Below are 72,089 nucleotides of genomic sequence, written 5' to 3'. Positions count from 1 at the left end.
TTCTAATCACAAGGTTGGTTCGCCTGGAAACCAGCCCCTCAACTTCAGATTACCTAAGGGCTTTCCAAAAGCCACCTCATTAACATAACAAAACACACCTTTATGGCTCTTATCACAGGAAATTCCAAATGTCTTAGGAGCTGTGAGCCAGGAACTGAGGACAAAGACCAAATATATATGAGAATATATATCTGAATGACCAAATATATATTTCTTATAAAGCACAATATCACATCAACCAAGTAAAAAAGAGATCATTTTTGCTACCCAGAAGCCTTATGTATCCTCTCCAGCTCACCACAACCCCTTGAAGGACGTCACTATCTTAAATTGTATGGTAAAACTATTTCCTTGCCTTTCTTTGTGGTTTAACCACATATATATATATATACAGTTTCAAACCTTTCTGTATAGTTTTAAATGATTTTTAATTTTCTATGAATAGAATTACAATGTGTTTCTTTGTGGTCTTGCTTTTTTTCACTTAGCATAATAGCTGTAAGATTCATCTATGTTGTACTTTTCTGCAGTTAATTCATTTTTGTTGTTATATAATATTGCACAATCTACTTATACATTCTACTGATGGTGATTTGGTTTATTTCTAGTTTTTGGCAATTTGGAATAATGTTACTATGACTATAAGCATGTATTGATCTAGTGAGTATATTTCTGAGTCATTGTTACACCTCATTTTCTGCTTCATTAGAAAATATCAAATTATTTTCCAAAGTAGTCATATCAATTTTGACTCCCACTAAAAGTGATATCTCATTTTTTTCTGTTCAAATTCAAGATTTCTCACAGCCAAGCACATGTGCCTGGCCTTCTAAAATCCCCAGGAATATATAAGAGCTCTCAAAGCCCCATATTGACATGTAATTCCCAGATGTTCCACTTATGTTTTTGGCCATGTTCATGTTTGCCCCAACTGGTATCACAGCCTCATGTAGCTGTGAGGTTAAACAATCGCCACAGATTGTTTTCGACAAATATCCTGGGGTTAGGGCTTTTCCCAAAGAGTGAGCTCTGAGTCAAGTCAAACGTTGACAAGCCCTGTGAAAAGGTTTTTTCCTAGGGACCTTCCAGACAGGTCAAATAGTGAGAGCTCTTAGGGGATGGGACTTTTTGAGGAGCTACAAAACTAGTGTGCCCCTCCACTGGCCTCAAGGCTGTTGGTGTTCACACCTTCCATTATTTGTGAGGTTACTGGTTTTCAAAGCTGTCATGGAACTATGGAGAGGCGGGTAGGAATAGGAGAAATTTAAAAGCCACAAACCCTGCTGTTCTTACTGAGATTCAGGAGTTTTTCTTGGATAAACATTCCTAAAATTGTTGCAGTTCTTTGGTTAATTTCCAGAGCTCTGGAAAAGTTGATTTTGACCCTTTTTTTTGCCAGCATTTTCATTGCTTTTATGGACAGGCAGATTTATGGAGGTCCTTATTCTGTCATTCAGGACATCTCCACTTCTGCTGTATGACTTTAATAAGTATCTTTTTTCAAATTAAAGTATTTTCTTGTATTCCTAGTTTTCTAAGAACTTTTTTCATGAAAGGATGCTGAATTTTACCACATGGTGGTTTATCTGCTTCTGTTGAGATGATCATCCATTTTTCTCCTTTAATTTGTTGATGTAATAAATTACATTGTTTGGCTTTCTAATATAAAGTATCTTGTATTCCTGGGACACATCCTACTTTGTTATGATCATTTATCTTATGTATATATTGTTGAATTCTATTCGCTAACATTTGGTTAGGGTTTTTGCATCTATTACAATGAATGAAATTGTCCTTCATTTTTCCTTTCTCTTAATGTTTTTGTCCTTTGGTACCAGGATTATGCTGGCCTCATGAAAGATGAAATGTTTTAGGAAAATGTTCACTGATTTTCTGTTCTTTGGAAAATTTTGTGCAAACCTACAGTTCTTTCTTGCTTGAACATTTAGTAGAACTTGCCAGTGAAGCCATCTGGGCCTGGAGTTTTCTTTGTGGGAAGGCTCCTGATTAGTGATTCAATTCCTTGGTTTCTAACTCTTGTCAAGTGAGTTTTGGTGTGTTATATTTTCTAGGAATTCAACCGTTTTATCTAAATTTTCAATTTATTGGCATATAATTCTTTGTAGTAATTTCTTATTATTTCCTTAATATCTAAGCCATCTTTAGTGATATCTTTTTCATTCCTGATGATGGATATTTTACGGGACAGGTATAAAAAGGTATACGATTTCTCTCTATTTTAAAAAACTTTTACTATGATAACTGAGTTTTTTCTAAATACACCTTATTTTTAAAATTCCTGATACTTGTTCTTATTCTAAAGGTAAATGTTTTCGGAATTACTAGAATCCAGTGAGTCTTCTCATGTAAGGTATCAGATGGAAAAATCTGAGTAAATTATCATTAGCTTTATAATACTTCTTGAATAATGTTTTTGAATTCATATTTTCCCAATCATTTTCTTGCAGTTTTCCAAGTCTTCTTTCCAACCTTCCATTCCTCTCTACAAACCCTACATTCTAGCCATATTTCTCTGGTCACCAGCCCATAAACACATCACACTCTTTTTGACCTCTGGTCTTTGCTTTTGCCATTACCTCTACCTGTAAGGCTTTACCTCACATGTCTCCATCTGTCAGAGTCCTAACCATCCTCACAGAGGCAACTACTCCTCTTGAGATGAGAGAATTTCATTTTCTTTCCTACACTCCCTTTATCCTCTCCCAAAGAAATAGCTGATGTTGTATTCTCTCTGAAATGACTTTAGGGAGGCAGAATAGGAGGATCAAAATGAACACAGGTAATGTGGAGATTTGGGAGATGCTCTGGTCTGTAATAGAAGTACAGAAATTTCCATCTGCCTGAGTTTTTGTTCCTATGTGTTCTGCTGTGGGTATCTCAAGGCAATCTCCCTTTGGGAGAACACTGTCTCCCAGTGACACTAACATAAGGATTTGAAGGTACCAGTTATTTGTTTCTCATGCTACCTGAACATCTTGCTCTTTCAGAAAGTTTTGACGCACAAGCAATATCAACATCTGTTTCAAGGATCTCTGCTGGAATTGCAGCTTCACACAGCCAAATTGCCTATGCTTCCATCAAGGAAATGGCTATTTATTTTATGCAGCCATCTGGGCTCTAACTAGGATGTTTTGTCATTTGTGGTCTTGTTTTCTGGCTTTTTCTTTTAAGGATAAAAATTTGATGACTTCATAAGCAATTTCTCCTGTCAATAGTATACATATATATATATATATATATATATATATATATATGTATACTATATAATCAAACTTATGAGTAAATGTTCTCTAAGTTCTTTGCAATGTCACTGTGGGGATAAATATTTTGGTCCAGCATCCTCTCTTCTTTTACCCTCCCCTAACTGCTGTTATTTGGATCTACAACATTTACACTTTGGTGAAAAACAAGTTAATAAACTCCACAGGGCCCATATGCAGTTGCCTGAAGACTGTTTGTGGGACTCTGCTTCCTTTGAAAAGAGGCAGGCTGTTTGAAGACTCAATATGCTACGCAATGGGATTCTCCCCGACCTTCCTACCTCCAACAGTCTACCAAGGAAATGGTTTATCTTATCATTTAATAGACATTCTTTATCATATCAAACATTAGAAATTTTTCTGCGTCTTTTATGGTGGCTTCTCAAGAGGAATATCACAAATGACTTGTGGTCTAGAGTGTAATTTCAGTGACTCCCAGGGTAGGGGATATTGGAGGTGGAGGGGAGTGATCTGAAAACAATCAATTGGTCTTTTAAAATGCTATTTTCATCCTTCTTTAAAGTAAGTTTACTCAGAATTATGACTTTTATAACATCTTTCAAGTATTCTTATTTGAAAAGAAAAGACATGACACTCCCATTGACAACACATCACTTTTCGTCTTCCTGGCCATCTCACTTACCTGGAATGGAGCCATAAAGTAGGAAGAACATCGAAAGATCTGTAAGCAGCTCAAATAAATGTTGCAGAGTTCACACTTCAAAGCTTATAGACTTTATTCACCCACACTCTATTTACTCTTACATTACACACAATTATATCTGCTTTTCCAGCCCATTGCAGATTAGAATCAGCCAATTAGAATGGAGAGAGGAACTGCTAAGGGAGAGTTAAAAATGCTATCAATAGAAGACACAAAACTAAAAATTCACAGCAGTTCTAGGGCATTTAGAATTGGGCAAAAAGCTCTTTACACTTCCATACCCATGAGAGCACACTGTGTTACAGCCCAGTGCAATCATCGATATGCAGAACGATAACTTGGAGTCATCAAGAGGATGCATTATGTTCAGGATTCTCTCTGTAGGAGAGCAGAGAGTGTGTAATATATTTTAGGAAGATTTCCATCCAAAATGATTAGCATTTTGAAAGGGAAGGTTCAGCAATATAGAATGGTTCACTGAAACCTAGATTATTAAAGTCACATCCTACTCAGTCTTCTGCCTCCAATCTCTCCACCCAACCCCCAACTACTTACCTCCATCAAGTCATCCTTTAGGTTACTACAAGATTAATTTTCCTAAAGAGATAGCTCCGAACAAATTACTTCCACATTCAAGAATCTTCAATGGTTCTCCTACACCAATAAAAGCAATAAAAAAATACTCAACTTGGGGCCAGCCCAGTGGTGTAGTGGTTAGGTTCACATGCTCCACTTCAGTGGCCTGGGGTTTGCAGGTTCAGATCTTAGGCATGGACTTACACACTGCTCATTAAGCCACACTGTGGCAGCGCCCCCCCACCCCATAGAAAATAGAGGAAGATTGGCACAGACGTTAGCTCAGCAACAATCTTCCTCAAGCAAAAAGAAGATTGGCAACAGATGTTAACTCAGGGCCAATCTTCCTCACACACAAAAAAATACTCAACTTGTCATTTAAAAACCTTCCACAGTACAGCCTCAATCTATCTTTCCAGCTTTATCTACCACCGTTCCTTCCAAATATACTCTTCTCCAGCCCAATAGTTCTCAACGTGTGGTCTTTGGAACAGCAGTACCAGCAGCACCTGGGAACTTGTTAGAAACCCACATTATTGGGCCTCATCACAGAACTACTGAATCAAAAACTCTAGAGGTGAGGCCCAGCAGTCTAGGGTTTAATAAGCCTTCCAGGTGATCCTGATGCACCTCAAGTTTAAAAACCACTGATCTAACCAACCCCAACTGGCCATTACATAATTATACTCCACCTCTCCTGCCTCTGTGGTTTGCTCACGATGTTTCCTTTGTCTGGAATTCCCCTTGTCTTTTTCCCCTCTAATAAAATCCTACATATTCTTGAAAAATCTCTCTGATAATATATTCTTTAGAGAGTGTCCTATATTCTACCCAATCAGAAGCAAATTCTTTCTTCTACAAAACCTCCCAAAAATTTACTTGCAATCCATTCATTCATTCATTCACTCATTCATTCATTTTTCCATTTGACTAATATTCACTGAAGTTGGTTATGTGCCAGGCACAGAGCACCGGGGATATAGATAGTAAACAGGAAATTACACCACTGTGTTCCATGCAGGTAACTGTAAGAGCACAGGAAAGGGACATCTCTCCCAGACATGGAGGTTTGATAACACTTCTTATGGAAAGTGTCATCTGAGCCGAGTATGAGAAAAATGAGTAATAATAATCAGCAAGGAGAATTTTTTAAAAGAATAAGCAACGTGTAATCGAGGCATGTTTTAAGTAAAAATTCACACATGATATAAAAATATAGAGCTAAGTTGAGTGGTATAAGCAAATACCTTTAGCAGAATGTCAAGGTCTATTCAGGGAGCCTTTTCTTCCCCAAAACAGCTATTGTTAATACAAAGATACTAGCCAATTCAATTATCTCCAAAGTGTGCCAGTCATAGTCCCAGCATCTTGGAGGTCCCCTTCCTGAAATCCCTGAAGATTAACTCACATGTGGTCTATTCCTGAATTCTGCAGCCAGCTTTCCTGCCTCAAGCCAGCATAAACTATTGCTAAAACCCCCATATTCTCATTTCTGTTTTGACCACCTAAGACCCCCAAATAGCTCCTCACCAACTTCTCTATCAAATGTAAACTCCCATTAAAAATGTTGAGGCTCCCACAACTAGAAGGACCTGCAACTAGGATATACAATTATGTACAGGGTGGGGTGGAGGGGGGTTGGGGAGATAAAGTAGAAAAAAAAAATGTTGAGGCTACCTAAACATTTACTCCTGTTTTAGCATTACATCAGACAATCAACATTCATCCACAGAGTCCCACGACCTTAAAAGGATCTTCTCTTGTCAATTAGGCAAACTGCAGTCTTGGGTTACTCCAAGGTCTCATGACCCCCAGGCAGTCAAAGGTCTGAGGCTTCCGAGAGCTGGTGTTTGAAATGACTCCCGGGGGAAAGAAAGATATCTCACAGTTCACTGGAGGCTCCCCTCAGTGTGGGCTGAAAGTCATGAAGGTGGGACCTCAAACTCCCTAATCTGCTCAGAGATCCTGAGTTGATCACTTGTGGTGGCTGTCGAGTAGGTCCAGCTGTCATAGTAATCCACAGACAGGTACCTGACATGAGATCTAACTGCTAGGGTCTAACCAAACACCCTTGTGTCAAAGAGTTATGGGTGGAAAATAAATTTGCTGTAAGAGCAAGGAGACTACATGGTACTGAGAAAAGAACACTGAGCTCAGTCAGAAAAACCAGACTATTGCCCCTTCTCTGCCAGCCATCAGCCTTGTCACTTCTCTGAGCCTCATCCTCCCCAGTCACAATTTGAGGAAATCAGGTGTAGCTATACAGCTGTGGCAGGGACTTCTGGGTGTCTAACCCGATATCCATTCTTCCGTTTAGCCTTAGCTATAGAACCCCAAGGATGAAGTGCTAAACCAGCTGCAATATAAACAGCTGACCAGCTGGAGCCACGCGCAACCTTCAAAGGGCAGCCAGTTGTATGAGTCCCCCCGTTTCTCACGGTTTCAACAAACAGCTGCAGATATTGACCTAGATCTGAAGTTCACATCTAGCTCTATCTGAACTATGAAGTCCAGAAAGCATAGGGGTCAGGAGCTCAGGCTAGTTCGTAATGCTGTGTGCTATTGTTGTCTGATATTTCACTTCTGGACTATTTTTCACTTCACAAATTAGATAGTGCTTTTATTACTTTATATCATCAGTGTTTCTTTAGATTTACATATATATTCACCAATATCTTTACTTATATTCCTTATTATCTTTCAGGCTTTCTCTCTGGGTTTTTTTTCCTCTTGTCTGAAGTATAGCCTTAAGTTTTTCCATTAGTGAGGGTTTTTTGGTAATAAATATCCAATTTTTATTTTTCTGAAAATATCTTTAATTTCCTCATTTTTAAAAAATATTTTTGTTGTGTGTACAACCTAGGTTTATGACTATTCTTTCTCAGCCTGCTGAAGATATAATTACACGCCTCTCACTTCAATTGTTGCTGTTGAAACGTCAGTCATCATTGCTATTCCTGTTCTGGTGATCTGTTGTTTCTCTCTGCCTGTTTCTGAGATATCCTCTTTTTCTTAGATGTTCTGTGGGTTCACTGCAATATGTCTAGGTGAGGATTTATTTTTTCTGTTTTAGATTCATTTTGGGTTCCTGGTTCTGAGGATGGGCTTCTCTCAGCAATTTTGGAAAATTCTCAGCAATTAGTTCTTTAATATTGTGTTTTCCTCTATTATCTCCAACAGAAGCAGCAGTTACATTAGACCCCTCACTCAGTCCTCCATATCTCTTGGTCTTTCTTTCATATTTCCCATCTCTTTTTTCTTTCTGAACTATATTCTGGAGAATTTCTTCAGGTCCATCTTCCAATTCATGAATTTGTTCTCTAGCTGTATCTAATCTTCTGACTAATACAGTCACTGAATTTGAATTTCAATTATTTTAAGGTGATTTTTTAACTTTCTTTTTGTCCTTTTTTGTATTCCTTAAATTATTTACAATTAGAATTTGTCATTTGTAGTAAAACAATCCAAATTTTTTAAAGAATTTTTGAAATGAATGAGGAAGTAACTTTGAGAACTATCTAGCATAATCATTTCATTTTACATGTAAGAAAATGAGACCCAGATCAGATAAGACACCATTTCAAGGTCACATAGTGAGTTAGGGCAAAGCCAGACTTGAATGTAACTCTGCCGACCCCCAATTCCAGGTTCACTCCACCCCACTCCAATTCTGAAAGAATGCTCAGGTTCCATATAGATAGAAACGTACTGCCACCTCCCCAAACCTGCACGTTTTTCTTTTTCTTTTCTCTATAAATACTTTAGAATAGTCTGGTTTCTCTTAGTGTCAGCTCAATCTCTTTTAAGCTCTAAGTTCAAAGGCCCCCTTTTAACCAATTTCCTTTTTACATTCAAATTATCATTTCCAAGATAACGTGGATTGTATCTCAGAAAAGAGATCAGTTAAAATTTCCTACACACAATTACTTAGACTAAAAATTTCTATGTGACACATCAAATTAACCATTCTAAAGTTCATTTCAACCTTGGAGCCATACCACAATTCACGGTTTACAAAGCATTCTCACATCCACTACCTCTGAGCTCCTCGCCAATCCTGAGTAGATACCCAGAGGTTGTTATTACCCCAGAGGTGGATTAGCCAGAAACTAACGAATCAATATCCACTGTAACATCTCACTTAGTTTTTGTAATTTTTAACTACTTTTATTGAAGAAGGGCTCCCAAATAGTATAAACATTGGGCTCCAAAAAACCTGAATCTGATGCTGATAACCCCCATTTTACAGACAGCAACTGAAGCTAAGTGAAATTAAGTAACTTCTCCAAGATTTAATGGCCATTAGATTATGTGTATAGAACACGACCTACTTAATTATTCTGACGTCGATATTTTTTCACATGCAGTAGTGGCAAAACTTCTCATACTCTCATGCACTTTCAAGTAGTTGATAACTGAGTTAAGATGACTCTGTGGTAGAACATTCTGAAATACTCATTGATGTTTTCCCACACCAACACGTCTTTGCAGCACTCCAGCCCAAACAGCTAGAGTGTTCCACACACGCTGCCCTCAGGTTAGGACTGTCACTGCAGAGATGTAGAGAAGAGAAACACGTGAATGTTCTCCTCTTGAAATTCAGCTTTTGAAGCCCATGGCAGAAATGATGACTGCAAGGTGACAGCCTGGCAGTTCCTTGCACAACCTTAGTATGGGAGCAGTACAGATAACTGCTGGAGGTGCCAGGGGCAAAATTAGACCCTGAGACTGACCCAAATGGTGTAGGAGAGGGAGAGAGAGAGTGAGCAGGAAGATTTCCCCTTACTCTTGGGAGAAAGTATGAGCTGGTGGGCCACAAAGAGTCGTGTAGTTGTAAGGAGGGGACAATGCTGGATAAAGTGGCATGGACCATATAATGGGAGGCCAGGGAGCATGCCACTCACTCAGAGGATGGTCCATGGAGATATAAGGTAACATATCCACAGGTTCTTGGGGTTAGGACAAGGACATCTTTTGGAGGGAGGGGCCTTGTTCTGCCTACTGCGTTCAAGTTCTCCAGACAGCTTCACTCACTCACAGCATGGAGACCTCCAGGCCTTGCAGAAGAGGCAAAGGCTAGTTGGCGAGGACCAGTGTGGTAACATGGAAAGAGTTTGACCCTTGTCTCTAGCAAGATCTGGATTCAAATGGTCTCTATTCCTTGCAGTTGTGCAAATTTCAGGCAAACTGTTTTAACTCTGAGGCTCCGTTGCATCATCTGAAAACATAATAATCTAATAACCTCCACCTTCCGAGGGTAGTTAGAATTCCAAGAGGTAGGCCAGTGACGCACCTGGCACATCGAAAGCACATACAAAATGCTAGCTGTCATCATGTGTCATCATGTTTCCCCATGCCCCAATTATTGAGAAACTAAAGTAAAGCTTTTATTCCACATAGTTATTCCCACCACCACTTCTACTTCCCTTTGGAACAGAGAATTTGTCTGTGCGCCCAGCTGGCCCTGCCAAGGCGGAGTAAGAGTTAAATTAAGAGACCACAGGTCAGGTAGGGGCAGGGACCACTCCGAGTGTCCACTGCCTCCCACCCCAGCTTCCCCTATTCTCTGTCCACGTCCCCTGGACTTGGGGCCCAGAGCTGCAGAGGCCTCAAACACTTGGGGAGACCCTGAAGTCAAGGGCTAGGGTAGTTCTGAACATGCCAATGTACCCAGACTTAAAATTTTAAAAGAAAGAAAATCTAAACTGTCAATGGACCCCTTCAAAAACCTTCAAGTCATTTCCTTGGGCCTCTTAAGCATGCACAGGCTCACCTGAAGCCAGTTTTTGCTCTGACTTGCATTTTTCAGGAAGGAGAGCTGAAAGAAAGAAAAAGTGCCAAGAGCTTGAGATCCTAACTAACTTTGCCACTGTTTGACCGTTAGTACAGAAGACCAGATCAATCTGAGTTTCTCTTCGACTAATGCAGGCTGTCAGGGGAGTAAAACAGATGCTTACTCTACTGCCTGGGAGTTTTGTTTTTGAGTGAAATCATCAGAGAAGATGCAGGAGAGGGATGAAACATAGGAATGGACACAACATGGGGTCCGGTTGTGTTTGCCCTTTGTCCTTAATCTGAGGTTCTTCAAAGCAGCCCTCAAGCCCATTTCAGGTACAAGCGACTAATATGGGGCCTGATGAGCAGACGGACTCAGGCCTCTGACAGACTGCTCCAAGTCCCTGCCGGAAAACGTCCTCCCCAACTTTGTCAACAGACCGCCTTTAGTGGGGAGGTTGTATTTATTTGCTAGAGCTGCCATAAAAAAGGTACCACAAACCAGGAAGCTTCAACAACAGAAATGTATGGTCTCACAGTTCTGGAGGCTGAAACTCCGAGATTAAGGTGTCAGCAGGCACTTCCTCTAGCATGCCTTTCTTTCAGCTTCTGCTGTTGCCGGCAGCCCTCACGTTCACTCCAATCTCTGCCCCCATCTTCACAAGGCCTTCTCCCTGCGTGTGTCTCTATCTTCACATAGCCGTCTTCTTTTTTTTAAAAAAAAGATTTTATTTTTCCTTTTTCTCCCACAGCCCCCCGGTACATAGTTGTGTATTTTTAGCTGTGGGTCCTTCCAGTTGTGGCATGTGGGACGCTGCCCCTGCATGGCCCAATGAGTGGTGCCATGTCCGCACCCAGGATTCAAACTGGTGAAACCCGGGCCGCCAAAACAGAGTGCCCGAACTTAACCACTCGGCCACTGGGCCAGTCCCTAGCCATCTTCTTATAAGGACATCAGCCAGGGATTAGGGCCCACCCTGCCCCAGTATGACCTCATCTTAACCAATTACATCTGTAACGACCCTATTTCCAAACAAGTTCACATACTGAGGGACTGAGGGTGAGGACTTCAGCATATGATTTTTGGGGAGACAGGATTCAGCTCATAACAGAGGTGAATTAGACCACATTTGATGCACCGGAACCCAAAATGCAGCCTGCTGAAAGGGCCATCACGTGCTACACCAGTTGTTCTCAATCAGGGGTGATTTTGCCCCCCAGGGAACACTTCGCCATGTCTGGAGACATTTTTGTTGTCCCATTTAGTGGAATGAGGGGGAAGATGCTGCTGGCCTCTAGTGGGTTAGGGCCAGGGATGCTGCTAATCATCCTACAGCCTCCCGCAAAACAAAGAAGTACCCAGCTCCTAGTGCTCAAGTCCAGACCCCTTGTGCTACAGTAACACAACCTCGTCTGCCTCCCACACTCGTGCCTCTACTCCACCTGCTCCCAAAGGGCTCTCTCTCTTTCTCCGAGGAGCCCTCACTGCCCCTTTGACTTCAAGTCCGTTACTTCCCTCCCGTTCAGGGTCTTCAAATTGATGATTTCAAAGATTTCTCGCTCTGCCATGCTGCTTGGCTCCTGCCTGCCTGCCGTGCCAACAGATGAAGTTGTGAGGGCTGCCGGCCTCTCCGCATCTAATCCTGAGCCTCAGTAGCAGCAGGGAAGGTGGCAAATGTTCAATAGCAGTTGTTGGCAAAGAAACACAGCAGTGGCCAGACCTGATGATGCCACTGCATGCGCAAAAGCCGCTTTAGCAAATTTCTCCTATGTGGTCACATTTGCAACCAGGACAAAGCCCTCTGCTGCGTGTGGGTTCTGGGGATGGGAAAACGCAGAGCTCCTTTTAATTCTTTGCTGGTTAATTAGTTTGGATGGCTGGCTGGTATCTCTTTTTTAATTTCACTTCTCTTATTAATATTGGTAGATTAATCTGATCTGTGAAATGCAATGGCGGGTGAATTTATGTGGCAGTAAAACATACAGCAGCAAATTTCCACATGAGTGTGGTTTTTATCTAAAGTAAAATGGCTTCCGCATTGATTAGGCTCTGGTCAGCAAACCATAATAAACTACTTGCTGGTTTGCTAGATTACATTAATTAATTAATGATTGGGTAATACTTGCAAACTATAAAGTGCTGATTAATATTAAATAATCTTCTGATTAGGCACAAATGTGATTTTTGTTGCCTGTTTATAGTCTTTAGGTTTCTATTCTTGTCTTTTAACATGATTCTGTTTGTTAATCAGATAGCACTGTGTCCGAATTCAGTAATTAATCCTACAACTCCTGGCCAGTAACATCAAATAGTGACATGCTCTTGTATTTAATTAGGGAGGAAATCGTCTTTTCTCAAAATTCAGCATGTAGGCCCTAGTTACCTACTGTTTTGAATTGGTTTGGGTCTGAGATTGAGGCGTTGGCAGGAGAGTCCTGTTGCTCTTCTATTTTCAGATGAGCTGTGCCATTGTGAGAGAGCGCTCACCCTTGCTCAAACAGCCAGCAGCCTAAGAAAGGGAGTCAGGCAGGGCTCTGGGACAGCGCTTGTGTCTGTTTCCAGGGCAAAATAACCTCCCCGAGCACCCTCTGGCAGCTCCCTTTGCCCATAGCTCCCTCGTGTGATGTGTCACTACAACTGTCAAGAAACCGCCGGTGGAAAACTCCAGCTCATGTTAGTTTGGAAATCTCATGCCTCCATTTTATACCGCTCATCTCATAAGATCCTTGACGTGTCCTCGTCTCCATCAGAGAGCATGAAACACGACTGAGCAGGGAGTTGTTCAGGAAGTCTCTGCACCTCTGTGTTCTTCTGGTATGTTTTACTTTGGTTTGAACAAGACGTCCTGTTTCCAGGAGTCTGGTGCTTCAAGAAGCGCCTCTGAGCTGGGCTAAAGGGAAGCAGCATTCCAGACTCATCGATTTTTATCTGAGTGTGAACTAGTGGTCAGACACAGGAGCTAGTGTCCTGAATTCTTTTGATTTATCTTTTTAGATAAATAACTTAATATTTGTCATGATCATTTATGAAATATGTCATACAGAAAGTAAGATCACCCATGTACTCACCACTCAGATTTAACAGAAGTTAACATTTTGCTGTATATGCTTCTAAACTTTCTTCATCTTTTAAGAAATAAAATGTTATAGCTCAAGCTCCAAATCCCTCTGATATTCCCCTTCCTTTTCCCTCCCCGAAGGACTCACCCTCCTGAAGTTGCTGTGCGTATTTCCCACGAATGTTCTTTCTCTGGTCTCTATATATATGTATTCATAAGCAATATATGATATTGTTCTGGGTGATTTTTAATTTGCATAGCTAGCATCAAACTGACCATTTCCGGGTTTCTATCCTAGGGAAACTCTCTTGCATATACACAAGGAGACATGTACCTTATAGTATATTCACTGTAGTACTGTTTGCAAAAACAAAAAAGGAAAGTGAATACAACCTAATCGTCCATCAGTAGGGGAATGGATAAACAAAACTGTGCTTTATTCATACAGTGGAATACTATGCTGCAGTTAAAATAAATGGAGTAGATCTACATGTATCAACACAAATAAATCTCAAAAACGGTGTTGAGTGAATAAAGCAAATTGCGAAAACATACATGCGGAACGATACCATCTACTTACCTATTTAACTCATCTGTTACTCTAGTTTTTCTGATGTCTGTTTCTTCACATTTAAAACACAGATAACAAAATAGTATTTCGCAGTTATTTCATTTAAATATCTTTACCAGTTTGCGAAGCACTTTCATATACATAGTCTCATTAATAAAGGGAAATTGGAAGATAAAGGTGTCAAGGTTAAAATGTGCTTCTTCAGTTTTTGGAGTCCTGAGAATTTTTAGTAAAAACTTGGTTAGCTTGACAAAGCTACTTGGATCGTTTGTGTTCTTAGCTGTAAGATCATCCCCCCCAATAAGTGAAACCCATTAATCAATACAAGCCTCTGACCTTAGTTAAGCCTCCTAATCAACTACCCCTTGAACCAAAGAAGAAGAGTAGGAAGTCACTCCCAGGAAGGGTCTCTCACGGTGAGGCCTCTGCAGATATCTCACTCTATAAAATAACCTGGGTGCTGCTACAAGACTCCTCAGAGGAAAGTACAACGTAAGTTCCTCGTTTAAGCTTTCAAAATTTTTCTAGAATATAAACTGATTCAGCTTTCATCACATAGTAGGCTCTCAAGAAGATAGTCCAAACACAGTTCTTCTCTACTCTCTTCTCTCATCACGCAGAAGCCAAATAATTTGAAGGCAGGAATTATAACTCCTTCTTTGCATCCTGCAGGGCATGGTTTTTGCACATGAAAGCTGCTCAACAAATGGGGAAGGCAGTCCAGGGCAGTGGAAAGCATGCAGTCTGAAGTCACACACAACAGGCCCACCTTCAAGTTGCAGATCTGCTGCTATGGAGGCATGGATCTGTCAACTGACCTTGGTTTCAGATTGGCTGATTATTTGCCAGACTCAGCAAATAAAAATTCAGGACACTCAAGTAACTTTGGGGGACAAACTTCTATAAAAAATTCTTCACTGTTTATCTGAAATTAACATTTAACTGGGCATCCCATATTTTTACCTCGTCAGCCTACTTTGGGCAAACTGCTTATCTGTGTCTTAGGCAGCATTCCCTGGAGAAATGGCCCACAGGGAAGCAGCATTCCCTAACTCAGAGCCACATCATGGCTGAGGCGGAACCCTGGCTCTCCAGGTGATAGGGTCAGGGCTACTTGACACTTAGTGCCCTAAAGTCAGAGACCCTAAACAACTTACTTAGGACAGCCCTTCCCAAGGAAGCACAGTCCCTCCCAAATTACTAGTGATGCCTTATTTGAAAAACACTGTACCAGATGCTTGCAGGATAAGGGAAACTGCTCATTTTATTACTGAGTTGGGTATTTCATATCAGATGGAAACTGTTCTTTTCCCCTTCACTTTGACCTTGTATGGCCCTGTGCCACATGTGAAACTAGAATGGTGAAATTATGGCATAACAAGTTAAAGAATGAGCAGAAATTACTCCAGATAGGTTTCCATCACTCCAATGACAGGCAACAAATTTCCATCATCCAATCCTCATGGTTTTCTGAGAAACTTCCTCTTTAACTCAGAATTTGTTCAGACAAGACAGTGGACAAATGCATGTTATTTTTCTCACTTGTTGTTATGTTTTCCTATATGTTTCACTTTCTAAACTCCGAGCATTATAGGCATACACAGAAGGTACTATAGCCTCGCTCCACAATCTAATATTGAAAATATCATGCAAGGAGGGAAGATGAGAGAGTTCTTGTCTTGCCTCTGCTCTGGAACGGTTGATTATTCAATAACCAGACAGACTTTTGGTCTGCCTGCATCTTTGGGTAGGTATCTTTGCTTGTACTAAAAACACTCCCTGTCTCTCTTAAACGCACCATTACTCTCAATATTGCAGCTTCTGAGTATGGTCATACATTTGGCAAAAATAAAGGAACTAGGGGACAATAACAGTAGAACAAAAAAGAGGTCTCAGCAATTCCGCAAGTAATTTTCTGAGGTTCTCCTCAGTGTCCCGTAAGGTAGTGGCAGCTTTGGGATCAGATATTGGGTTTCAATTCGGGCTCTGCCGCTTCCCAGCTCTGCCACCTCGAAAAGTTATTTAACCTCTTCATGCCTCTTCCACATCAGTAAAATGGACATAGTAACACACCCCTCAAAGAGGCATCATAAGGGTTGGACAAATAATATACGTAAAGGAATGAGCACAATGTCGGGCAGAGAGCAAGTGCTCAGTAAACATCTATTACTACTGTGGTCCTCTCAGAGAAGCGTCTTCTCTGACTCCAAGCCAACACAACCACAGGCGGGCTGATGTCAGCCTTGAAGAACTCGTGTCTGGACAATCAGGGGAATGGGCAACCTGTTTCCCAGCTCAGGAGAGCCTGCAAGGAAGCGTGCATGCACACCGCCCCCCCGCCCCCAGCCCCAAGCAAAATGATGGGAGAACGGTTCACACGTAACTCAGATTCAGTCACATACATACTTAAAGAAAAGGTTTGTCATAACCAACTCCTGATTTGGGGAAAAATGTGATTCACAATTTCTCAGTTGAAGTTATTTGGCTTAGAAGCCAGTGCCAATAACAAATGCCATTTCAGGGACAGATCCGTCATTTACAGAATGTCTTCTATAAAAGAGAAAAACTGAATTTCCATTTTAGCCTGTGTCTGGAAAGAGCGTCTCACTCAGCTTTATAAGTGGACAGCAATATCTCCATGGCTTTGGAATCTCCAGACCCTCCGCAGCCAGTTAAATCCAGCTGCTCTGCTCTTTTGATTCATGATTATGCTTGACAGCATCCTTTGATACTCAGTATCCATTTCTACCTTCTTCCATGCACCTACCTACATACCACAGGGATGCAAAAGCTTAAAATGCTATTTCTCAGGCTCTCTTACAGCTGGGATTCTGGATGTGAATTCCATTTGGCCAATGAGAGGCACTTGCACAAGCTTGGGAAGGTGGGAGTGAGGCAAAGGCAAGCTTCCTGCTGCCGTTGTCCCTGTTGAGGGTCACTGGTCAGCCCTGAGCTCTGTGGGGCTGAGAGGAGTGGAGGCAGCAGCAGTGGTGGCAGGGGCTGGAGCAGCACCTGCCTAGTCTCTGGGTCCCAGTTACAGTGGCGCCTCCTTATCCCTAATCTTCTAGCCCTTCTAGTCCTTTCACAGCACTGAACCCTGACTGATACATTTCCCTTGGTGCTTTAAAAACCTTTCCATCAAAATATTTAAACAATAGTGAGGCATGAACCCTACCTCCTTGGGGTCTGGGAATGAAGCCCCAAATGAGCTTTTGCATGCATTAAATGTCTAAGGCTCATATTTTATTGCAGAAATTAATGCAAAATTTGAATTCTGCTTCATAATTCATCTGTTTGCTTTATTAGGAAAAACGTTTTTAATTCATTTACCTTCGAATAAAATATATGCTAGAAGAAAAGGTGCTATGCTTATCGTGTATTGTAGATCAGTGGTTCCCAAACCAGGATTTTCATCAGAATATGCACATAGCATCAATAAGCACAGGTTCTCGAGCCCAGTGCCAGACGTTTGGAGTGAGAACCTCTGAAGACGCGTGGCGGACCATGGGATCTGAATTTCTAAAAGCCTCCCAGTTGATTCTGATGTGCAGCCAGATTTGAAAACAATTTGTTGGGATCATCAAGAAAATATGTACCTGGACTCTATTCCTTTAGTTTCCCCAAAGACATTTTTTGAGTGATTGAGTTGTGATTTGATACTTCGGCTGTGTTTTTATAGACAGTGAATGGAGAAAATATTCAATTAAAGCTTTCTGTGTCTTTGGTGAACATATATAGAAACCATCGTCCAATACATCATTCCATGTTGCTTATATAAGATGCCATACAATAAATTTCCTGTAATATTCTTCCTTTTGTATAATTGCAAACATAAATATAAAAAATAGATCCAACCTGTTTGCCTTTTTTGCTTGGGAACCAGAAAGCTCAGAGCTAAACCCTGTGCTCTATTCAGTAGAGAAGTCATTCCATATTCCTGGTACGGTTATCTCGTTCCTTCTAAATGGTTATCTCATTTCTTCAAAACAATTTGTCTTTTTCAGTTTATACATTTATTTTCATTGTTCCACTTCAGGTCTTTTAATACTGTAAACAGCTTCAAATGTAGAAAGGATATAATTTATAAGTTAATTAATTGGCTTTCTTTGGCTTTGGTCTATTCAAGATGAATGACAGAATTGATTATACGGAGCAACAATTATATTCAGCATGTGAAGGTCTCCGAGGATTGTGCCAACATACGCTCCCTTTACATCATTATTTATTAAGACTACATTCTCATAAAGAAAACCCAGACAACGGGAAAATACATACAATAGAAAATTTAAGTCCCTTAGCACTGCAATCCTACTCCCTCCCTCAAAACATAAACAACCCACTTTAAGCAAATGAGTGTCTGGTCTCCCAGATCTTATTTTCTGAACATACAATAGCAGATATATATTTCAAAGTAAGATCATACTTTACATATTGTTCCCCAACTTGCTCTGTTTCTCTTATAGTTCAGTTTGGATACCTCTCCGTGTCAATATTTATGAATCTATGTCATAAGTTTCAACAGCTACATACACAATCCATTTAATGGATGTCGTAATTTATTTCACCAGTTCTTTACTGAACATAAGCTCTTTTAGCCAACAACATGGCACGACATGGTGTTTCCATTGGGAATGCAGGGGAAGAGAAGTTAAAAGTTCCTTTCTAAAGACATGACCACTTTACTATGTAGTCTCTCACTTCCAATCACACTGCTAACTACCGGTAGCTCATGGTCCCTCAATAAGGAATTCTCCAATATTAATGGAGTTGAGAGAGCAAAAAATGGTAAGAACTCAGTAAATGATACTTGAAACCAACTACACACTGCCAACACATCTTAAACAGACATTTTATTTTCACTTGGTAGATTCTGATCCATGATCGTTTTTTTAAAAGCTGTACCACCCAGATAGCCAGATCAAGGCGCTTAGCAGGGATTTTCTTTTACAATCAAGTCAATATACAAGTTTTTAAGACAGCTATCTGCCAAGTTGCTTTCAACTACACAGAAAACAAAGCCCAATCTCTGGTCCGTGAATCAAAAGGAAAAGAGTGTTGTGTGGCTTGGCTCTCACACTGCAAGCTGCTCAAATTGCAATCTGTAGAAACCGAGTCTGACACAAAACCAGGAACTCTTGGAGGAAAACAAGACGCACAGGTGACACAGAGATTAAAAGCTTTCTGTAATCACAAGAAGCTTGGCTCATGTTACCCTAAAAAACAAACTCTTTGGTAAACGTTTGTAAAGAGAAAGTTTTATATGGCTATAAACTATTTTTCTTTGGGGAGTAAAAAAATAAACAGAGGCAAACAACTGATTCTGTTGGGTAGGGAATTGCTTTATGTGACCACAAATATTTTGATAAATACATTTTATCTTAGTGTGTGGGTTTGGGGCGTTGGGGCAGGGAGGAGGGACGCCTAAGTGTCACATTCACACCTAGGTTTTCTGACTCCCATCCATCTATCAATCCATTCGACAAATACTCATTGTCAGGGCCCTTCACCAAACTCAAACACTTTCAGAGAACTTAGCAAAGGGAAATGGCTTCAACTACTGCAGACTCTGATGTGGTTAAGGCGTTGACCTAGTACCACTTTCTCGAACCCCTCAAGCTCAGCAGTTTTAGGGGTGATAACCGACTACTTTGAGATATGGTGAAAGTTGTCGATATTCTCACCAGAAAAATGCTCATACACACAACATTTTAGATACGTTTCAGGAGTTCTGTGGAACAATTTTAACAAAACAGTATTTATTTCAATAAAAGCAGACTGTAGAATGATACAGCCAACTAGCATTTTGTGTTCATACTTTTGTATAACTTTTCATATAAATATATTCAAAAAGCAAAAACAATCCTTTGTTGGATTTCACATTCTGCTTTTCAAGTCTGAAAATAAGGTCACCTTAAAAAAGGGTGCAAAGAAACACATTTTAAGAGCGTTCTTCTACTGCCATCTTGTGGATTTTTTGTTGAAAAAAGTAAAGGCCACAAGGGTGTTTTTCTTCTAATTTTCAACACCCATATACTCCTCACCTATGTTTGCCAACTGTTAACATCTTGCTACACCCTCTCCATCTCGCTACACACCCACACTTCCCTTTTTCCAAATCATAGGAAAGTAGGTTACTTTCATCATGACACCTCACCATAAAATATTTCAATATGCATTCCCCAAGAATAAGATTCCCCTATTTAACCATGACATCAGCACACCTAAAATAATCACCATAAATTCAATATCCAGCATCCAGTCCATACTAAAATTTCTTCTATTGTCCCCAAAATGTCCTTTATGGCCTCTGTTTTTCCAATCCAGGATCCACTCGAGATTTTCTCAGAGCATTTGACTGTTTTATTTCTGTAATCTCCTGCAATCCAGAACAATCTCCGTGACTCCCTCTGTGCTTTATGACATTAAATCCTTTGAAGAGTCCAGGTCACTTGTCCTTCATCATGCCCCACATTGTAGAACTGTCTGTTTCCTCATGATGAGATTCAGGTCAAACATTTCCAGCAAGATTATCACATAAATGACATCGTGTACTTCCCACCGGATCATACGGGAGGCACACGATGTCAGGTCACACCATTGCTGGCATTGCCAAGCTTGCCCTCTTGGTTAAGGTGGTGACTACCAAACTTTTCTATTGTAAGAGTACATTTTTCCCTTTATTAAAAGTAATCTGTGGAGTTATACTTTGAGACTTGTTCCCAGCAACATTTTACCTAGTTATATTTGCATCAACTGATGATCCTTACCTGAATCGATTAGTACTTGGGGGGGTTATAAACAGCAATTTTCTAATTATATCATTCCTTCTACAGTTAGCAGCTGGCATTCTTCCATAAAAACAAAAATAAAAACAGAGCTTTCCTCTTTTTTTCTCCTCCTTTTTAAAATTTTAAATATCACAAAGCATTCATGGATTTTTCTTAACTCCATGTATTATTTTTTAATTAATTAATTATATATATTTTGTTGTTGAAATATAGTTGACATTAGAAATTATGTTAGTTTCAGGTGTATAACATAGCGATTCAACATTTGCATACATTACAAAGTGATCACCACGATAAGTCGAGTCACCATCTGTCACCATACAAAGTTATTACAATACCATTGACTACGTTCACTATGCTGTATATTTCATCCCTGTGGTAACTCAATGTATTATAAACTATCATTATTTTTGATGTTCAGATTATTCCAGACTTAGGCCTTGGGTGTCCCTTCAAGTTGGCTCCTGTGTCCTTATGAAACACTCCCATTATATTCTGAGCTTTTGCTTACTTTCTGGTACAGCAAGATACCCAGGCTCGTCCTGTACTTTCCCTGAAATCAGCAATTTCTCCAAGGAAACCTGGTTCATCTTAGTGGGAAATGATGTATAGAAACAAAGCTCTAGGTGCTAGGTGTGTTCACTGCTCCTAGAGAGTCACTGCTCCTATATCCTTTCAATCACACACACATTTTAATCATGAGTTCAGAAGACTTCTAACTATGATGGAGTAGCTTTGTAGCAGACCAATATGCTAATGAGAAAAACTAGAAAAGCCAGGTGTTAAAAAATATCATTTGTGAAGGAATCAGAGGGCTACTGAGGTAGCCAGGACTTGAGAGACCCGACCCAGACAGAAGGGAGGTTCATTAAGTTGAGCTTTACTTTCTGCACACTACTTTTCCCTAGGGATATTTCTGGCATGAAGCATGAGACAGGGAAGCCAGCAGAGCAGCTTTAGGTCACCTCATAGAGCTGGGAAGACTGAAAACCAAGTTTGAAGCTGCCAAGGCAGCTGAATGTTGAGGAACCAAGATCCTAGAGAGATAGGAAGGACACAGACTAGAACTCAACACTTGGAACCAGTTTTCTTCTAGAGCCATTTATACTTTAAATTGTGCAGAGAATGAGGCTAAAAAGTCAGGCAGAAAGCATCAGAAAGCAGAGCAAGTTTGTGGTAGGCTCATAGTGCTGGGGAAAGAAAAATTGGAGTTTATGACCTGCCAAGTAGGAGGAGCACAAGCAAACGACCCTGATTCCTAGTTGGAACTCCCAGAGGGCAATAGCACAGAAGGGGGCCTAAACCAGAGGTAAACTAGGACACACAAAGATGGCAAACCAGCCTTGAGTTACCAAAGGCCCTCGCTGAATTAAGGTGATCTGATCCTCTGCCCCCTGCCAGAGGAAAGGGGCAGTCCTCTCGGGAGGAAAATAACGTGATCTGGAGCCTCCTCAACTTTTCATACACAATGTTGGGCATTTAATCAAAATTTACTGGCATACAAATAAACGAGACTGAGAGAAAAAGAGAGAAGGATAGAAGCAGAAACATAGGTGATATTGGAGTTATCAGACACAGACTTTGAAATAATTGTGATGAAATCTTCCAGAAATAGATGGCAAGAGAGAGATTTTTACCAGAGAACTGGAATCTATACGAAAAAATGAAATGGAAAGTCTGGAATAAAAAATAAAATAATTAAAATTAAGAACTCAACAGATGGATTTAACAGCACACTGGGAGAAGTGGAAAACATGATTAGTGCACTGAAAGATAGGTCAGCAGACAAAATCTAGAAAAAAGAATGGAGAGCAAAAAGGATGGAAATTCACGAAAACAATGTAGGAAACATATGAGGAAAGTCTACCATAGGTGTAGCTGGGAGAGCCAGAAATAAAAAAGCAAGAGAATGAGTCAGAAGCAGCCCTAGAGGGACCTGACAAATTCCTTGAGCAACACAACTCAATAAAACTGACACAAGAAGAAGGAATTCTCTATCTATGAGAGTAATGAAACCTGTTATTAAAAACCTCCCACCAAAGTAAAACTCCAGGCCTAAATGGCTTCACTGCTAAATTCTTCCAACACTTAAAGAAGAAATAACATTGAGCCTACACAAATACTTCTAGAGATCAGAAAAAGGGAATACTCACCATCTTACTTTATGAAACCAACATAAAGAAAACTTGAATAGAATTTTTAAGAAATAAAATTATGTAGTAATAATAATAATAAAGGGGCAGTCGGAAACTTTGGGAGGCGATGCATATGTGTATGGCCTTGATGATAGTGATGGTTTCACAGCTGTATACTTACCCCCAAGCTCTTAGTTGTATACACTAAATATGTATGACTTTTACATGTCAGTCATGATGCAATAAAGTGGTTTAAAAAAAGAAACGAAAATTACAAACTAATACTGTGTGTGTGTGTAAATCTAATCCAGTCATATTTAACAATGATACTACATATCACCCAAGTAGGGTTTACGGGAAAATCAATTAGTGTAATTTACCAAATTAACAGGAAAGATGGTAGAAAATTATAGAATCACTTCAATAGACACAGATGAGGCATAAAATGGAACTCTCATTTGTGATTTAAAAAAAAAACTCTTAGAAAACTTAGAAGAAAAGGGAACTTCCCTAATTTGAATGAATAGTGCTACAAAACCATCATAGTTATTGTTAAATTATTTTAAAAATTTCCCCTGAGATCAGTAGGATGTCGGCTAGCAACACCTCTGTTTAACATTGTACTGGAGGTCCAAGTCAGCATAATTAAGCAAGAAAAAGACACTAAAGGCATAAGGATTAGAAATGAAGAAATAAAAACTATCATTTGCAGATGACACAATTGTGTACCGAAGAAATCCAAAAGAATCTACAAATAACGTAAAGTAAAAAGCATATTCCACAATGTTGACATAAGGTCAAAATATAAGCATCAAACTCATTTTTAAAGATCAGGACAAGTAAGTAGAAAATAGTGGGGTTTCTTTTTAATTTACAATACCATCTAAAAGCCATGAAATACCTAGGAATAAATCTAACAAAAGATGTGTAAGTTCTTTACACTGAAAAGTAGAAAACATCATTGAGAAAAATTAAAGTTAAGCAAATATAGGAATATACTATGTTCATAGGTTAGAGCCTCAACATTGCTAATATTGTTAATATGTCAATTCCTCCCAATTTCTCCTTGATTTATGGAGTTAAATTTCAATAAAAATTGTAGCAGGTTTGTTATGAAAACTGACAAGCTGATATAGAAATTCATATGGAAATGCAAAAGGCTAAGAATAGCCAAAGCAACTTTAAAGAACAAAATTGGAGGACTTACACAACCAGATATCAAGACCCACTATACAGCTACAATAAGATGTTGGGGTGCTGGGGAAAGCATAGATCAATGGAGCAGGATAAAAAGTATAGGAACAAACCACAATTTTATGATCACCTGATTTTTATATCCTTCGGCTATATCTGACTGAGCTTGCTCAGAGTCAGAAGTTACTTGACTTAATTATTTCCTTTGTGATTATGTTATTAATGTCATACATAGCCAGGGTCATTTGTTTTTGTATCTATTCAACTTAAGGTTTGCTTTCCTTAAATCCTTTTTGACTTTACCTTTTTGATACATAAAATATTTACATGCTTCAAAAATCAAAACTATATTAAAAGAGTAGAAATTAAACAGCACACTCCTTAATAACCATAGGGTCAAAGAAGAAATCACAAAGGAAATTATAAAATACTTTGAGATGAATGAAAATGTAAACACAACATAACAAAACTTATGGGATACAGCTGAAACAGTGTTTAGATGGAAATTTATAGCTGTGAAGACGTATATGAAAAGAAGGAACATGGTGGCACAGTGGTTAAGTTTGCACGTTCCGCTCCTCGGCAGCCCAGGTTTCACCGGTTTGGATCCCGGGTGCAGACATGGCACCACTTGACAAAAGCCATGCTGTGGTAGGCATCCCATGTATAAAGTAGAGGAAGATGGGCACGGATGTTAGCTCAGGGCCAATCTTCCTCAGCAAAAAGAGGAGGATTGGCAGTAGTTAGCTCAGGGCTAATCTTCCTTAAAAAAAAATAAAAGAAGAAGAAGAAAGACATCCCCAATTGATAATGTAATCTTCCACCTTAAGAAACAAGAAAAAGAAGAGCAAACTAAAACAAAGCAGGCAGAAGGAAGGAAATAATACAGATCAGAGCAGAAATAAATAAAATAGAAAGTTGAAAAATAGAGATCAATGACATCAAAAATTGGTTCTTAGAACAGATCAACAAAATTGACAAATTTTTAACTACATGAACCAAATAAAAAAAGAGAGAAGATTCAAATTAATGGAATCAGACATAAAAGAGGGAACCTTACTACTAGTCTTAAAAAAAAAGGATACAGAAATAAAAGGAATACTAAGAACAATTACATGCCAATAACTTAGACAACGTGGATGAAAGGATAAATTCCAAGAGAGGTACAAATTACCAAAACTCCAGAAGAAATAGAAAAATATAAATAAACCCTTAAGGGCCAGTGCTGGTGGCCTAGTGGTTAAGTTTGGCGTGCTCCGCGTCAGCGGCCTGGGTTTGGTTCCCGGGCATGGACCTACACCACTTGTCTATCAGCAGCCATGATGTGGCCATGGTTCACACGCAAAATAGAGGAAGATTGGCGACAGATTTTAGCTCAGGGTGAGTCTTCCTCAGCAAAAAACATAATAATAAAAATAAAAATAGACCTTTAAATAGTAGAGATTCAATTAGTAATTTTAAAACTATCCGTAAAGAAATGCCCACATCCAGATGGCTTCACTGGGTTTCACAATCTTTTTCAAACAATGAAATAAGAGGGAACACTTCCCAATTCATTCTATGAGGCCATTATTACTTTAACACTAAAACCAGATATAGCTATAACAATATGGAAAACTACAGATCAATATCTATTATGAATATAGACACAAAAATCCTCAAGAAAATCCCACATTTAGCAACATATAAAATAATCAAGCACCACCACCAAATGGGACTTACCGCAAGAACGAAAAGTTGGTTTAGCATATGAAAATCAGTGTAATACACCGCATCAGTAGAGGAAAAAACCACACGATCCTCTCGACAAATACAGAAAAAGCATTTAACAAAATCTAACACCCCATCAACAACAACAAACTAGGAATAAAAGGAATCTTCCTCAGCTTTAAATTACATCTATGAAAACTGCATGGCTAACGTAACACTTAACGATGAAAGACTGGATGCTTTTCGTAAAGTTCAGGAACAAGACAAGCTTATCCTCTCTTACCACTTCTATTCAACATTGTACTGAAGGTTCTAGAAAGGGCAATTACACAAGAAAAGAAACAAAAGGCATCCAGATTAGAAAGGAAGAAGTAAGACTATTTTCTATCTGTATCTAGATATAAAAGATGACATTGTCTTTTATATATAAAATCCTAAGTAATCGGCTTAAAAAACTATTAGAACTAACAAATGAGTTCAGTAAGGTTTCAGGATACAAGATCAAAATATAAATATCAATTGTATTTCTATACACTAGCAACAAAACATCAGAAAATGAAGTTAAGAAAATAATTCCATTTACAATAGCATCAAAAGATAAAATGCTTAGGAATAAATCTAGCCAAGGAGGTGGAAGACTGGCACATGGAAAGCTAGAAAGAAAACATTGTCGAAAGATATTAAGACCTAAATAAATGAGAGGACACAGTATGACTGTGAATTGGAAGACAATATTTTAATATGGTGGTACCCCACCAAATGATCTACAGATCCAGTGAAATCCCTACCAAAATCCTAGCTGCCATTTTTGCATAAGTTGATAATGACTACATAAAGAACTCTTACAAGTCAACAATGAAATGACAACCCAGCTAAAAACTGGACAAAGGGGGCCAGCCCAGTGGTGTAGTGATTAAGTTCACGCACCCCATTTCAGTGGCCCAGGGTCTGCGGGTTTGGATCCTGGGCATGGACACACACACCACTCATCAAGCCATGCTGTGGCAGCATTCCACATAAAAGTAGAGGAAGATGGGCACAAATGCTAGCTCAGGGACAATCTTCCTCAAGCCAAGAGAGGAGCATTGGCAACAGATGTTGGCTCAGGGCCAAAACTAGGCAAAAGATCTGAACAGACATTTCTCCAAAGATATTGACTTGACCAACAAACACATTAGAAGATGCTCAACCTCAACAACCATTATGGGAAATGCAAATCAAAACCACGATACAATACCGCTTCATACCCACTAGAATGGCTACAGTCTAAAAGACAGAAAATAGCAAATATCGGTGAGGATTTGCAGAAATTGAAACCCTAAAATGGAGACCTTCTCCATTAATGATTTGAAGTAAACTCATCTGATAATGGTGCTGTACACTACGGGCTCTCAAAGTGTAGAGTGCAGCATCGCCCGGAGGGCTTGTGAAAGCACGGAGTTTCTGATTCAGCAGGTCTGGGGTGGGGCCTGAGGATCAGCATCTCTAATATATCCTCAAGTGAGACTGCTTTTGCTCTTTCAGGGACCCCACTTTGAAAAACGCTGCTCTGGGGCCGGCCCCGTGGCCAAGTGGTTAAGTTCATGCGCTCCACTTCAGCGGTCCAGGGTTTCGCCGCTGTGGATCCTGGGTGCAGACATGGCACCACTGCTCATCAGGCCGTGTTGAGGCAGCGTCCCACCTGCCACAACTAGAAGGACCCACAACTAAAATATACAACTATGTACTGGGGGGATTTGGGGAGAAAAAGCAGAAAAAAAAAAAAAGAAGATTGGCAACAGCTGTTAGCTCAGACGCCAATCTTTAAGAAAAAAAAGAGGGAATATGTATAACATTCACTCACTGAACGAACACAGTGGTTAATAAACTGGCTTCTAGCTTTTTACGAACATCTTCTTATGAGACTTCTCAAACTTTTCACTACACGTGAGTGCGAACATACATAACATTCATGCGGCGGATGAGCACTGTGGTTACAACAACTTGCTTCTCCCCGTTTAGGGGTATCTTCTTACAGAGTCGTCAAACTTTTCACTCCAAGTGAGAGGGAATATGCTTAACATCCATTTACTAAAAGGAAACATAGTTAAAGCCTGTTGATTCTAGCTCATTGGGATTATCTTCACAGAGGACTTATCAAACACGTCACTACAAGCGAGCGGGAATATGCATAATGTTCGTTCACTGAAAGAACAGTGCCGTTAAACCATCTTGCTTTTAGATATTTAAGGACATCTTTCTTGAAGACTTATCAAACCACTACAACTGAGAGGGAATATGTGTAAATTCCTTCACTGAAAGAACACTGTGGTTAAACCATCTTCCTTCGAGCTGTTTAGGAATATTATCATTTAAGACAAATCAAACTTTTCACAAGAGTGGAATATGTCTACATTCATTCACTGAAAACTGGGGTTATACTGTCTTGTTTCTAGTTCTTTAGGAACATATTCAAATAAGACATCAAATTTTCACTACAAGTGAGAGGGAATATGTATAACATTCATTCCATAAAAGAACACTGTTTTTAAACCGAGTTGCTTCTAACTGTTAAGGAATATCTTTTTTTTTTTTAAAGATTTTATTTTTTTCCTTTTTCTCCCCAAAGCCCCCCGTACATAGTTGTATATTCTTCGTTGTGGGTCTTTCTAGTTGTGGCATGTGGGACCCTGCCTCAGCATGGTTTGATGAGCAGTGTCATGTCCGCGCCCAGGATTCGAACCAACAAAACGCTGGGCCGCCTGCAGCGGAGTGCCTGAACTTAACCACTCGACCACGGGGCCAGCCCCTCTTTTTTTTTTTTTTTTTTGATGAAGAGGATGGGCCCTGAGCTAACATGTGTTGCCAATCTTCCTGTTTTTGCTTGGGGAAGAGTGGCCCTGAGCTAAAATCTATGCCCATCTTCCTCTATTTTGTATGTGGGATGCTACCACAGCATGGCTTGATGAGCAGTACGTAGGTCTGCACCCAGGATCCAAAACCGCAAACCCCAGGCCACCAAAGCAGAGCACGTGAACCTAACCACTACGCCACCGGGCTGGACCCTCTCCTCTCTTTCCCTATATCAATTTCTTCTGTAATTTAAGGCACATTCCTGCCTTGGGGCCTTTGCCCTAGCTGTCCCCTCTGCTGGAATGTACTTTCCTTAGAAAGCAGTTCAGCTAACTCCTTTATATCCTGCAAATCTTTCCGCAAATCTCCCCTGCTTAGTGAAGTCTATCCTGACTATTCAGTAGTGCAGCCTGTGCCTCCCTTCAATGCCGCTCTGAAGCCCTCTTCTTCTCATCTGCTTTTACTTTTTCCCATAGGATATATGACATTCTACCACACCGTGTGATTTACTTATTTATGATGCCTCTTATTTTTTCTCTGTCTTACCCGCTTCCTCACTAGAATGTAAGCTCTTCGAGAGCAGGGCTCTTAGTTTTGTCCGTTATGAATCCCAAGCACCCAGAACAGTGCCTGGAATATAGTAGGTGCCCAATAAATATTCATTGAATGACTGAACAAATCTGCTCTTGTTCTTCCAGAAAAGTCCCTGCCACTTCTACTGCTCTCCTTGAGGAACTTCCCTGCTCAGCATGCTGACTTCCAGTGCTCCCAAGCTGCAGCTTCTATCTAGTCCTCACTGCACTTAACACGCACTATGTTCCAAGGGGAAATGGAAAGAATGCTCTTCTCTGCATGGGGCTATGGCCTGGTCTACTGGGCCAGTCTGAGGAACAGTCACTCTCCTCACCCATCCATCACCAAGATTCTGCTCCCAGGGGCTAGAGATAAACTAAAGTCCTCCAGGGGCCAGAAACAAACCAAACCAGGCCACATGCATGATGTAATGAACCTACGAAAACAGATGCCCAGATATGTCTGATCTTAGTTTTTGCTCAGATATAAACTTTTTTTTTTCCTGCTTTATCTCCCCAAACCTCCCCTGGTACACAGCTGTATATCTTAGTTGCAGGTCCTTCCAGTTGTGGCATATGGGACGCCGCCTCAACGTGGCCTGATGAGCGGTGCCGTGTCCGCGCCCAGGATCCAAACCAGCGAAACCCTGGGCCGCCGCAGCGGAGCGCGCAAACTTAACCACACGGCCACGGGGCCAGCCCCAGATATAAACTTTTGTTACATATAAAATGAGATGACTGATTTAGACAATTTCTGGTCTTTTTAATAATTATTCCACGTAAGCTGTTCTTTGAGCTATTTTATCATGAATATGCATTCCATGTCTGTCTAGACTGGTGAAAAACCTGACACCCTGACTGATCAATCATTCAATTCATTAGGTGATTTTTTTCACCCCCCCCAGTGAATCAAGTGGTCGTTTGACTGAACTGCCTAAATAAACCAGTTGTAAAAGACTGTTTTGGAAGGCCATTTCTCTAACTCCATCAAGAGACTGTGGCCTATATAAAAGTGAAAATGAACGAGGCTCTTAAGGCTATATTTAGCTTTCCGTTGTCTAACGCATTATTTGGCAAAGCACACAGGCGTCAGTCAGCCCAAATCTCTTCTTCCAGTCTTGGTGCTCAGCTAAGACAAAGTAGACAGAATATTTGGGGGTCATGTTGGCTCTTCCAGGGAGATGCTAGTCTGTGTGACCTATTTTTTGGTGGTGTTCGTCTAATTTTTAAAACTTTTTATTTTGAAATAATTATGCATTCACGGGAAGTTGCAAAGATAGAACAGAGGGGTCCCATGTGTCCTTCACCCAGTTTCCCCCTAAGGTTACATCTCATATAACTACAGTACAATATCAAAACCAGGAAACTGACCTTGGCACAACGTGTGTGTCATTCTGTGTCATTTTATCACATATCTAGGTTCTCTGTTACCATCATTGCAATCTAGATACAGAACTATTCCATCAACACAAAGAACTCTCCAGTACTGTGCCTTTATAGTTACACCCACCTCTCTCCTCTTTACATAACCTATTTTTAACTATTTAGGGAATAGACTGCCTCAGACGAGATTTCCCTATTGTGACGCACATATACCTAAAAATTCCAAGAACAGACTTCCATCATCTTCACGGCCAAGAAATCCCTGACGACTCATCAAAGCTCTGTTTTGAAACTGGGTTCATAGCTATCGGTTTGTTTTATTACCATAAAAAACCTGAGCTATATCAGAGCCTTTTTAGGAATGTTTAACATTCAAGTATGTTTTAGTTAGCTTATTCTATTCTTGTCTTGGTTGAAGCATGGATTTTTAAAAATCCCTAGTAAGCAACTGTTTCAAATGCCTGCTCCAATGACCTAGTTACATGCTCAATAAGATAATGCAATCTGGGGCCAGGACTCTGAGGAATAACATTAGATCACTTTCTCTCTCCCAGGTGCAAAGAAGAAAAAGAGCTATGGGTCATAAGTGTTTAAAATACAAACCCTCTCACTACAATGGAAACATTCCCTCTGTCCTCTCCCAATCTTCACTAGTTTTCTTCTCCTACCCTACCATACTGCCTTTTTTCCAGCTGCACATCCTTTAAGATGTCTTTCTCTCTATCCACAATAATCCCCCTCAAAAGACATTGAAGTCAATTCTATCTGCAGAAGTTCTGCTTGCTATCTCAATATTTTCAAAGATATGAAAACATGATATATTTCTACAATAAAAATGGTACCTGATTATACAGAGTGGTGTAATCTGCTTTTTTCACTCTACACACGAACATTTTCCCACATTATTAAACATTTTGTTATTCTTAAAGGCTTAATAAGGAGAATTCTGGCAAAAGAGCAAATTGAGCTGATGTGGATCCATACCTTAAGCTAAAAATATCTAGGAATGCTGGATAAAATGTAACACCCAAACAAATTTTAATACATGGCCTAGCTTGAAAGGAAAATAAATTTAGAGGGGTCATAACGGAAGAAAAAATTCAGTAGCAGAGCTACGGTGACTGTCTCGGGTGTAGCATGGAAATCCCGCATCCAAGGAAACTGCTCAGGCCTGAGCAACCAGGACAGTGGCCTTCATTGTCCATAGTAGGAAGTAAGGGGAAACTGACATACAATGGATCTGTAGGCATTTCAGGCCAGACACAGACTCTATTGGCTGGATCTAACACTGTTAACTCTATTAGTCTCAATTGTTTGTTGATTTTCTATGTAAATGACGATACCGTATGCAAATGATAGAGGTTGCCTCTTTTAGTCTTTACAAGTCATTTGTTTTTCTTACGATTTCTTTGGTTGGATCCTCTAGTATTACTTTAAATAGCAGCTGTGCTATCAGGCACCATTGCCTTTGAAGGTTAGCAAAATGTGCCATGCCAAAATATGCCACTTTGGTATACTGATTATTTTGAATTAAAGTTACTTAAGAAACAGCAGGTGCAAGAAGGACACTATGACCCTCTTTTGTCCCCCTGAAAGCAGGAAACAAATCTCCCAAGTAAAGATATCCCCCTGGCACCAGGAGAAAGAGAGACATCCTTATCATTAGAGATAGGGAATTCAAGGCTGAGAAAGCTGTATAAACAAAGCCTGTTACTTCACTAATTTGCTACTCCAAGCCCAAATCTCTCTGTGTTGTCAATTCTTCACAAATTTACTGTTTCTTTATCCAAAAGGAATAAAAGCTGCCTGCTTTGGTAACTTTGAGGAGCCTTGTACCTTTGGGTCTCTCATACATACAAAATTTACTTTGTCTTACTCCTGTTAATCTGTCTGTCAACTACTTATTAGACCAGACAAAGGCCCTAGAAGGGAAGAAGGGAAAAGCTTTCCTCCCCTTCACTTTGTTCTTGACCTTAAAGAGAATGCTTCTAAATTTTCTCCATTATGTTTATTTTAGTTTACTTTTATAAGGTTAGGGGAGTTCCCTTCTATTTCTAGCTTGCTAAGATTTAAATCATAAATGGATATTGATATTAATTGCTTTCTTCCATACCTTTTCAGAAAATCATATAATTTTTCTCCTTCAGCCCACTAATGCAATTATATTCCCATTAATGAAATTATATTCCCAAGTGTTCCTGCACTGAAACATCTCTGTACTCCTGGAACAAGGCTCACTTAACACATTGTTGAATGCAGTACACACGCGTGCACACACACACACACACACACTTGTAGGACTTTTTAAATCTATGTCCTTAAGTTAAAATGGCCTCTAACATCCTTTTCTTGTACTATCTTCTTCTGGTTGTGGTATCCACAGTATACTAGCTTCATAAAAGTGATGGGCAGCTTTTTCTGTTATTCTACTTTCTAGAACAATTTGTGTAAGATTGGGGTTATCTGTTCTTGAAATTTCGGTAATATTCACCTAAAAAAATTGCAGTCTGATGCTGGGGACAATGAAAAGTAAAGAGGGCAACTAGAAGCTGTTACGCTAACCACTCTACCATCTGTATGTCATGGTCATCTCCTACATTTCCCTTCATATATTGACTCTGCCCAAAGGCCTTTGATAGATTTTTAGTCTGACAAATAGAAACGGCAAGCAATAGGATATATTGGAGTAGATGAGGAAGCCATTTGGTGTAAACCTAATTCGGCCTCACTTTGTTTTTCCAAAGGGCCTGACGTGGCCATTGAGCATGCATTGTATATATGCTTTAAACATTTACTCTGGCAAGAACAAATGCCCTTAAGATAAAGGTGCAGGGCCGGCCTGTGGCTGAGTGGTTAAGTTCGGGCACTCCGCTTTGGCAGGGCAGCATCCCACATGTCACAACCAGAAGGACCCACAACTAAAATATATACAACTATGTGCTGGGAGGATTTGGGGAGAAAAAGCAATTAAAAAAAAAGATAAAGGTGCAACTTCCCCCCACATTGGCATTTTCTTAAGCATAAGCATCTCTTCCTAGGCTAGGAACTGATTACTGGGCTCACCTCTGACCACCCAGCTCACCTGTGACCACTCAGCTCGAGACAACAGACCTGCCACCCTGCTGTGTTCACCGAGACAGCAGACCTACCTGCTGTGTCCATCAATCGCTGTGCCGACAGAGCAGTCTCGCGACTATTGTAAAAAGGACATTTCAATCATATGTGAAACATCCTCTTTGGGGGTATAAAACCACTCTGTAGACCCCACTTCTTTGGTGCCCTTTCTTCCTTTGGGAAGAAAGGCCCCAAGCCATGGTCCTTACATTTTAGCTCAGAATAAACTCACCCAAATTTTCATTTATAGATTGGTTATGGGTTATTTTCGTCGACAAGTTAAGTTTGACAACAAGTTCCATTAACTTTCCTATCATTTTTCTGGCATCGGCAAGGGGTGAAGGTGCAGGAGGGATCCATATATAATAACTTGGTTTACGATACATGACAAATATTCCCCAAGGCTGGTTTCATGGGTGTGCAACCTGTGTAGTCACACAGGGCCCAGTTCTTAGAAGGGCCTTGTGCTTGGTTTAAGGTTCTGCTGTTGTCAACTTGAAATTCTTAATAATTTTGAACACGGAGCCCCCTATTTCCGTTTTGCACTAGGCCCCACATTCTATATAGCCAGTCCTGCTATTCTTGAATACCTTTCCATTTGAGTTTTGCCTCCTGATGCTCTTCTATCCTGAAGTTATAACCCATGTGGAGGTACGTTTTCTTGGCAAGCCCTCTGCCTGAGATCTGAAGCAGGCAGCAGCTAACCTGGGCGGCCCACATATTATAGCTTGGTCTGAGGCTCTGAATTCAACCTGTCAACCCCACAGTAGGTATTATCAGTTTTCCTACTCCCCTCAAGGGAAAGTTGCACATCATTTAGACCATAAATAGACAAGAAATATTCACAAAATCCCATAATGAATAAAACGTGCCTTTATTACACTGAAGAGAAGACCTTCTTTACTGGAGAGCTTCTATTGTCTGTGACATCCAAGAGAGATCTTTTTCTCATTTTCCAAGTGACTGAACTTTACATCTATCCAGATTCTCTACCAATGTCTGGTTGGCCAGGGGCTAAGGTGGAAGAGCTTTGTTTTTGACCGTTTGGTGATTCTCGGATCAGTCTCAATGTGTCTGAGGTGGGGAGAATGTCCATCACCTCTGGTTCTAAAGCACTCTAATCAGTCGAAGTTCAGGTCCCGCATCACAGGTCCTTCTCACTTAGCTAATGTCTCTTCATTTGGAACAGACACAGTAGAGGCTTGAGGGAAACGACTCTGTGACTAAGGTTTGCACGTTAGTGACATACTTATGATCTACCCATCTATCTCTTGCAGGGCTTGATTATCCGTGTCAGACACAATTTAGCAGTGCATTAGACACTGGTGTTGAAGACAGCACTCTGAACAACCTTATTTCCTTCCCACTCTTGAGGTTCCTTTGGCTTTTAATCTTTAATAACAACCACCCTCAATCGCTTCAACTTTTCATCTCTGGTCCAGCATTTATTCTGGATCTCTAATTGTTTGACTGCCACTCTAAGCTCACATTCTTTCCCCTCACTAAGTGGTAATCTTTGTCAGTGCACCCTGCAACTAGCTTCTAATCTCTTAGAGAACACTGTAGATGTTCCTCTCTATTGCTCTCAAAGTATTGCTTCAGACTTATGCTTACCTTCTTCAGAGATTGCAGCTGCTTTTGCTAAAATATCAATTTTATATTCTAAAGCAATTGTTTCCTTATGTAGGTGTTTTATTATTTATTTCTACCCAGATAACTTTTTTGGTTATTTTCACTTAGTTTCCTTGAATGCAGCTCTAAAAGTTGAGAGCAGCACTATCAGATTCTTAGGGAATAGTTTTAAAAACAACCACTTGTTTACTGAACTCTAGTGGTCATTTGTTGTAGGGTTTGCCTTTTTTTTTTTTTTTGAGGAAGATTAGCCCTGAGCTAACATCACTGCCAATCCTCCTCTTTTTGATGAGGAAGACTGGCCCTAAGCTAACATCCATGCCCATTTTCCTCCACTTTATATGTGGGACGCCTGCCACAGCATGGCTTGCTGAGTGGTGCCATGTCCGCACCCGGGATCCGAACCGGCAAACCCAGGGCCACCAAAGTGGAATGTGCAAACTTAACCACTGCGCCACCGGGCCGGCCCACCTTGGAATTGCCCGTTCATCATAACAAAAGTGAAGACCACCATAAAAACTTGTTTCTAATCCAACCATCCAATTGGTATTTTATTTGTTGCACACCTACTATGTGCCAGACACTGTCCTAGGCACTTGGGATACATCATTGAACACCACATATAAAAGTCCCTGCCCTAGGAGAGCTTATATTCTGGCAGGCGAAGGTAAATAATAAACAATAAGCATACTAAATAACTAAATTACATAGTATGTTCACAGATGATAAATAAATGCTCTGGCAAACGCAGAGCAGGGTAAGGTGGATATCGGGAGGGCAGGTTGAAACTTCCCTCCATCAATGCTCCTTCTACTCTCCTATCTTGAGAAATTTCTCCCCATTCTATACTACCGTTAGTTCTCTGATTCCCTTCAGAGCCAAACTTCTTCAACAAGTTGTCTACTCTCTCCACTTTCACTTTCTCACCTCCCAATCACTCTGCAACTCAAAGTTATCTAGTTCCTGTTCCTACCTCTTTACTGAAATCGCTACTGTTAAAGACATCAGCGACTTCTGTGTTACCAAATCGAGTGGAAATGAATCAGAATTTTGATAATGTTGATCACTCCCTCCTCCTTGAAACATGCCATCCTCTTGGGTTTCATTATACTGCTCTCTCCTGCTTTTCTTCATACTTCTCAGTCTCCATGACAGCTACACTACTTATGACCATCCTTTAAATGCTGTGTTTCTCTGAATTATATTCCAGTCCCTTCTTTTTTTCTTATTCTTCTTGGTTGAAATCATTCACTGTGACTTCAATTATCATCTATATATTGATGACTCCTAAACTTCTCTATCTAGCCAGATCTTTCTCCTGAGCTCCAAACCCATATATCTAACTGCCTACTAGTCATCTCTACCTGGATGGCCAACAGGCACTTCACACAGCCTACCCAAAAATGACTCACCTTCACCTGCCAAACCTGCCCTTCTTCTCATTGTCCCACCTCAGTGAATAGTACCACTATCTTTCCAGTCGGCCTGTCATTTAGAAACCTGAAACTCATACTCCCCTTTCAACTTCTCATTTCTTCCCACATACACATTAATCACCAAGTCCTACTGATGCTACACGCTAAAAAGCTCTCAAATCTATTTACCTGTATCCACGGCGCCACTACGCTAGTCCAGGATACCGTATTTTCTCATCCATATTAATATAACCACCTCATAACTGGCTCCCTTGACTCTAGTGTCGCTCACGTTCAATTCTCACACAATTGCCAGAGTGACCTCCCAGGATGTAAATCTAACAATATCCTTCCTTTGATTAAAACCCTTCATTGGTTCCTTTCTGTCCACAGGATAATATCTGACTCTTTCATGTGGGTTATAAAGTTCTTCCGATCTAACATCGAAGTTGAAGTTGCTGCCATCTTGAACTACTTGCAGTGCTCCAAATACTCCATGCCTTTGGGCCTTCACATTCTGAAACACTTCTCCCACCACGCAGTGATGACATGGCAAGTGTCTGTTGATCCTTCTTACCTTTCATTTTATGTCTCTTCCTGAAGTCTGGGCTAGATGCCCCTGCGATGTGCTCCCATAGAACGTGGTACTCCTCCTAACACAGTCCTGTCATTACCTCTTTATCTGGCTTCCTCCCCAGCTGGACTGTGAACTCCATGAGGGAAAGGCCAAGTCTATCTTGCTTGTGACTATATCCCTAGTCCATAGAAAGTGCATGGCCCATAGCAGAGACTCAATCAATACTGAATGAATGAGCAACAAGCCCAGGTAAACTTGAGCCCCATACATTTCAAAAGAGTAAAGTGAATCATAAAGAAAGATATAACTTTAAAGAAAATCAGTTATGTAGTCACAGAACATAATTGTTTTCTTTAAAAAGTAAAGAAAACATGAGATAACAGTGTTCAGTTCTGTTGTCGAGGTAGCGGGATTATGGTTTACTTTTTTTCTTCTAATAACCTTATTTAGCAAATTTTCTATTATGAGTCTGTCTTTTATGGTAGAAAAAATAATGTTATAAATTATAAAATAAAAAGTAGAACCCTACTACAAAATGTTATTAGCTCTTTTTCTCAAAATGAATAGAGTATCATATACAGTAAAATATGATCACTGGGTTTTTGCCCCCACTTTTTTAGAAGGTGAATAACAACACAAAATCTCTGCCTTATTTAACACCAACAGAAGTATACGTTGATAACATAACCCAAGTTGCAAAAATCTCGTCACTATCTAGGGCCTGAAACACCACCAGTGCCTGTCATATGGCATTTAAAATTCTATAGAAATTATTTTTAATAAAAAGAATCAGGATTCTGGTTTGATGCACAAAAACAAAACTATCAACTTTATTTTATATTTGGAAGTAAACATGACAAAAATAAGAACTAATTTTTGTCTTTCAAAAACGCTCCATCAGGTTTAGATGACTGGGACAGTCTCCTGTGCTCTGAATGGTTTGCGTTCTTCTCACTGGGAAAGTAATGCTACAGGAGAAAAGTAAAATGGAGTTAAACAACTTAGAAAGACTAGTATACATACATCACACTTTGTAATAAAAGGAAATGACTGCAACAAAGTTCTCAAACCCTATATATTGAATGCTATGACTAACATGTATTTTCAGTTTGCCAGTGTATCATCATCTTATTTTACTGTGAGGCATACAGACAAAATACACTATAGCAAATACCATTGCAATGACAGTTTCTGAATAACAAAATTAACTTCTATGCCCCAATGAATGGCCCACAGAAATCAAGTTTTGTTTGTCTAGTTATAATGTCACATATGTGTACGTGTGTGTGCATGCATACATATGCACATGTATGTACTGCATTAAACTTACACAAAGTAATACATAGGTATGTATAATAATATACATGTATGATTATTATTATATACACTTACGTATCAGCTTATATAAGAAATATGTTATATACACACACATATAATACTATATAAGGATTTTCTTTTGTTTCTCCTGAGATAAGTCACTTTTCTTATTCATCTGGTCCAAACTTCTCCTTTTGCAGCTTGGTGAACTGAGGCCCAGGAAAATTAAGGGATTTTCCCAAGCCCCCACTGTAAACAATGGCAGAACTGGGACTAAAGCCAGAGTCTCCTGAGCCTAAGTTCAATGGTCTGTTCTTCTAATCTCCGCTTCTCTGTAACTGAGGCTAGAAATTAACACATTAAATTTGAGTAACGCATTGCAATTTTCAAAGCATTTTCATAGACGTTATATTGTTTAAGCTACACAAAAAAATCTCAGCTGATGGTATCAAGGAGCTGAAAGGTTAAGTTACTTGCCCATGGAAACACCACTAGTTAATAGCCTGAATCTCCTGACTCCCAGTCCAGTACTCTGAAGTATACCTCTTTTCTCACCAACCATTTTATTCTTGCTCAGCCCTTCACAATTATTTTGAAAAGCAGAGGCTCAAGCCAAGGCTAGGGTATCTGTAAGCCTGTGCAAGTGAGGCCTGGGAGTTCTTAGTGTTTGATTCTGGGATATCCCTAGTGATAATATCATTTCAGAAGCTGATACTCCTGTGGTCCAAACATTTGTGGGGTAAAACATAAGCATCACTCAAACCAAGATGATGGCAACAAGAATCAAATATTACATACTCCAACTTTATACCTTATGGTCAATTAACTTTAGACTCCTGCTCCTTGCCATCATCTAGTCCTTTCTCATCTTCCATTATTGCCTCTACTACTTCAGTATCCTTCTTTAGTTTGTTTCTTTGTTTCTTCCAATCCTTTAAAACTCTGTTAACTTTCCTTCGTAAATGATTGGTCCATTTGCTGTAATATTAAAAGTTCAAAGTGAAACCTTATTTCAGTGATAGAACAATAACAATGGTAAATTAGAAGGAAAAGGTTATTTGCCTACATAACTCTTAACACATTTCCACCTGATTGTTTAACTCACCAGATTTAATAAATCTGATAGGAAGTATTACATCTGGCTCACTCATATTTATTATTGTAATCACTATTGTCACTCTATATACAGTCATTTTGATCATTTGATCCATCACAACAGGAGTGCTGTCTTACTTCCCTCTGCTGACATCAATGTTACCCACCCTTTAAGACCCAGCTTCTATTATCTTGTCTAAGAAGCCTTCCCTTTCACTCCTAGCCTATAGGGATACCTCTCTCCTATGAACTTCAAAACTAAATAGTAATAGTTTACATTATATTAGCATCTACAATTTAACAATTTTGGACTTCCCCTATTACCATCATTTGGTATTCAATCCTGTACTTCCTTGTATTTGCGTGGACAGTGGGTGAAGGGCGGCACTTGAGAACCTATCATAGGACAAGAATTTGGCCAGGTGCTTTACATACTTTATCTCATTTAATTCTCACAACCATCCTAAAAGGTGGATATTGTGTTTCCTATTTTGCAAATGATTAAATTGGGGCTTAGAAAGGTAAGATAACTCACTCAAGGTCATACACAGCCAGTAAACGGAGATGCTGGCATTTGTACCTAGGTCTGTCTGACTCTAAAGTATAGACTCTTTCCATTAGACCACATTGCAGCATTAGCTAATAATGACTAATAACGACAATCATGATAGACTTCCTATGTGTCAAGGCCTGGATATAAGCACTTCATGTACATGATCTCATTTAGTCTTCATGATGACTTGATGAGGCAGGTACTATTTCTATCATTTCCATTTTTCAGATGGGGAAACTGAGGCACTGAGGAGGAAAGCAACTTTCCCAAAGCCACCAGACTACTCAGTAGTGAAGCCAGGATTCAAATCCAAATCTGCCTAAGTCTAAAGTTCAATCTCTATCCACTACGCTCACCTGTCTCTTTTTTCCCTCTGAGCTTAGAAATAACTTCAGGCTAAAAATTTACCTCTTAACTTTTTATACTCCACAGGGCCTGGTACCCAATGGGTGTTCAGGAAATGTTAGTTGATTTTTATGTTTATAGAGCTTTCACTTTCTAAAGACCTAAACACAAGCCAAGGAGAAAAACATAGAAATGCTCAAGGCAGAGGTAAAGATGGAAACCAAAGAGAAAGAAAGAAAGATTTGCATTCAATATGATGAATAGGTGACAGATACATATTCCTATCCTCAGCTCAATGCTAGGTAGCACACAGAAGAGGACACCTGACCCCTGACAGTGCTACGTAACTATACTGAGCAACCAGATTCTGAGCATGTGGGGCCCAGAGATAGACAAGCCTGCCTTTCAAATGATGACTTTGAAGGTAATACTCACTTTTCTCCCCTAAAACTGCATTACTGAGTTGTCACTGAGCTCTACTAGGTAAGACAGATGTGGAGCAAATAAACACCTTTTTCTCAATTAATCATAAAAAGATCTCCAGGCATAAATGAAATAGTGTGTGAAGGCCAAAAATATATTTATATGATTTACCTATGGCCTCTTTATGTCACGGTGTTTTTTAACTGCAGTCTCAAAAAAAATAATAACTGAAACAACTACATAGTTCTCAGTCCCTTGGGGCCAGATGTGTTTCAGAATGCAGAATATTTCGGATTTTAGAAAGGTAATACAGCATGACGTACTGAATATTACATGATACTGTCATGGGGTCTGGGGTAGCATCTCATAAGCAAACACAGCAATATTTCTGCAACAAAATAAATGAATACTTACTATAAGCATTAAATAATGACTAGAAAGAGTGTCAGGTCAGGTTCAGTTCTGTTGCCAAATGAGTTAGGAAAAAAGCTTTAGGTTTGCAGAACTTTCTGAATTTCAGAATTTTAGATAAGAAATGAAGGACATATTTTCTAATGCTGTGACTTCAATATATCTTACTTTAAACAATTAAAATGACTGTTTTCTTTATCCATAGATTTTATTTTAAATGTAATAGTGTACATTGCACCTCAATTTACAAAGAAAAATGTAACACAGCCTTATTACTTTCAAAAGCCAGTGCACTGCTCTAGGCTGCAGAGGACTTGGTTTTAGGCTCAGCCTTCTAACATTCTGAGATGCAAAGTTAGATATGCCACCCAATATATAATGAGAATGCCTAAGGGGAAAAAGGGTTGAAATGATTTGTCTAGTGTCCTAGAAGTGATTTTCTTCTTTTCATATAAAATGTCATATATTGTGGCCAGCATACTCACACTTGAAATGTACAGACCAAGTTACCCCATATTCATTCACGGACTGACACAATAGCTCGTTTATGAAATAAATACTATTCTAAATACTAGAGACATAAAGATGAATAAGACATGGGACCTGCCCTCAAAGAGCTTAAAATTTAGAAGAGAAGACAGATATAAGGCTGATAATTATATCACACTGAAATAAGTCCAAGTAGAAGTAAGCAGAGATTGGCAGGAGACAAAGACCCAGACTTACTAAATTAGAATCGCTTGGGTACAGCCCAAGAATCTGTATTGTCAAATATTCCCAAGATTACTTCCATAGAAGCCATCTACAGACCAGAGTTTGAGAAATACTGGTCTAGTGGGCTGATTTTTTCATGTTTCTTAACAATCTCTAATTCATTAATATAAACATAAATTCTTTAAGATAATTTAAAAAACATAACATCAATTTTATACATAGAAAATTGTATAAGTTTAACTTATCATTGGCAGTCACAAAGATAGTCAGAAAATCCAGAGAAATGACTAACTAGATTATTTCAATCATTATATATCGAATTGCCTACTACACGGCCTAGACACTAGTGGTTCCCAAACCTGAGTGTACATGAGAATCACTTGTTGTGCTTGTTAAAACACCAATTGCTGGGCTCTAAGCCCAGAGTTTCTGATTCAGTAGGTGGGGTGGGGGCTGAGAACATGCATTTCTTACATGCTCCCAGGGATGATGATGATAATGGTCAGGAACTCCATTTTGGGAAACACAGTCCTGGACTCAAAGAAATATGAAGCTTGGTCCCTTGTCCTTACGAAAGTTACAATTTAACCAGAGAAAGAAAACTAACAACAGGAAACAAAGGATAATTATGTGTTAGAAAGAATACAAGTGCAGAAAGAGGTCCTGAGAAAAGAGAAAATATTGGGACCTGGAGCAGTTGCAAAACACTTCACGGAAGAGTTGAGGCAGTTGCAACTTAGAAAGAATTCAAATAAGTGAAGAGGATGAAGAAGAACAATCCCAAGGCCTGGGAGCAACATGGGCAAAAGAACAGAGGTAAGAAGAAAGCCTGGCGTATGCCAAGAAAACTAAAGATAGCACCCTGGCTGGAGCAAAAGATACAGAGTGTTACAAGAAATAATATTGGAGTTATAGAATGAGTCCGGTATAGATGACTTTGAAAGCCACAGCACTTTGAGTGGACTTGCAGTAACAAGATGCCATTGTGTTTTTATCTACATTTTTTTCTTCCTATTTCCTATAGTAGAAACAGCAAGTAACTCGGAAGAGAGATTGGAGTCCTTGCCTTACCACCATGTAAATCTTAAGCAAGAAGTCAAGCCTCCCTGTACCTCTCTGTTTTAGAGATCAAATAAGACAATGTATGTGAGAAAACTATATAAACCGGAAAAAAACAAACATTCTTATTGTTTTATCTGTACCTTTTTTATAGAGTGTGACTTTTTACCTTGGATACTTGTACAGATCCCTCATTAGACTGTATGTCCCTTGAGAGCAGGCAGCATGATCTGCTTCACTTTTTTTGTCCTTCACAGCACCTAGCACACGGCCTAGACTCCAGATATTCTTGAATACATTAGAAGTTCTTGATTGATATAATGAAACGAACTAATAGTATTTTCAGAAGATAAGTCTGTCAGGACATTACAAGATGGATTAGAAGGAACAGATTAGGAGCCCAGGTATATGTACAAATCGGCCTAGCAAGCATCCTTACTCAATTCCCTCCTTCCTAAGGGCACAGCCATACATTCCTACTGAAGTGCCAAGAAACTTGTCCAGGACACAACTCCCAGCCATCTTCCAAATCCCACTTGCAGTCCCATTCCAGTTATTATCTCTCTTGTATGAACTCTTTGGATTGGACATATTATGATGCCTTCCTCAGTTCCCAATCCTGCCTTTGCCTTTGGATGCTAGCTAGCCTTGTGTTATGGACTGAATGTTTGTGTCCCTAAAATCCATATACTAAAGCCATAACACCCAGTGTGGCTATATTTGGAGATGGGGGTTCTAAGGAAGTATTTAAGGGTAAATGAGGTCATAAGGGTGGGGTCTCGGTTGGTAAAACTAGAGTCACTATAAAAAGAGACACCAGGGAGCTTGTTCTTTCTCTCTCTTCCCACTTTCATTGCATCAAAGAAAGGCCATGTGAGTACACAGCAGAAAGATCCCTATCTGCAAGCTAGGAAGAGAGACCTCACCAGAAATCAAATTAGCTGGCATCTTGATCATGGACTTCTGGCCTGCAGAACTGTGAGAAAACAAATGTCTACTGGTTAATCCATCCAGTCTGCGGGATATTGTTATGGCAGCCCTTGAAGATTACTAGATCTTGGTTCCCTTTTGCTTCTCTCCTGAAACCACTTACCCAGCAGAGTAGCTGACAGCATACGAGGCCTGGACTAAGCTGTGACTATAAAATGAGAGAAGAGACAAATCCCAGACTCATTCCAAAGGAAACTAAAGAATGACAGGGTGACTAAGAGAACAGATTATATATTGAGGATAAAGGAAAGTAAACAGTCAGAAATAATTCCAAGGTTCCTAGCCTGGGAGACCAATGAAACCACTGACAGAAATGGACAAGTGTCAAGGGGAAACGACTTGGGAGAAAAAGAAGATAAGTTCAGTTTTGCACATGTTGCATTTAAGGTGCTGACAGAACATCTAATTCATGAGAGCGGTTGGAAATATGGAAGAGGCAGAGGTGAGGATTTCAGGATTCAGATTTAAGAATCATTCATGCAGAATCGCCCAGAATATTATGGTCAGAAAGAACCCTAGAAATTATTTAATTCATTATTTACTCTAATATTATGAGAAAAGCAATACCAAAAGAAGTTAGGCTCACCATAAAACTGGTGGCAAAGGCAGAACTAGAACTCAGGTCTTTTTAAATGTTCTTTCTGCTACAAACTTGTAATATTCTCCGGTAGATGAGAATAAGGCTTTGGGAAACAACCACAGCTGGGAGAAGAAAGAAAAGCAAACTGAGATGGATCAGAATGGTAAGAAGAACAATAAAATCCAAGGAAGGAAAGATTCAAGACAGGAGCAGTCAACAGTGTACTACGTGACAAAAAGGTCAAGTTGGATGGGAACTGAAAAAAGGTCACTGCATTTTGCAATGAAGTTATTAGTTACTTGGCAACAAACTGTTCTTTTTAATCATATCTACTGTTCCAGAATTCTCTAAAATGCTGCCCTTGGAGTCCTTGCAATGGGAACACCTCAGACATATAATCCACATATAATGAGGTTCTCTTATTAGTTCAGCAGCTAAATTACCTTGAACAGGGTCCAAGAAGAACCAGTTCTACGTGAATTTCAAATCTACAGTGACTCATGTTAGAGCAGGGTTCCAGTTTGCTCACATTCTCATCTGATCATATTTTCTCAAAGTTCTTAGAGCCTAGCCATACTTTTAAAATTTATAGATTTTATTTCCTTTCTCTGAATTCATATGTATATAATCCTAGGAACTTCAAACCTTTCAGCAGTTGGCTAATTACTGCATAACGCTTTTCAAAATAACATTACTAATTATACTGTACAGTATAATGAAACACACAAACATGGGGATTTGAAAATGTAAATGCCTATTTTTGAAATTCAATGGGTGATGATTTTTAGGCAATTTTTGACACATTTATTCCCAATTCTTTACTTCCCATTCTAAGAAAGTAAGTGGTATTAAGACTATCTGCATAATGAAAACCACATTATAATACAGAGAATCACGCAGCAAGATTTGTCTAAATGTAGAAATTTTCAGTAACAGCCATCTGGCAAGTAGCAACGTTGAAAGTGTATGGGGGATGTGCTATTTACATCATCTGTGTATCAGATGATCTACAACCTTAAAAAAAGCATGGCTTTTTATTAAGTGAAAGAAAACATAGTTTTGTCATTTTCAGACTGAGTTCTGAATTTTTTCTTAATTCAGAGTTACAAATTCAATCTGATAGGAAGAAAAAGAATATGAAAATGCACTTCATCTGAGTTTAATAGGCATGGTATTATAATGTTTGAATTTTCCACCTTACCAAAGCTATGTACACACTCAAGTATCCTATCACTATATAACACACAGATGTTTAACTGGCATATGCATACAGATTAAACTTTATCTAAAAACCAATAAAGATTAGACACTGAATTTGGCACTTCAGACTACTGTTATTAGCACTCTATTACTGTAATGGGCATAATTCAGCCACCCGCCTTTCCTTCTCTTCCCCGAGAGCCCCTACCCTGCTTCCTTTTGTCCCTATCCACCTGATCTTTTTCTTCCTTCAGCTCTATGTAAGTCTTAAGCCTACCAGTGACACTTAAACCTAATGAGCCTTCTGATCCCTATTAATGAGAATAAAAATAAATCTTACATAACCTTGAGGACGTAATGAATTTCAAAACACATCTTATACGTGAGTTACTAAGGCTATTAGTAGCAAATTCTTAGAAAGCTTTTTACTAATGCTCTCTGCTCCCTTTTGTATACGTGCAACCAGTTCAAGCTGGTTCTCAGTGTACCTGATTCATAACACACCTGAGTTCAAGTCGAGTAGAAGTAAACTAGAGGTTCAGTTATAGATTATTCCAGGTGGCATTTCAGCCAGTTCTGCTTAGAAATGACAAGCAGTTAAGGGGTCTATAGCAAGGAGACCCCATTGAGATATAATGAATTCTGTGGAAGGGCCCCCTCTGCACCTAACCCAAATGTTGTCCTCCCTTCAAAACTAAGCTCAAATAGCACCTCCACAGTGGAGCTGACCCTGCTCTCTCTCAACCATCTTGACGTCCATTGCCTCAGAACTTTTGTAAGTTATTGCCACTGCTCATTGTAGTCCTAATTATATTTCATCTTATATTGTTATTTAATATGTCATGCTTGGGATATATTTTAAGGTAGATTTATGCTCCTTAAAAGTCGGGCCTATGGTATTAGACGTCTCTATACCCTCCACAATACCTAGCACAAGCAAATAGTGACTGAATATGGTCAATTATGGAAAGCATGAACTAGGCACCAAAAGAATGAAATATATTTGGCTCTGGAAAGTGATTATCCTCTTCATCTAAACTGGTTTCATTTCTCCCACCTGCTCATATTGCTTCTCATTTTTCATCCCTCCAGCCCTTGCTAGTTGTCAGCTCCTTAGGTGATCTGTAATAAAAGGAACTGTCCAAACTGCAGGAGCTGGGAAATGTCAAAACATCATTTCTTTTTTCTTATGACTGAAGGCAGAGAGGAGAGCTATAACGGCATTTTCCTGAAGGAATGTATACTTAATATATAGGACAGGACCCAGCAGGAGGAGGAGCTGAAGAGCATCTTCCAATGCCTCAAGACTTCTTCCAACAAAGAGGCCCAGACACTGTTACTGCCGATCTGCATTTGGCTTTTAGCCCCTCTGATTTAGACAAGTAACTGTGTTTGGCTTCTTTTCTTTTTCAAATGACTACATACTGATTTTACTGCTGAATCTATTTTCCTCTTATGAGGCCATTTATTTTACCTACTATAATATTTTATCTCTCTCTTTATTCTTTGAAATGAAGAACAGGAAATGAATTAAAAGGATAGTTCTAAAGAGAGATCTTGCTCCCAAAAAGGGGAGTTTAGCACACTTTGGTCTCCATATAAGCGCCTTGTTTGGTATCAAGGATAGAATCTTCATTCTAACACAATTATTCCCCTTCCTTCTAAAATCAGCTTACCAGGAAAAGCTGACAGTGCCCCATCCACCCTTAACTATCCGTTGTTCCTGGAAATTCAGCTAAGCAGCAAGCTGAAACTGACACCTGCTCTAGAGTTAGGACAAGCCAGCCCTGGTGGTCTAGTGGTTAAGATTCAGTGCTCTGCCACAGCCTGGGTTCATTTCCCGGTCAGGGAACCACAGCACCCATCTGCTGGTTGTCATACTGTGGTGGCGGTGCATTGCTGTGATGCTGAAAGCTACTCCAGTGGTTTTTCTCAGGGCTAATCTTCCTCAAAAAAAAGAAGACCTGATGGTAGATGACCATATACTAGATGGAGACTAATACTTCTGGGAATCCCTTGAGTTGTAGTCAATACTCAGCTACACTTCATGCATCCCCAGCTCACTGATTTATTTTTCCTTCCAATTGAGATTTTGCTTGATGAGGGAATGTACAGACTATGCAAGAGGATGTCTTAAATTTACAGAAAAATAAAACATGTCTTTTAAAAATATTATGGTAACTGTACTTTTACATTTTTCCTGAGATACCCTCTTTTAAACAAAAAGGACCCAAACATAATCCCTGTGTTTCTGGAGCATATGAATAAACGTGTCTACACAGAAAAATCCAAGTATACTCAGCAACCAGCAAATAAAAGTTTATGTTTGCCTACCTCCTCCGGCAAAGAGAGCAGCAATAAATGGGCAGACATCCCAGGATGATCATGCTGATCACACCAAGCCCAAACATCCGCAACATCTGTGTTGGCTCTGTTGGTTTAATTATATCCTGTTACTTTTATGACTTAAGCAAGAGAAGCAAATCTGAGTTCTTTCATAAAGTCATTATAAAAAAACTATCAGTTAATAAAGTAAAATATGGAGGTATTCTTATATGACAGGTAAATATCCTTGCTATTCTATAAGTAGTAGGAGTTTATGAAGTGTTCTTGAAATATAACTAAAGACTACACTTTAAATACATGGTCCCCAGCAATGAAAGCCTTAAGAAAATGATCCTACTGTTTTTGCTAACAGATTATTACAACTCGTATTGTATATTTCTTAAGAAATATACAGGCCTAAGCCTGTTTTTTCTTTTGCCATGTGCTACATATCTTAGAGCACTCGAGGAGTGAATTAATCTATGACTCGTTAACTTGATGAAGGAACGGCTTCTTAAATGTTTACTTCCAAATTATAAAACATTAAATTAAACAAGAAATCAATAATGTGCAGGTAAATAAGCATATTTTATTCTTCTACTCATTCGGAAACACATTCTAATATGATTGGGGAATTGTAAGTCACGGTTCAATTTTTCCCTCTACAAGAACCAAATGTCTCTTCACACATAATATAAAGACTAAACTGATGAATGAATTATAAACATCATGTGACAGTGTTAAAAGTGCAATACTATATTCATGATCAGGTTTCAGTTTCCATTATTAATACTAGATATTCAACAAAGAGCTGTAAATTGAATAGGGACTATATTAACCTAAGACATTGTTTTGCATGCATCCTTTTTGTAGTATTTGTTAGTGTTTAATCATATCAAATACATCCATCATGGGACCAAACTGGTAATATATGCCCTCTACCCAAATGAAGGAACAAAAACAGATGGTCTAGTTCTCAAAACTTCGTAAAGAAAAAAAAATCTTAAGAGAAGAACCTAATTCAAAAACAATAGAACAAGGAGAAACTAATAAACAGACCTTAACAAGAAACATTCAAGTCTACTGTTACATACTGAGATGCTGAAGACAAGATAAATGGGAAGAATTCTATTCAAGAAAAGAAGGTGGGAAGAGGAAAGTAAGCTAAGGCATGCCCAAGAGGCATCTTCTGCCAGGTATTGAGGGTTACATCTCATATAGCCTGGAATCTTTAGGACAAGACAGAGAGTGACTAAAGCAAAATGTATCACATCTAAGGGCTAAGCAGAAACTGCTCACAAATAAAGACCGGACCACCTCAGGACCTTTTGGGACAATATTGCTCTAGGGCTGGGAGTCCCCTTTAAGTGTTAAGCTGGGAGATCCAAATATAAACTTATGCAATTGTGACTTATTTCTTGATTTTTAAAAATAGAAATATAATAAATGTAAGAGGATGAACTTACTATCTTTCAATGGGGCAAAACAAGTGAAGTTACTGGTCCCGAGAGAATAACAGCATCTGTGTGCCAAACATGCACTCTGGTTAAGATCTTGCAGGTCATCCTTGCAGGCCTTCAGCACCTGATTCTCCTTTGGAATGCACGCTTTCGGAAAAAACATTCAAGAAAGAGAATTCAGCATGGTTATCAAGCACTTTCCCTAATTAAATAATTACTGCAAGACAAAAAAGAAAAAGAAACATTTAAAAAAGAAAAAGAAACATTTAACCTGGTATATGTAAAGAAAAGATTGAATGACATATACAAATAGTGATGAATGCTGAAAAAATAAGAGTTAATTTAAAAGTTACCATAAAGTTATTTAACATGACATTTTCAATTCTAGATGAACTGCAGAAAAATAGAAATTGTTAACAGGTAATTGGTAAGGTAGTTTTAAAAGGACGACAAATCATAAGCCGAGTAGCAGTGATATAAATATAACGCAGAAGGAGCTAAATAACAAGAACAGACCAAATGCCCTTAAAACTAACACCTTGTTAAAATAATACCACAGATATCCTCTCACTCAATTTTACTAAGCTACAGAAACTCACTGAATGCATCAATAAGAATGAATGTAAGTAAAATTCACACAGTTTACTGCTAAGAGTAAAGCAAGTGATACTATTAGTATTGACCTACTTTCTGTGAACACCTCATATTGGCACTACAGTATGTTTTACGAGTCTTCCTTTTGACCTTAAGTTATGACTCCATAATTTTGAATAGGCAATGATTTATGGCGTGAACACCAAGATTCATGCAACTGCAATAAATTCACACATATTTGAATGTGTAAGACTCACAAGCTCAAATAGCTGACTTTTGCTAACATCCTGCCTTAAATAAGAGAAACAACTTTAGAAAGGCAGATATCAGATTTTTATTCAAAAAGAAAACCTCTACAGTATGGCTTAAAAAGCCAGCATAGATTCAGTTCAATCTCCAACACCGTCAACAACTACAGACTTAGAAAAGTAATAACTGATGTTTTATGATCATTCCAAAATACTTCAACATCAGCAAAGAGCAATATAATAATTATAAGTATATTTTTACCTTTTGGTATATTTTATTATAGTCCTCTTCCTTAAAGACTGGCAATTCCTAAAGCTAAGGTAAAAATAACAATGGCTATCATTCACTACACACCTATTTGTGCCAGGTACCTTGCTTTACACACATTATTTCTAATCTTCACAACAAACTTTCAAAACGAGTTTTACAACCTCTATTTTAAAAATAAAGAAATAAAAGATCAAAGTAACTTGTGCAAGGTTACAAAATTAATGCATTACCAGTTGCCCTGGATATTCATTTCCCAAACATTTTAGACATATGAGAGTTTAGCTTACTCTGTTGTTATATACTCTAAGCAATCTGTTCTTCAATCCTGCCAGGCCCAGAGTGACTCTCCTCACCAGGCTGGACTGCATCTAAAATACCACGTTGAGTCCTAGGCATTATACACCCAGAAAAGGGTGACAGTAGTCAGGGCCTGCTCAGAGCTGGGACAGACTTGCTGTGTGCTGAGTTCCTCACTACTGGCATTGTTCAAAGACGACTTTCCAGGAATGGAAATCATAGAGATTTTAAATCACAGAAGAGACTGGAGTAGATCTCTAAAGTCCCTTCTAAGGCTGAGCTTCTCTTATTTTATGCTTAAATTGCATCTGATGGGATTTATGCTAGATGCTAAAATTAACTTTCAGACTCAAATTACTAAGAGATATTTGTAATTTTAAAGAAAAGGGTAGAACAATTTTTATCAGGTTTACGCATTCAAGCATATAATTTTGTCCAAAGGGAGAAGGATCATGCGACCTCTCAAGCTTCCCTGCCAGTCTGTCTCTAGGTTATCATTTTAATCTGCAAGAGATCAATCTTTTACAAACAACAGCCTAATGACAAAATGATATACTTTTTTCTTTTTAGTGCTTAAGTGGGAAGAGTGCTGTTCATTTTCAATTATACAGAGGAAGAAATAAATTGGTTAAAAATATTTTACATCTTATGAACTTGTAGTTATTCTTCTCAAAGAAGACAATATACACATTTTATAAATATTTAATCACTGTTCTGAAAGATTTGAATAAACCTAAGCCAGAAATTTCTCTTAAAATGGAACAGTTTGACTTTGTGGGGCAAAAACGTTCTCTCCCACAATTGATTTTGACTCAACTGACTGCACCAGGTTGGAGGAGTACTGGGGATGTAGGTATCTTATTTAGACGATTTTTAAAGGTGGCTTCAGTGTTCGCATAATGTAGTTATTATAAGTAATCATGGGACCTTTTACATCTGCTATTTTCATAAGATCTAAAGCTTAAATCATTTGCTGTTGTTTATGACCAACTTTGGCACTTACTAAACCATTCTTCTGGCTTCACAACATACTACCTTTTCTTTCTCAGATTTCTCTTTCTCCACTCAATTTGACCATGGCAGCATTTTTAATTCATTTAAGGATCTCATTTATTTTGCTATGCTCAGTGGTATTAGGTGTCATAATGCCTGTTTTGCACTTGATGAAACCAGTATAGAGAAACATGAAGAGATTTATGCAAGGACACAGAAGAATTAGTGGTAGAGTCTGGAATGAAACAATGGATATAATTTTGTGTTTATATATGTACATCAAATTTTGTTAGAATAAATTCTGCATGATTTTTAATAAAAGCTTCATCTTTGTAATTCACATTGTCAATTTATTTTAATCTTCTCCTTGAAAGGGTACCACATGCTGAACAAAATGAAATGTGTTATTTGTGGTTAATAATTCTCACGGGTCACCATGTACCTGATAAACACATTATATACAGAATCACAAAAAGACGATGTGACTTGAAACCTGAACTTTTTATCACTAAAACAGATGGGAAAACATCTGGTGTATTCCATAACATTAGAGCCACAAAGTACCTTGATTAATGCCACAGAAGACATCGATTTCACAATACTGGGTCAGTTATTAAATTTCAGGCAATGCCATTAAGGTAATTTGTGAAAGGTTTAGATATTTGTGAAGGAAAAGCATTTTATAAAGAGTAACAAATATTTATGGAATGCCTTAAAAACACTGTCTCAGTTCATCCTCACAATTCTCTGTGGTAAATATCTTCATTTTAAACATGAGTACACTGAGGTTCAAAGGTTATCTTGCCTAAGGCAAAGGGCAAAGTCAGGATTAACACTCAGGTCTGTCCCACCCCAATGCCAATTGACTACACTGCCTCCTAAACATTTAACTACTATTTTCAAAACAAGGAGACGGGAGGGAAAAAACAACAAACAAGAACTTACTTGTTGGAAAGAAAAAACTTAACAGAGCTTCCCATGCAGAGGTGTTTTCCAGAGATGGCCCACTAGCATTTCCATTGCTCCACAGAATATACTGGCTTGGAGACACAGAATTCGAGAATCCTTAAGAAAAAGTGAAATTATTAATCCTAACATATAAAGCATTTATCACTTTCTATGACCCGTTAATAGTAATCACCTTTGCTTAAATTAATTACGGAAAGTATAAGAGCTAACAAATATTGTACTTTCATCTCATAACAGCTCAGATATTATTAATTATCAGAACATGATTCTGCTGTGAAACTGAAAAACTATTAAATCTAAAAATGCTTAAACTATAGGCCAACACATCCCATTGCTGTGCTACACAATAGTGAACCTGCCTCTGACAAACAGCATTGACATTCAGAGGCCCAATCAATTAACAACTTGGAAACTATGTAGTCCAACTAAATCATAAATCAGATCCCATCACAGAAACTCTTGGCAAATATGCTGGCTTCTTTACTAACTGATAAAAATCAAGGCCTTAGACACTGTAAAAGGTTGCTTATCCTTCTTCCTTGCTTCTTCAAACATCTTTTAGTTTTATTTGCATGATCCTCTACTATATTAAGAGGAAAGGATATCCATCTTCACTCCCATAGCATGGATTTGTCCATATCATTAAATATTTCCCAATATTATCTTTAATAACTTCACAGTATTCCATTATAAGGCTCTATAATAACTGAGTTAACCATTTCCCCATAGAAAGACATTTAGGTTGTTTACAATTTATTGATATTATAAAGGATACTGCATAGAACTCACAGATACAGAGAACAGACTGGTGGTTGCCAGAGGCAGGGGGTGAAAGGTGGGTGAAATGGGTGAAGGCAGTCAAAAGGTACAAACTTCCAGTTACAAAATAAGTCAGTCATGGGGATATAACGTACAGCATGGTGACTACAGTTAATACAGTATTATATATTTGAAAGTTCCTGAGAGAGTAGATCTTAAAAGTTTTCATCACAAGAAAAAAAAATTTCTATGTTTGGTGATGGATGTTAACTAGACTTATTGTGGTGATCATTTCACAAGATATACTGATATCAAATCATTATGCTATACACCTGAAACTAATATAACGTTACATGCCAATTATACCTCAATAAATAAAAGAAAAAAACAAAAAATGAAGAACACTGCACTGATTATCACTGGAACTATATATCTGAAGATATTCATGAAAAATTCCTTAGGATAAACTCTTAAGGAATGGTGGGTGACCTTGGCCATACAACCCTCCAGCAAGGCTCTCCCAAGGTACGGTCCTACCAGCAGTGCAGGCAACTGCCAGTTTTCGTGCATCCTCGCCTTTTTGTTGTTGTTGTTTGCCAATTTAATGGCCAAAATAATGGTGTTCCTTTTGCTTTAATTTGCACCTTTAGTCATCAGTGAGCTTACGTCTTTCATACATTTGTTGCATAGTAGAGAACTTAACCGTTAATCTGCCACATATGTTGAAAATATTTTTCAAGGTAGTTGGCTACCTTTGTATTTTTAAAGGTACTTTGGGAAGTTCAAAAGTTTAAAGTGTTTTTTGTTATCAATTGTATCAATCTCTTCCTTTACTGTTTCTGCCTTTCAGGTCATGTCTAGAAAGATACTCTACACTCTAATGTTCCCTTCTAGCACTTTTATAATTTCATTTTTAAATTTAAATCTTTAATCCACTTGGGATATATTTTGGAGTATGTTATGAAGTAGGGATACTTTTTTTTCAGTTGTCCTAATACCATTTATTAAATCCATCCTTTCCTACTTATAATATCACCATCATATTCTAAGTACTTAATAGTCATAGATCTGTTTCTTGACTTTCTATTCTGTTTCACTAATCTACCTGTTTGTGCACCAATACCATCGTTAAAATTTGTCTCATATTGTCATATGTTTTAATAATTGATCTGGCAATCCTTTCATTAATCTTCATTATCAAAATTTTATTCTCAACTCTGAATAATTTTTTAAATGAATCTTAGAATTATCTTGTCAAGTCAAAAACTCCTAATAATATTTTTTTTGTAATTATGTTCAATTATTTAACATTCACTCAAAAACCATTTATTGTGTGCTAGGCATGAATTCAGTTAAATGTAGACTTATTTGGAAAGAACTGATAAGTATAAAATTTTATTACCCAAGAATAGGTTTGTTTCTCCACTCATTCAAGTGTCTTTGTACATCCCTATGTAAGGTTTATAGCTGCATTCATACAGCTCTTGAATCTTTCTTATTATGTTTATTCTCATATACCATATTAATCTTGTTCTTAGGGGAATATGATCTATTTCACCACATTTTCTAGCTGATTACTGCTAATATGTAAGAGAGCTATTGATTTTGGTTCATTGGTTTTATATTTCAACACTATGCAAAAACGTTCACTTATTATAGTTTTATCTTCACTGTATATTACATGTCTTGACAACATTAAAAATAACCCATTTTGTCCTTTTTGCTTTCTCCTAACTCCTACTCATTCAACAAATATCTATTTAATGTCTACTATATTTTAGGTTTTGGGGATACATCAATGAAAAAATCAGATGAGATCCCTGCCCCTCATGGAGCTTACAGTATGGTGGAGCAAACAGACAAAAAAGAAGTAAACGAACAAATTTAATAACTACAAATTGTAATGAATGCAATGAAGTAAGTGGATACCAATGCAGCATAAGGTAGGAGACCTACTTTAAATAGGGGCTGGCCTCTCTTGAGACGATATTTAAGCTAAAAAAAAATAAGAAACTGGCTACACAAAGGGCCTGGAAGAGTGCTTCCAGCACAGGGGACAAAAAATGAGATTAATATTGCCAGGGAAATGATACAGCAAAGAAGCTACAGTTGGAAGCAGCTTCAACAGGACCTATATTCTGTACTGCCACTTGTTCACTCAGTGCCCACCTTCCCCAGCTGACTGCCTCTGTTGCCACTGGACTCAACACACCATCTGAAGGAAGTGTTGGCTGGCAGTAGCACACAGTGGCCTGAGTCTCCACTCTAGGATATCTTCCCCAGATGGTATGCTCTCTGGAGTCTCTCCAGGATGGAGACTGATCCCCAGCTCAGAGTACCCTAGCCTCCAGCCCCTCCCAGACAGGCTTGGCCTTAGGCTGAGGTGAAACACAGGTTGCGGCAACTTCTCTCAGTAGTGTCTGGCCTGGCTTCATTCTATCTTTCTGAAATCTCTCCAAATTTCTGGCATATTGATGGCAGATGGCACTCTTCTGGGTTCTCTGGGTTTTCAACCATCATAGATCTTTTTGTCCTTTCAATGAGCATTTGAAATGGAGGAGGCAATTAAATATTTACTCAGATAGGTATCATCAGTGGCAGCCTGAACCAAAAGCCTCCAGAGTGTTTAACCTGTTCTCCCTATACCACTGGTTTCTTCCCGACTCTGACAGACAATTACTTACAAATTAACGAGTAGTATTTCCCAAAGTGTGGTATGAGTACCATCAGCATTACATGAGTTGATTTTAGGTGAAACACACTTGAATATTTACGGATATATCTCATCTTTGCTATTTATTTACGTTAAAAGTGTAGAAAAAAAATCTATGACCGGCATATCAAAACTATTATGACACCAAACAAGGTTGATATCACTCACCATATGGCAAACCTTTATAAAATTCCTTTTAACCACCCTGTTCTTTCCTCCCTGGGAGCAACTGCCCTTTCCTCTCTCCAAAATCTCCCATCAGCCAGTGCCCAGGTCTTCTCAGATCTTCCTCTCCACCCTGTTAGGCTCTAGCCTCTTTCCCCTCCCCATCACTTTTCATATGCAGAATAATTTCATCCTTTATGCCTCTAATTTGCATCTGTACACTCATTAATATGCTCAAACAAAAGATTAGGAGCCAGCTTCCTTAAATGGCAGCAAGAAACAGTAAAGAACCAATTAGGTTGCCCCGTCACAAAGAATTTTTATTTTTTAATTTCTCTGCTGCAAAAAAAGACTGAAAATCTAACCACATTTCAAAGGAAAAAAAACTAAACTCAAAGCTGTGAGCATCATGGGCATGCAACCTGTGCAATCTACAGTCTAGCTCTTAGAAGGACCCCACGCTTGGTTTAATGCTCTATCATCTTGAAGTTCATAAGAAATTTTGAAGTAGGGATGTTGCATTTTCATTTTGCAAACTACGTTGCCAGCCCTGCTATGCAGTGAAGTCTCTCAGATGAGGAACTGGATTAAAGGGTGAGAAGACAGAAAAGGAACAGTGGCTAATGTTATCAGCTTGGAAGGATTCTCCTGGGGCTGTAGTAAATTGAGGGTCTCCCTATGCAGCAGTCTTTCTGGGCCTTGGCCTCAAACAGACCTGAATTTGCACCCTGGCTCTGTCACATACTAGTTGGTACACTTGGCCAAGTCAGTAACTTCTCTTTGCCTCAGTTTACTCATCTGCAAAATGGATTTTGAAGGATATTCTGAAGGATTATAAGGATTAAATGAAGTCATGCTTAGTACAATGTAAAATGAATAAATATTTTGTCATGTCTTTCATTATTTATTTTTATTGTTTATAATTTTAAAAACAGTATTTTGGTTGTGGGATATTTATTTTTATAAATAATTCTCTTAATAACAAATATGACCAGTTTTCCATTTATAACTGTGCTACACTTTCCTTTTAAAATAAACATATTTATGTAAAAAAGTGAGACTTTTTAAAGGAAAATAGGAAGGTCTGATAGTATTAAGATAACCAAGAGCTGTGAAGGTGTTACACAAACTACTGAGGCAAAAGCAACACCCATAGCAAAATCTCCTCAACTTTTAGACAAGGTAATTGAAGGGTAAAAGAGGTAAAGCGACCCATCAAAGGTCACAAAGCAAGTCAGTGGCAGAATCAAGACAACCTGGGTCTCCTAATTCGTAATTCAGGACTCCTCCAACTATACCACATGCACACATGGTTAAAGCAAGAGCAAGCCTGGTGCTTAATGAGGTGCATGGCAGGCAGCCAGATCCTCTATCTATGTGCACTGCCTCATTTACTCCCCGTGAAGAATGGATAAATGAAGTATTCTAATATAATGATACAGAAACTAGTCACATGGTTGTGTCCATGAAGCTAAAGCATTCTGAAAATATTACCTATTAGTCAATCTTTATTTCTCCTTTTTTTTTTAATCTCCCATTAAACGCTGTGCAATAAGAATTAATCCAATAGGTTACAGAGAATTGGTGGAGAAGCTGGGATCAAACTCCCAGTCCCCAATCTCCTAGTCTCCTCATCCTGTATGCCACTAGTCTACATGCCTTCCATAAAAATACAACCTGAGAAGCAATGCAGTTTGGGAGTCCAAACGACAATACAAACTGGAGATATCCCGGAGGTACCTCACATCCAGCAACCTCAATTCCCTTTGGTGGCATTAAATCTAAGAGAACTCGGAAGGGTCTGTCTAGGAAGGAGAAGGGGAATTTTAGTTCTAGAATTACGTGCCCTCCTTTCACCATAATACTCCAGGGCCATGGCCAAATTACTTTACCTCTCAGTGTGTATTACTTTGCTAGAGTCATTGTAACAAAGTGTCATAAACTAGGTGGCTTAAAAACAACAGAAATTTATTGTCTCACAGTTCTGGAGGTTAGAAGTCCAAAATCAAGATGTCTGTTCCTTCTGAGGGCTGTGAGGGAAGGCCTCTCTCCTTGGCTTGAAGACCACTGTTTTCTCCCTATTTCTATTCACATACAGTCACGCATTGTTTAATGACAGAGATACGTTCTGAGAAATGCATTGTTAGGCGATTTTGTCATGTGAACACCATAGAGTGTACTTACACAAACCTAGGTGTTATAGCCTACTACACACCTAGGCTATATGGCACTAATCTTATGGGACTACCACTGTACGTGCAATATGTTGTTGACCAAAATGTCATTAATGTGGCATTTAGTCTTTTCTCTATGAACGTCTACCTCTGTGTCCAACAAGTCATACTGGATTGGGCTCACATTTTAATTTGATTACATCTATAAAGACCTTATCTCCAAATAAGGTCACATTCTGAGGTACTGGGAATTAAAATTCCGACATTTTTTTTTGTCGAGGGTGGGGGAACACAATTAACCAATAACACAGTACAATTCATTATATTAAGTTATTTTAAATGTAAAATAATATTTAATCCATCCAGTCACATATTACCTCCCAGGAACCTGGGAAATCTGACAGTACAAAGAATGAATCATGAATTATTTCAGGAGAAAATATGTTAAATCTATACTGGAAAAAGTCTTCATGGAAATAAAGAAATCACACTGAATAACAGTATTCTTTTTTTGTAAGAGTTCTACTCAAAATAGAAATAGAAAACGAAGAACTCATGGACTAAGAAAAAATAATGTACAATTTATAGTTTTGTTTTTTAACTTACATTTTCAGAAAATGAAAAAGCACTGTTTGTAAAGCTCTCAGTCATATTTGTAACCAGCGTTTATAAGGACAGCAAACTAATTCAGAAATACTTTGGTATTTTAGATGAACAGTAGGAAAAATAAGTATGAATAATTTGAAGTAATATGATTTATAAACGATCATTTAAAAAGTATCCTAAAATATTTCCATAAAGCAGAAATCATATATTCTAACTTAATTAAAGTAGTTGGTATAAGGATGCCTAACATATACTTTATTTAACTTTGAATTCACCCCTCATAAAAAGTTATAAAGCCATGCAGTTCTGACATAGTACACAGCAGTCTCTGTTCCTTTTACTTACAATGCCTCTGCTAAATTTTTGCCTCCTCCTTTGCCTGTGGGAGGACCTTGGTTGGGGGTGGTCATAGAAGGCCTCTGCGGAGGGCAGGGAGAGAGAAGTCACTGAGATTAGAGGTGAGGATGGAAGACTGTCTTTAGGCTTGAGGTTGAAGCTTGAGGGAAAGAGGAAGACTGTGGGAAAGCCAAGGCCTTTATGCAGATGTGGAGATGGAACATCACTGTGGGGGGCTCAGGAGGGAGGGCAGGCCATGGGAGGTAAGGTAGAGAATGCCGTTTTGAGAAGGCCATCTTGGAGCTAAGGAGAGAAAGCTATGGGGAAAGGAAAAGTATTTGAGCAAGGGGTAAGAAGGATTTGAAGGAGGAGATGGGAAAGACTTTGAGTCAGGAAAGTGAGGCAGCACGACCATTAAAGAAGGAGGAGGAAAAAGACTTTGGGGGAAGAAGGAGAGAGTACCTTTGGGGGATGAGGGAGAGGAAATTCATGAGTGGGGAGAAGGGAAGGCTTTGGAGGGCTGAAATAGGCATCAGAGAGGAGGGTGAGTAAAGGTCTGGAGGAGGGTAGGTAAATGAGGAGGAAACGGAAGGAATTTGACTGAGGGAGGGAAGGTCTTTGTGAAGATAGGTTAGAGAGAGAAAGACAACATGAGGTAAGAGAATGAAGGCATTTTAAAAGGGAGGTGAGAAATTGAAGACCTTGAGTGAGGGGAGGAAAGGGCTTTGCGAGATTAAGAAGAAAGGCTACTGAGTGAGGGAGAGAAGGTGAGCAAAAGAAAGATATTGTGGGGATATTGGAGAACGAAAAGACCTTGATTGAAGGTTAAGAAGAACTTTTGGAGTGGTGATGAGGGAGGGAAGGCATTTGTGAGGGTAAAAGAAAGAAGGCATTTGTGAAGTGAGGTGGCAGAGGGATGGCCTTTGTGAGCATAAGCAGAGGAGGGAAATTCTTTGAGAAAGCAGGTGAAGGAGTTTAATATAGTCATGCAACACATAATGACATTTTGGTCAATGATGGACCACATATATGACGGTGGTCCCATAAGATAAGTACCAGATAGCCTAGTTGTGTAGTAGGCTATACCATCTAGGTTCATGTAACTACATTCTATGATGTTCACAAGACAAAACCGCCTAATGACACATTTCTCAGACTGCATCCCCATCATTAAATGACAGATGACTATACTATATGAGGAGAGGAAAGTTCCTACTTTGAGAGGACTTGAGAGAAGGAGGCCTTTGAGGTGAGAGGTGAAGGAGAGAAGTCAATTATAAGGATAGAGGAGGCAGAGATGGCAATCATGAAAGAAGGGAAGGCCTTGGTGAAGGGAAATGAACAAGGAAAGGTCTTTGTGAAGGGAGATAATGGAGGAAGGCATTTGAGTGGTGAGGTAAGGGGGGTTAGTAAGGTGAGGTTAGAGGTGGAACAGCTTTAAGAGACGAGGTGGTGAAGGTTAGTACTTGGAATGCTGAGATGACAGAGGTTAGTACTATATGATAGGAGGTAACGAAAAGAAGGTCTAAGGAGAAATGAGGGAGGGAAGCCATTCATAAGGGAAAGAAAGGTATTTGTGAGAGTTGGTGAGGGGATTCAGTCATTTGTGAAAGGAGGTTAGGTAAAGAAGACCTTTCACAGAAGAACTATAACATGCAAAGAGACTGAAACACTAATCAAAACCAACCAGGGTCACATCAGCATCATGGCAGAGTGAGTTCTCCCCATAAGCTCTCCCCTCAAAGATACAATGAAAAGAACATTTATATTCCAACAGAGGACATCCACACAACAGAAATGATGTCTGAGAGACCCATGCAGCCGTATGTCAGAAAGTGGAGGTGCTGGAGCCTCTACTGAGGTAGTGGAAGGAGGTAAGATAACGTGTCTCTTCCTCCCTGAAGGACAGAGACACAGGAATTGTGTGCAGCCTCTGGGAGGAAAGCAGGGAGGGAGTGGCGGCCCTCCATGGGAACACCATAGATCTCTGAGGTGCCTCACAGCCCGGGGTAAAGCCCCCCACAGAGGTGACTGCTATCAGCGGGGTATCTCCATCAAGCCAATACTGCAGGAGAGCTGACAGCAAGGGGAGAGTGAGAAGTCCCCGAGTCCACCCAGGAGAAAGAAAGCTTCCCTCACCCTGGCCCAGCACCCCAGCCCAGCACCTGGGAGCTGTCCCATGGATCACAGTGTGTTCAGAATATGCAGCTCTTGAACCCCACCCAGTGGCGACAGGTGGAAGTAGCAATCAAATACTACCAAAATGCAGAAGCACAAATTCATGGCATCTAGCAGTATGAAGAAATATGTTAAATCTCCAGACCAAAAGGAAAAGGACAAGTACCCAGAAATCAATCGTGAAGACACAGAAATCTATAACCTAAATGACAGATGATTCCAAATAGCTATCATTAAAAAACTGAACGAGTTAAAAGAGAATGCAGATAGACAATTCAATGGGTTCAAGAACTACTTCACAAATGAGGTTGAAACTATAAAGAAGAATGAAACAGAAATATTCAAGATGAAAAACACAATGGATGAGATAAAGTAGAATGTGGATTCCCTGAACGGCAGAGCTGATATCATTGAGGAGAGAATCAGTAACAGTGAAAACAGAAATATAGAAATGCTTCAGAAGGAGGAGGAGAGACAACTAAGACTAAGAAGAAATGAAGAAAGTCTCTGAGAAATATCCAACTTAATCAGGAAATGCAACATAAGGATTATAGGTATTTCAGAGGAAGAAAAGAAGGAGAATGGAACAGAAAGCTTGTTCAAAGAATAACAACAGAGAACTTCCCAAACCTGGAGAAGGAGATGGAAATTCACATGAAAGAAGCCACTAGATCTCCTAACTATATAAATGTAAAAAGGCCTACTGCAAGGCATATAGTAGTAAAGCTGGTAACAATATATGACAAAAAAAAAAATACTAAGGGCAGCAAGGCAGAAGAAAATAACTTACAAAGGAACCCCTATTAGGCTTTCAGTGGATTTCTCAGCAGAACCCTTACAAGGTAGGGGAGGGTGGAATGATATATTCAAATCTTTGAAAACCAGAAATTTTCAGCCAAGAATACTCTATCCAGTGAAAATATCCTTCAGATATGATGGAGAAATAAAAACTTTCACAGATAAACAAAGCTGAGGGAGTTCATTGCCACAAGACTCCCCTGACAAGAAATGCTCAAGAAGGCCCTCATACTTGAAAAAAGAGAAGGGGCTACAAAGCCCTGAGTAAGAATATAAACAGGTAGACAATATCAGAAAATTGTAGCTATCCATTAGAACACATTAGCAAATACTCAAGTAAAACATTAAAGATAAAGGGAAGGAAAACACCAAAAACAAAGATAATCTTGTCATTTAAACTAGACAGATAGAATAAAATGTGACAAAAACAATGTAGGAGGGGAAGAGGAAAGGAACTGAATGAGCTTAGCCTAAGGAAATAAGAGGTCATCAGAAAACGGACTATCCTATCAACAAGATATTTCATACAAAACTCAAGGTAACTACTAAACAAAAAAGCAGAACAGAGACACAAATAATAAATAAGGAGAAAACTAAGAAATCCAGCATAAAAAACTACCTAACCAAATTGGTAGTCTAAAATACATGGGATGGTAAACAATGGAAATGCAGGAGAACCAGAAAACAAGCAATAAAATGGCAGCATTAAGCCCTCATATATCAATAATCACTCGAAATGTAAATGGATTGAATTCTCCAATAAAAAGACACAGAATGGCAAGATGGATTACAGAACAAGACCCAACAATATGCTGGCTCCAGGAAACACATCTCAGCTCCAACAACAAACACAGGCTCAGAGTGAAGGGATGGAAGATGATATTCCAAGCTAATGGCAAATAAAAGAAAGCACGTGTTGCCATACTTACATCAGACAAAGTAGACTTTAAGATAAGACAGGTAAAGAGAGACAAAGGGGAGCAGTATACAATGATCAAAGGGACACTCCACCAAGAAGACATAACACTTAGAAATACATATGCACTCAACACAGGAGCACCAAAGAACATAGAGCAACTATTAACAAACCTAAAAGGAGATATTAACAACAAGACAATAATAGTAAGGGACCTCACACTCCACTCACATCAATGGATAGACCATCCAGACAGAAAGTCAACAAGGAAACAGTGGAATTAAATGAAAAACTAGACCAGATAGACTTAACAGATATATATAGAACACATCATCCAAAAACAGCAGAATACACATTCTTCTCAAGTGCACATGGAACATTCTCAAGGATAGAATATATGTTGGGAAACAAGGCAAGCCTCAATAAATTTAAGAAGATTGACATTCTATCAAGCATCTTTTCCAAGGACAATGATAAGAAACTAGAAATTAACTACAAGAAAAAAGCTGAGAAAGGGGGAAATATGTGGAGACTAAACAACATGCTACTGAACAACCAATGGATCATAGAAGAAATTAAAGGAGAAGTCAGAAAATATCTGGAGACAAATGAAAACGAAAACATACCATACCAACTCATATGGGATGCAGCAAAAGCAGTCCTAAAAGGGAAATTCATTGCAACAACAGGCTCACCTTAATAAATAAGAAAAATCCAAAATAAGAAATCTCAAACTACACCTAACCGAATTAGAAAAAGAACAAACAAAGCCCAAAGGCAGCAGAAGGAAGGAAATAATAAAAATCAGAGCAGAAATAAATGCAAGTGAAACAAAAAAGACAACAGAAAGGATCAATGAAACAAAGAGCTGGCTCTTTGAGAAGATAAACAAAATTGATAAACCTCAAGCCAGACTTAAAAAGAAAAAAAGAGAGAAAGCTCAGATAAATAAAATTAGAAAAGAGAAAGGAAAAATTACAATGGATACCAGAGAAATACAAATGATTATAAGAGAACACTATGAAAAGCTGTATGTCAACAAATTAGACAATCTAGAAGAAACGGATAAATTCTTAGACTCTTACAACCTCCAAAAGCTGAATCAATAAGAAATAGATAATCTGAATAGACCAATCACAAGTAAAGACATTGAAACAGTAATTAAAAATCTCCCAAAAAATAAAAGTCAAGGACCAGAAGGCTTCCCTGGTGAATTCTACCAAACATTCAAAGAGGATTTAATACCTATACTTAGTAAACTATTCCAAAAAATTAGGGAAGACGGAACACTTCCTGACACATTCTACAAGGCCAACATCACCCTGAAACCAAAGCCTGACAAGGACAACACAAAAAAGGAAAACTATAGGCCAATTTCAGTGATGAACATAGATGCAAAAATCCTCAACAAAATATTGCCACCCTGATTAGAGCAATACATCAAAAAGATCATACATCATGGTCAAGTGGGATTTCTATGAGGGACACAGGGATGGTTCAATGTCCATAAATCAATCAACATGATACACCATATTAACAAAATGAGTAATAAAAACCACATGATCCTCTCAATAGACACAGAGAAAGCATGTGACAAGATCCAACATCCATTTACGATAAAAACTCTTAACAAAATGGGGACCAAAGGAAAGTACCTCAACATAATAAAGGCCATATGTGACAAACCCACAGCCAACATCATACTCAATGGGGAAAAGTTGAACGCCATCCCTCAGACAACAGGAACAAGACAAGGGTGCCCACTCTCTCTATTCTTATTTGACATTGTCCTGGAGGTAATAGCCAGAGAAATTAGGCAAGAAAAAGGAATAAAAGTAATCCAAATAGGAAGTAAAAAAGTGAAACTCTCTATTTTCAGTTGACATGATTTTATATATAGAAAACCGTGAAGAATCAATCAGAAAACTACTAGAAATAATAAACAACTAATGTAAAGTTTCAGGGTACAAAATCAACTTACAAAAATAAGTTGCATTTCTATACTCTAATAATGAACAGAAAGAGAACTCAAGAATACAATCCCATTTACAATCATGACAAAAAGAATAAAATATCCAGGAAGAAATTTAACCAAAGAGGTGAAAGACCTATGCAATGAAAACTACAAGACATTGTGGAAAGAAATAAATGATGACATAAAGAAATGGAAAGATACTCCATGCACATGGATCAGAAGAATAAACACAGTTAAAGTGTTCATAATACCCAAAGCAATCTAGAGACTCAACACAATCCCAATCAGAATCCCAATGACATTCTCCACAGAAAAAGAACAAAGAATCCTAAAATTCATACGGGGCAACAAAAGACCCTGAATAGCTAAAGCAATCCCAAGAAAAAAGAACAAAGCTGGAGACATCACAATCCCTGACTTCAAAATGTACTACAGAAACCTCACTCTAGATGAAAATGGGCACTGTTGTTAATGATGTCCAGAAATTGTTAATGTGTCAATATATATTGAGACACAGATTATGCTTCCATCACAGTACACGTATTGCAGCGGTGACAATGAGACCTGTAACATTTTTTGCTAGGCTAATAAGTAAAAATTGGATGTAACAAGAATTTTCAATATTAGAAATGATTAGGAATAATATATCTTAGATCATTTGCTAAAATAGCAGTCAACTTCCTACAATTTAACTCCTAGGCCCTAAAGTAAATTGGTTGAAAAAATTGGATCCTAAAGATTACAGGTGGAGAATTTTTTTTTTTTTTTTGAGGAAGATTAGCCCTAAGCTAACATCTGCTGCCGATCCTCCTCTTTTTGCTAAGGAACACTGGCCCTGAGCTAACATCCATGCCCATTTTCCTCTACTTTATATGTGGGATGCCTACCACAGCATGGCTTGACAAGCGGTGCCATGTCCTCACCCAGGAGCTGAACCGGCGAACCCTGGGCCGTTGAAGTGGAATATGTGAACTTAACTACTGAGCCACCAGGCCAGCTCCAACAGGTGGAGAATTTTTAAAGTATGTCCTTATTCAAGTGGAGATCAAAGAACCCCAACTGAAAGAATTGTGAACTGACTGACATGACAACCATGGACTGGACAAAATTCCTTTTTAAAAGAGCTATCTTGAAGATTATGACAAACTTTGGAGGAATTAAGGTGACTGGAAGGAATCACAACATGCGAAATTACTTCAATAATAATTTATTGACTTAAAAAAATGTACTACAAAGCTATAGTATGGTACTGGTACAAAAACAGGCAGACAGATCAATGGAACAGAATTGAAAGCCAAGAAATAAAATCACACATCTACAGACAGCTAATCTTCGACAAAGGTGCTAAGAACATACAATGGAGAAAGGATGGTCTCTTCAATAAATGGTGTTGGGAAAACGTGACAGCCAGATGCAAAAGAATGAAAGTAGACCATTATCTTAAGCCACACACAAAAATAAACTCAAAATGGATCAAAGACTTGAAGGTAAGACCTGAAACCATAAAACATCTGTAAGAAAATACAGGTAGTACACTCTTGGACATCGATCTTAAAAGGATCTTTTCAAATACCATGTCTTCTTGGACAAGGGAAACGAGAAAAAATAAATAAGTGGGACTTCATCAGACTAAAGAGCTTCTACAAGGCAAAGGAAACCAGGATCAAAACAAAAGACAATCCACCAATTGGGAGAAAACATTTGCAAATAATATAGCTGACAAGGGGTTAATCTCCATAATATATAAAGAACTCACACAACTGAACGACAAAAAATCAACCCGATCAAAAAATGGGCAGAGAATATGAACAGGCATTTTCCCAAAGAAGATATAGAGATGGATGGCCAACAGGCACATGAAAAGACGAACATCACTAATCATCAGGGAAATGCAAATCAAAACTACACTAAGATATCACCTTACACCCATTAAAATGGCTATAATCACCAAGACAAAAAATAACAAATGTTGGAGAGGGTGTGGAGAAAAGGGAACCCTCTTACACTGCTGGTGGAAGTGCAAACTGGTGCAGCCACTGTGGTAAACAGTATGCAGATTTCTCAAAAAACTAAAAATAGAAATACCAGCTATCACACTACTGGGGTATTTATCCAAAGAACTAGAAATCAACAGTTCAAGGAGACTCATGCACCCCTATGTTCACTGCAGCATTATTCACAATAGCTAGGATGTGGAAGCAACCCTAATGCCCATGGACTGATGACTGGATAAAGAAAATGTGGTATATAGATTGACTACAATACTACTCAGTCATAAAAAAGACAAAATCATCCCATTCACAACAATGTGGATGGACCTGGAGGGTATCATGTTAAATGAAATAACCCACACAGAGAAAAATAAACACCATATGATTTCACTCCTATGTAGAAGAAAAACTAACACACGGACAAAGAGAACAGTTCAGTGGCTACTGGGGCAGGGGGTTGGGGGGTATGCACAGGGGGTTAAGAAGAGCACTTATATCGTGACAGACAAGTAATAATGTACAACTGAAATTTCTAAATGTTGTAAACTATTATGAACTCAATTAAAAAGAAAACACCCAAGAAGGAAAAGTCTAGGAGCAGATGGTTTCACTGGTGATTTCCACCAAATATTTAAAGAAGAATTAACACCAAACTTTCTCAAAGTCTTTCAAAAAATAGAAGAACACTTCTTAATTCATTTTATGATGCCATTACTAACCTGATACCAAAGCCAGACAAAGACACCATAAGAAAACTACAAACCAATATCACATATGAATATAGATGCAAATAAATAGATGCCCCAACAAAATACTAACAAAACAACTGCAATAGCACATCAAAAAAAGTATATACAATGACCAAGTGGGGCTCAATCCAGGAATACAAGGGTGGCTCAACGTAAGAAAACCAATGAAATATGCCACATTAACAGAATGAAGGGAAAATGCCTCAATTGATGCAGGAAAAGCATTTGACAAAATCCCACACCTTTCATGATAAAATCATTCAGCAAACTATGTATAGAAGGGATTTTCGGGGGCTGGCCCCATGGCTGAGTGGTTAAGTTCATGCGCTCCACTTTGGTGGCCCAGGGTTTTGCCGGTTCAGATCCTGGGCGCGGACATGGTACCGCTCATCAGGCCATGCTGAGGCAACGTCCCACATGTCACAACTAGAAGGACCCACAACTAAAATATACAACTATGTACTGGGGGGATTTGGGGAGAAAAAGCAGAAAAAAAAAGAAGATTGGTTAACAGTTGATAGTTCAGGTGCCAACCTGTAAAAAAAAAAAAAAGGATTTTTCTCATTATGATAAAGAATATTTATGAAAAACCAAGAATTAACATAATAATTGATAGGGAAAGACTGAAAGCTTCCCCGCTAAGATCAGGAACACGGCAAGGATGCCCATTTTTACCACTGCTATTCAGCATTGTACTGGAAGTTCTAGCCAGAGCAATTAGGACAAAAAATAAAAGGCATCCAAATTGCAAAGGAAGGAGTAAAACTACTCGCAGATAACATGATTCTATATATAGAATATTCAAAAAAAAAGTCTACAAAAACCTATTAGAGCTCATAAACAAATTTAGCAAAGTTGCAGGATACAAGATCAACATGCAAAAATCAGTTGTGCTTCTAGACATCAGCAAGAACAATCCAAAAGGAAATTAAGAAAACAACTCCATTTACAATAGCATCCAAAAGAATAAAATATCTTGGGATAAACTTAACCAAGGAGGTCAAAGACCTGTACATTGAAAACTATGAAACATTGCTAAAATAAATTAAAGAAGACAAATGAATGGAAAGACAACCCATGTTCATGGATTTAAAGCCTTAATATTGTTAAGATGACAATACTGCCCAAAGTGATCTACAGATTCAACGCAATCGCTATCAAAACTCCAATGGCCTTTTTGCATAAATGGAAAAGCAGAACCTCAGATTTATATGGAATTGTAAGGGGTTTTGAATACTTAAAACAATATGAATAAAGAACAAAGTTGGAGGACTCATGTCCCAGTTTCTCAACTTGCTACAAAGCTACAATAATCAAAAGAGTATGGTACTGGCATAGGGACAGACACACAGACCAACAGAATATAACTTGAGTCCAGAAATAAACACATAAATCTATGGTGAACTGATTTTCAAAAATAGTGCCAAGACCATTCAATGGGGAATAAATAGCCTCTTCAACAAATGATGCTGAGACAACTGGATCGCCACAGGCAAAAGAATAAAGTCAGACTCCTAATAGATACCATATACAAAAATTATTTCAAAATGGATCAACAACCTAAGTATAAAGGCTAAAATCACAATACTCTTAAAAGAAAACATAGGAATAAATCTTCATGACTTTACATTTGGCCATGGATTTTTAGATATGACACCAAAAGCACAAGTGACAAAATTAAAAATAAATTGAACTTCCTCACATTTAAAAACGTTGGTGCATCAAAAAATAAATTATCAAAAAAGTGAAAAGACAACCTACAGAATGAGAGAAAACATTTACATATCATATATCCAGTATATATAAAGAACTCTTACAACTCAATAACAAAACCATAAACAATCCAGTTAAAAACGGTCAAAGGACTTGAATAGACATTTCTCCGAAGAAGATATACAAATGGTAAAAAGCATATGAAAAGATGTTCAACATCATTTGTCATTACAGAAACACTAATGAAAACCATAATAAGATATCATTTCTCACACACTAGGATGGCAATAACCAAAAAGGGGGGGAGGTAACAATTGGCGAAATTAGGGACGCTCGTGCATTGTCAGTGGGAAAGTAAAATGGTTCAGCCACTTTGTGTAACAGTTCAGAACTTCCTCAAAAACTTCAACACGCAATTCCTATAAAACTCAGCAATTCCACTCCTAGGCATATGCCCGAGAACCGAACACGTGTTGACAAAAAAACTTGTACTTGAATATTCACAGCAGCGTTATTCATAATAGCCAACAACAGGAAACAACCCAAATGCTCATCAACTGATAAATGAATAAACCAAATGCAGTATATTCATCCAACAGAATATTATTTGGCCATAAAAAGGAATGAAGTACTGATAATACTACCACATGCATAAATCTCGAAAACATGATGCTAAGTAAAATGAGCTGGACACAACAGGGCAAATACTGTACGTCACCGTGACACGAACCATGAGAAAGGAAACCCACGGAGGCCGAGAGCCGGCTGGCGGCTGCCGGGGCTGGGGACTGGGGCTGGGGAGTGACGGCGCGAGGCATGGGTGCGGGCTCTAACTGGGGCTGAGGGAAGTATTTCGGGGAACTAGACAGAGGGGGTGGCTGCGCAGCGTTTGAACATACTAGATGTCACGAAATTGTTCACTAGAAAGCCGGTCACTCGGCGTGAAGCGAATCTCACGCCAATCTTTTTCGGAAGGAGGGGAGAGCGGCTCTTCAGGAGGGGCGCTCGGAGGGCCCGGGGCGGGGAGAAGCCGCGGTCAGGCGTGGGGAGCGGGCCAGGGAGGGTAGGCCTGTGAGGCGGAGGGGAAGGGAGGGCGGGCGTGTGGCCGCAGCAGGCGGCCGCGCCCTGTCGCCCCTGCCCTGGCGTCCCGGGGCCCCCGGCCAGGAGCGGCCACTCACCGGTAGTCAGGAAGTAGAACAGCAGCATCAGGGCCCAGCTGGCGAGCACGAGGAGCCCAAAGTGCTTGCGGGCCCAAGCCTTCACCGCAAAGTAGCGCGGCCCAGCCTGAGGGAGGCCAAGCAGAGGCGTGCGCCAGGTGGGCTGACGCATGGCAGCCACGGCAGCCTGGAGTCCCGGACTGTCGTTCTCCGGAGGAGGCCCCAGCGCCGGCTCCTCCGCCTCAATGGCTCTCACCCTCGCGCGCACTTGCCACAGCGCCCTGGATTTCGACCGGTTCCTCCGCCCGTGCATCAAGCTCCTCTCAGCAGGCATGGCTCTCGGTTCCCGCCTCGCTGAGGTACCGCCTCGGTGCCGGCGACCGTTGACCCACAAGCCCCTGCGGCAGTGACGCTTACGTGGCCCCCCGCGGCGGCACGTGCCAGGCCTCGCTGCAGGCCCCGCCCCTTTTTAACGGCCGCCAGGCTGTGTGCATGCCCCCTCCGCGACTCCAGGCCCCCTGCTGCCCGTGCGGGGTCAATGGCTTTGAAGGAGCGCCCCTGCTCATCCCTGGCCCACAGGAAGGATGCCGACGGCAGCCTTGCGCTAATTCTCCTCAGAGCCAGTCCGATGACGCACACTGCACCCTTTACGGCCACTGCAGTTAGGCACTGTCGTATTTGCTACGGTGGCTGCTAGGCAAGTGTGGCTGTTTAAATGTCAATTTTAATTAATTAAA

At 39.1% G+C, this 72,089-nt stretch overlaps 1 protein-coding gene and 1 non-coding gene across 2 annotated transcripts; one reads left to right on the top strand and one right to left on the bottom strand.

Moving 5' to 3' along the window:
• Positions 1-38,079: 38,079 nt before the first annotated feature.
• Positions 38,080-71,765, bottom strand: LOC138921954 (FMR1 neighbor). The gene is made up of 6 exons (XM_070258189.1): positions 71,374-71,765; positions 53,099-53,218; positions 49,757-49,897; positions 48,300-48,396; positions 39,407-39,573; positions 38,080-38,246 (listed from the first exon to the last, which is right to left on the bottom strand). Exons 1-5 carry the CDS (start codon positions 71,684-71,686, stop codon positions 39,414-39,416), a joined length of 831 nt encoding a protein of 276 aa, XP_070114290.1. The 5' UTR covers positions 71,687-71,765; the 3' UTR covers positions 38,080-38,246; positions 39,407-39,413.
• On the top strand, positions 66,179-66,317 carry LOC138922025 (small nucleolar RNA SNORA1). The gene has a single exon (XR_011435122.1). It is a non-coding gene; the product is annotated as a small nucleolar RNA SNORA1 (small nucleolar RNA).
• Positions 71,766-72,089: the final 324 nt, after the last annotated feature.

The sequence above is a fragment of the Equus caballus genome, chromosome X, assembly GCF_041296265.1.
Source record: "Equus caballus isolate H_3958 breed thoroughbred chromosome X, TB-T2T, whole genome shotgun sequence".
NCBI classification, from domain to species: domain Eukaryota; kingdom Metazoa; phylum Chordata; class Mammalia; order Perissodactyla; family Equidae; genus Equus; species Equus caballus.
Note: the sequence above shows the minus strand (reverse complement) of the source record. Positions and strands in the feature narration are given on the sequence as shown.

Bases quoted from the DNA above. Each gene is read 5' to 3' on its own strand.
- LOC138921954 (XM_070258189.1), bottom strand. From the start codon at position 71,686: ATGCCTGCTGAGAGGAGCTTGATGCACGGGCGGAGGAACCGGTCGAAA. The intron at 53,219-71,373 runs GTGAGTGGCCGC...CTTTTTCTTAAG, and splicing joins GTTCTACTTCCTGACTACCG to GATTCTCGAATTCTGTGTCT. The intron at 49,898-53,098 runs GTAAGTTCTTGT...TTTTTCCGAAAG, and splicing joins AAGTTTTTTCTTTCCAACAA to CGTGCATTCCAAAGGAGAAT.